The sequence below is a fragment of the Capricornis sumatraensis genome, chromosome X (assembly GCF_032405125.1).
Source record: "Capricornis sumatraensis isolate serow.1 chromosome X, serow.2, whole genome shotgun sequence".
NCBI lineage: Eukaryota > Metazoa > Chordata > Mammalia > Artiodactyla > Bovidae > Capricornis > Capricornis sumatraensis.
Genome location: NC_091092.1, coordinates 63,378,808 through 63,449,333, shown reverse-complemented (window position 1 = coordinate 63,449,333; position 70,526 = coordinate 63,378,808). Strand labels below are relative to the sequence as shown.

General features: G+C 50.3%; 2 protein-coding genes across 7 annotated transcripts; one reads left to right on the top strand and one right to left on the bottom strand.

Moving 5' to 3' along the window:
* Positions 1-37,000: 37,000 nt before the first annotated feature.
* Positions 37,001-61,357, bottom strand: IKBKG (inhibitor of nuclear factor kappa B kinase regulatory subunit gamma). 3 transcript variants are annotated; one of them, XM_068962941.1, is made up of 10 exons: positions 61,288-61,357; positions 52,708-52,909; positions 50,699-50,910; positions 45,821-45,939; positions 43,280-43,432; positions 42,430-42,526; positions 41,277-41,420; positions 40,874-41,016; positions 40,646-40,707; positions 37,001-40,402 (listed from the first exon to the last, which is right to left on the bottom strand). In XM_068962941.1, exons 2-10 carry the CDS (start codon positions 52,856-52,858, stop codon positions 40,260-40,262), a joined length of 1,224 nt encoding a protein of 407 aa, XP_068819042.1. In that variant the 5' UTR covers positions 52,859-52,909; positions 61,288-61,357; the 3' UTR covers positions 37,001-40,259. The 3 variants fall into 3 exon arrangements, with proteins under 3 accessions (XP_068819042.1, XP_068819041.1, XP_068819043.1); XM_068962940.1 differs by lacking the exon at positions 61,288-61,357 and adding an exon at positions 56,392-56,519; XM_068962942.1 differs by lacking the exon at positions 61,288-61,357 and adding an exon at positions 56,392-56,519 and having other exon boundaries at positions 42,451-42,526.
* Positions 56,883-69,854, top strand: G6PD (glucose-6-phosphate dehydrogenase). Of its 4 annotated transcripts, none has more exons than XM_068962936.1 (13): positions 56,883-57,068; positions 57,937-58,064; positions 65,081-65,118; positions 65,193-65,301; positions 65,736-65,953; positions 67,104-67,262; positions 67,348-67,473; positions 67,790-67,883; positions 68,241-68,427; positions 68,526-68,761; positions 68,852-68,928; positions 69,017-69,109; positions 69,241-69,854. In XM_068962936.1, exons 1-13 carry the CDS (start codon positions 56,957-56,959, stop codon positions 69,329-69,331), a joined length of 1,668 nt encoding a protein of 555 aa, XP_068819037.1. In that variant the 5' UTR covers positions 56,883-56,956; the 3' UTR covers positions 69,332-69,854. The 4 variants fall into 4 exon arrangements, with proteins under 4 accessions (XP_068819037.1, XP_068819036.1, XP_068819039.1 ...); XM_068962935.1 differs by having other exon boundaries at positions 67,074-67,262; XM_068962938.1 differs by lacking the exon at positions 56,883-57,068 and adding an exon at positions 57,238-57,349.
* Positions 69,855-70,526: the final 672 nt, after the last annotated feature.

Genomic DNA, 70,526 nt, shown 5'->3' with positions numbered 1-70,526 from the left:
CGCTGGTCAGAATGACTGCTATCAAAAAGTCTACAAACAGTAAATGCTGCAGAGAGTGTGGAGAAAAAGGAACCCTCTTTCACTGTTGGTGGGATGCAAACTAGTACAGCCACTATGGAGAAGAGTGTGGCAATTCCTTAAAAAGCTGGAAATAGAACTGCCATATGACCCAGCAATCCCAGTGTTGGGCATACACACCAAGGAAACCAGAATTGAAAGAGACATGTGTACTCCAGTGTTCATTGTAGCACTGTTTACAATAGCCAGGACATGGAAGCAACCTAGATGTCCATCAGCAGATGAATGGATAGAAAGCTATGGTATATATACACAATGGAATATTATTCAGCTATTAAAAAGAATGCATTTGAATCATTTCTAATGAGGTGGATGAAACTGGAGCCTATTATACAGTGTGAAGTAAGTCAGAAATAAAAACACCAATACAGTGTATTAACGCATATATATGGAATTTAGAAAGATGGTAACGATGACCCTATATGCATGACAGCAAGAGACACAGATGTAAAGAACAGACTGTTGGACTCTTTGGGAGAAGGCAAAGGTGGGATGATTTGAGAGAATAGCATTGAAGCATGTATATTAACATATGTGAAATGGATCACCAGTCCTGGTTCAATGCATGAGGCAGGGTGCACTGGGATGACCCTGAGAGATGGGATGGGGAGGGAGGTGGGAGGGAGTGTCCAGATGGGGAACACATGTACAGCCATGGCTGATTCATGTCAATGTATGGCAAACACCACTACAATACTTTAATTAGCCTCTAATTAAAATAGATAAATAAATTTTCAAAAAAGAAAAGCAAAAAAATTTTGCCAATTTAGATGAAATTAAGAAATTCCTTGAATGACACAAATTCCCAAAACTAACTCAAGAAGAAAGTAAAAACCATAAATATCCCTAAATCTTTCAAAGATACAGAACAGAAAACTCCAGGCCCATGTGACTTAACTAGTGAATGCTATGAAATACTTAAGGGAGAAATATCACCAATCCCATACAAATTCTTTCAGAAAGTAGAGGACAGAAAACACTTCTCAAATCATTTTATGAGGGCAGCCTTACAAAATACCAAAACCAGATGAAGACATTGCAAGAAAAGAAAATCATAGACCAATATTCTTCATTAAGTTAAGCACAAAAAATGAATTGTTAGCAAATTTAATCCAGCAATATATAAAGCATTATGACCAAATGAGATCTATGCCTAGAATGAAAGATTGGTTATGCATTAAAAGATCATCAACCAGTGTTATTCATCATATTAAGAAAACACAAGAGAAAAACCACATGATCATTTCGATAAATGCCATAAAAGCATTTGACAATATTCAACAACCACTATGACAAAAACTGTCAGAAAACTAGGACTACAAACAGACTTTCTTAATCTGATCAAGGTAAACTAAAAAACTCCTGCAGCTAACATGATAATGGAGGAAATCTAATCCCTCCACTGAGGGTGGGGAAGGCTGCTGGCCCCGGATTTGGAGGGCCATGGAGAGGCCTATCCAGCCAGAGAGTGGGAATCAAACAACCTAATTGAAGTACCTGCCCCTCCTCAGGCAGTGGCCCTGATCCAGTCACCTCCTGTAGCACCAGTGGTTCCACCTCCCAGGCAGTGGTGCCCCAGCCCTGTCATCAACCCTGGTTGTACTGTGTGGGACCCCCTTCCAGGCCAGAAGTAGACCAGCATCCAGCAGGCCAGCAAACACAGGGTCACCTCCCAGTTGAGGGCCCCCGGCACCTCCAGCCCTCTGGAGAGCCGCCAAGACTTTGTTCCTATAGAGGGAAAGCCCGTGCATTTTGTGCCAACAGAGGCCAAGAGACTGGGGGTGTCCTGGGGGGCATTGCCCTTCCGGCAGCCCTTGAGTGCAGCTGTTCTAACCGGTGTTTCTGGGGGGCCTGTTGTAAGTTCCCAGCCTGGAGTCCCTGCAGTCTATGTGCCTGGAGCCCCAGGTGGCCCTTCCCCATGCCATCCCCAGTTAATTCAACAGCAGTCCCCACTTCCATCCCCAGGTGGGCAAGCACAGCCTGCTCTGCATTCCTAGTCTTAGGACTCCAGGACCAGGTCCCCATGCACCGCCATGCGAAGGCACCGGCACATGAACACAAGCACACACAGATGCCAATGTGCATGCCTCTGACCTATGCTCTCTTTCCCACACACACACATGCCCATGTGCATGCACCTGACCACACGCTCTCTCTCACACACACACAGATGCACATGGGAACGCCCATTTGCAAGCACCTCCACAAACACACATGCACACGCCTATGTGCATGCAACCCTGCACACACACTCACGCACACATAAACGGACATGGGCTAGCACCTGTGCACAGGCACTCTCTCTCTCTCGGGCACACACACACACACACAGACATGCATGTCAGATGCCCATGTGCATGCACCTGCCCACACGCACATGTACACACATGCACACATGTGAGCTACGTGTGGGACACCAGAGGGACAGACCAGGCCTGACCCAGGGGTGCCCGACTCCCTTCTGGAAGTCGATGACAATGACCTGCGCTCAGCAGGATGCTCACCTGTGAGTGTGGCCAAGTTGGCAGCAGTGCAGTCTTAGCGGTGCACAGGGACCGGGGCTCACTAAGGGGTTGCAGGCTTGGACCGGAAACAGGCACGTGCCCCGATGAGTGGAGCAGGGTCTGTTTGAGCATGCGCACTGAGCAGCTGTCGCCATACTAAAGGATGGAGCGCCACCCAAAGGCCTTGCTAAGCCGTTTACCAGATTTCTGGGCCTGAGGCAGGGCTGTCTGAGAGGACACAGACCACCTGGATGTGTGTCTGTGCAGGCTCATTGGGGTGACACAGCACGCAAATGCGTGAAGCTTCAGCAGTGAACGCCCGTTGCCCGAGAGCCTGCAGCCACTGTGGGAGCCAATGGTCGGTGGGAACCAATCGTGAGGCAAGACCAGGGTGTGTGTGCGCAGGCGCTCTGCCTATGCTTGGTTGAAAGTGGCACTACAGGGCTGGGTTCTGGAGGGAGGGTTCAGTCTTTCCCAACGTGGAGGGAAGGGGAGAGGGGTTCAAGATGGAGTCCGAGGCACACGGTTGAGGAACCACAAGGACAGCAGATGAAGATGCAGGACCTGTGGCCTTTGTAGTGGCACAGCAGGAAGCAGCCAAGGTGTGCCAGGTAGTGCTGGTGGCCGCAATGGCCCTGGCGACCCAGCTGGCCCTGATGACGCCATCAGTCGTGGAGTTCCTGGCGGCCCCAGCAACTTGGCTGATCCCAGAGGCCCCAGCGCTGCAGGACAGTCAGGTGGCGCAGCCGGTGCCATTCCACAGATCCCGGGGGCACCCCAAGCACCCGGGCCTGGTGGAGATGATGCACCCGGAGCCAGAGTTCTGAGTAACCGAGCCTTCCAGTTGTATCCTATTCCAGGAGCCCTGGTGGGCTGGGCACCCGCGGGGGTCGGGGTGTGGGCTAGGGGTTGTTTGGAGGGTTGCAGGCAGAGGGGCCTAAAGTGTAGGAGGGGGGTACTCTGGGGGGGATGGAGGGTTTGGTTCGGGGTGGTCTGGCTGCCAGGAGAAGATAGTGAGGAAAAGCAACCTGAAGGGAACCAGAGGGTCCAGTGGTGATATCCAGGGTGTTCTTAGGTTATAGGCTGGGAGGTCCGGACAGCCTAGGTGGGGGCTTTGTGAAAGAAGGCAGGTCTCCATGAGCAGAGAGCCTGACGTACAGGCAAAATGAGTGTGGATGGTGCCTTAACCATATCTCCACCAGTAGCCTCACCATGCTTTTATCTTCCTGTCTCGATGTACTGCACTGCAATGGTCGATTCGGAAGATGCTCGATGTTGATGGCCACCTGTTGGTTCTGTCAGTTCTAAAGGGGGCTGGGGCAGGGGAGGAGTGGTGGGTGGTGACCAGTCTCGGCCCAGGAGGAGCCATAATGGAGGGTTAAGCCTAGAGGAGAAGTGTGGTGCTCTGGGCTTGTTAGTGTGCGGGGACAGAAGAAGGACATCCTCCTCTTCCTCCTCGTCAGGAGCCTGAATTTCATTTTCCCTCCCTTTTAGCCAGTTGAGTGCTAAAGACGATGCCATGCTCCAGACATCCAACACCCTCTGTCTGCAGGAGATTTCCCTGGTATTCGGACCTTGCAGCACAATGTGCCCAACCTTTTTACTAAGCCTCTGTGTGAAAGTCAGGGATAAATCTAGCCTATGTGCCCAGGCTCATGTGTCCTTCCCCAGGGCATTGCTTTCTGCAGTAGGTGGATTGGGGCTTCATCTTGTGCCTGTGCTTCTGCTTGGGGGCTCAGGGTCCACATAGTTTGTTTGGTGATTGTTAACTGCAGAAAATAAAACTGAGATACTGTGCTATCTCTGACTTTATTTTTAGCTTCTACACGTCTTAATACTGTATTTGTCTTCCGGTTGGAGGGGAGGTTCTGAGATCCAGATATTCAAGGAGTACAACATAATTGAAGACAATTTAAGAAGCGGGAGAATAAGATAGTAATGTACTGCCATTCAGTATTGATTTTGGAATATTTTCTCATTTTATGAAATGTAGTGAAGTGAAAGTCGCTCAGTCATGTCCAACTCTTTGCAACCCCATGGACTATACAGTCCTTGGAATTCTCTAGGCCAGAATACTGGAGTGGGTAGCCTTTCCCTTCTCCAGGGGATCTTCCCAACCCAGGAATCGAACCAGAGTCTCCTGCATTGCAGGCGAATTCTTTACCAACTGAGCTATCAGGAAAGCCCTAGTTACATTTATATATTAGGATATAATACCAGAATGTTGTTGTTCTTCAGTCTCTTAAGTTGTGTCTAGTCGTCTCTTTCGGACCCCATGAACTATAGCACATCAGGCTCTCTCTCCCCACTGTCTCCTGGAGTTTGCTCAAATTCATGTCTATTGAGTGAGTTATGCTATCAAACCATTTCAGCCTCCATTGTCCCCTTGTCCTTTTTACTTCAATCTTTCCCAACATCAGGGTCTTTTCCAGTGAGTCAGCTTTTCACATCTGCTGGCCAAAGTTTTGAAGCTTCAGCTACAGCATCAGTCCTTCCAATGAATATTCAGGAATGATTTCCTTTAGAATTGACTGGTTTGATCTCCTTGCAGTCCAAGGCACTCTCAAGAGTATCCTTGTGTCCTGAAACCTTGCTTAACTAATTAATTGTAATAGCTCTTTTGTAGATCCCATTAAACTTCCTACTTAGACAATCATTTTGACTGTAAATAAATACGCATTTATTTCTTCCTTTCCAATTGATGCATTTTAACTGAAATCTCCAACACTTTGGCCAGCTGGTACAAAGAGCCAACTCATTGGCAAAGACCCTGATGCTGGGAAAAATTGAAGGCAGGCGGAGAAGGGAACGATAGAGGATGAAATGGTAGGATGGCATCTCGACTCAATGGACATAAGTTTGAGCAAGTTATGGGAGATGGTGAAGGGCAGGGAAGCCTAGCATGCTGCAGTCCATGGGGTCAAAAAGAGTTAGACGCTACTGAACAACAACAACACACTGATTTCTGTCATAATGGGTTGGATTTTCCTGCTTTGCCTCCTGGTAATTTTAGATTGGATGCCAAGCATTATCAAATTTCCCTTGCATGCTTGACTTTTTTCTATTCCTAAACTTACTCTTGAGCTTTATTCTGGAATCCTTTTAAATTTCTTGGAAAAAAAACAGTTTGATCCTTTTGGGTCTTACTTTTTAAGATTGACTCTGTAGGACCAGAGCAGATCTTAGTGTAGGATGAACTTAATTAACTGAAATCTTCAATGTCTGAGAAGGTTATAGCTGGAAACAAGAACTCTTTTTAAAATTTTTATTTACCAAAATTATTTGTTAGTTTTCAGCTGTGCCAAATCTTGTTAACTGTGTGCAGGTTTTCTGTACTTGCAGCCAGCAGGGTCTACTCTAACTGCTGTGCTCAGGCTTCTCATTGTGGAGGCTTCCTTGTGGAGGAGCACAGACTCTGATTTTGGTGAGCTCAGTAGTGGTGGCACACGGGTTTAGTTGTCCTGGGCATGTGGGATCTTCCTGGCCCAGGGATTGAACCCATGTGCCCTGCATTGGCAGGCAGATTCTTAACCACTGGACCACCAGGGAAGCAAAAACAAGGACCCTTATACAGCTGGGCAGCTGTAGTTATTCAGTTTCCCATTTGTGTCCGAATTTCTGCAACCCCATGGACTGCAGCATACCAGGCCTCCCGGTCCCTCACCATCTCCTGGAGTTTCCTCAAGTTCATGTTCATTGCATCCATGATGCCGTCCAGCCATCTCATCCTCTGACACCCTCTTCTCCTTCTATCGTTGATCTTTCCCTGCATCAGGGACTTTGCCAATGAGTCATCTGTTCGAATCAGATGACCAAAATACTGGAGCTTCACTTTCAGCATCTGTCCTTCCAGTGAATATTCAGGGTTGATCTCCCTTAAGATTGAATGGTTTGATCTTCTTGCTGTCCAATGGACTTTCAGGAGTATTCTCCAGCACCACAGTTCAAAGGCATCAATTCTTTGGTGCTATGACTTCTTTACGGTCCAGCTCTCACAACCATATGTGATCCTGTGAAGACCACAGCCTTCACTATATGAACCTTTGTCGGCACAGTGATGTCTCTGCTTTTCAACACTCTGTTTAGGTTTGTCATCCCTTACCTGCCAAGAAGCAATTGTCTTCTGATTTCATGTCTGCAGTCACCATCTGCAGTGATTTTGGAGCCCAAGAACAGGAAATCTGTCACTACTTCCACCTTTTCCCTTTTTATTTGCCATGCAGTAATGGGGCCAGATGCCATGATCTTAGTTTTTTGAATGTTGAGTTTTAAGCCAGGTTTCTCATTCTCCTCCTTCACCCTCATCAAGAGGCTCTTTAGTTTCTTTTTGCTTTATGCCATTAGAGTGGTATCATCTGCTTATCTGAGGTAGTTGATGTTTCTCCTGCCTATCTTGATTCCAGCTTGTAAATCATCCAGCCTGGCATTTCTCTTGATGTGCTCAGCATATAGATTAAACAAACAGGGTGACAGCAGATAGCCCTGTCATACTCCTTTCTCGATCTTGACCAATCAGTTGTTCCATACTAGGTTCTAACTGTTGGTTATTGACCTGCATACACGATACTCAGGAGACAGGTACGATGGTCTGGTATTCCCATCTCTCTAAGGGCTTTCCACAGTTTGTCATGATCCACACAGTCAAAGGCTTTCTCCATAGTCCAGCAAATTTTGGCAATTTGATCTCTAGTTCCTCTTCCTTTTCTAAACTCAGCTTGGACATCTGGAAGCTCTTGGTTCGCATAATGCTGAAGCTTAGCATGCAAGATTTTAAGCATCACCTTACTAGCATGGGAGATGAGTGTGGTTGTCCGATGGTTAGCCTGTTTTTACTTCACTTCTTGGGAACTGGGATGAGGACTGATCTTTTCCAGTCCTGTGGTCTTCTAGACTTGCTGACATAATGAATGCAAAACCTTGGTGGCATCCTCCTTTAAGGATTTGAATATTTCTACTGGAATTACGTCTCATCCACTAGCTTTATTAACAGCAATGTTTCTTGGGCAACTGAACCAAGTCAATTTGCTGACTTCCTCCAGACCAGCAGAGACCTGGGGATGGCCACCCCACGGGGGAAACATGGGCTCTGAGGACTGACCCACTTGCCCAGGCTGCTGCCTCCCACTGTCAGGTTCATTCCCTGTCACATTCTGATATGTGTGACAGACCCATTGTCTTTCACATTTACTTTCTCATATTGATTCAGAGTACCATCACACACTTTTTCTTTAATATTCCTGTGTCACTCTATAATTCTTTTTCCGTCACCCTTATTCTCTCTCACATCCTATCTCTCTTAGAATGTCTCTCTGACACTTGGACACACACTCCCTCTGTCTTGGTTTCTGCATCTTAGTCTCTTCCCATGACATTCTGTCCCTTTAAATTCCTGTCCCAATCACACATTCGCTCTGTCTCACTCAAAAGCATTCACCTGTCAGAGTGGTAAACTCTCTGGAAACTCATTCTATCATACACTCCCTTTCCTTCATAGTTCTGTCACTGTCTGTGTCACACACATTATTTGACATTGTTATCACTATCCTTTGCAGATCTCACCATTCAGACCCAACTTAAGTCTGGTGCCTGATGGAGCACTGCAGTCATCATAGTTTTCAGAAAGGCAATAACCAAAATGCCCAAAACTTTGAGTCAGTGGTGTTGGGGAGAGAGTGGGTGTGTGTGATTAGTTTGCAGGAGAGCTGCATCATGGGAGACAGAAGACTAACATGGCAATGTGAAGTGAAGTAAAGTAGCTCAGCAGTGTCTGACTCTTTGCCACCCCGTGGACTAACCATGGAATTTTCCAGGCCAGAATACTGGAGTGGGTAGCCTTTCCCTTCTCCAAGGGATCTTCCCAATCGAGAGATCAAACCCAGGTATCCCGCACCAGCTGAGCCACAAAGGAAGCCTGTGCTACCGCAACTGTCTGAAAACTGACGTGATGGACGAACACATGAATGCACCTGAAATAACGCAAAGATCGTAGGAAGTGCTAGCTATCACTACAGTCAAAGAGCACAGGTATGATGTGGAGTGGGCAGAGACAGGATGCTGGTGGGTCGTGTGGCTTGGACCCTTGCCCTCGACTCCCGCCTTACTCCGGTGAGACCCTTCTGTGGCATACGTTGGAGAAATCAAAGTTGCATTGTGGAACTAGCTTTAGGCCTTGAGACTGGAAAGTCAGCATTTGTGTCTCAGTGGCGTCTCTTTGGACACTTGGCGGGGTCCATTCCACGCCATCTGAGCCAGCACGGACAGGCCCATGTGCGCAGGCGCATCAGGGGGCATCTGAAAGGAGCGTGGCATTGTGAGGGAGGTGAGTTCCGCCAGCCTCAAGGGGTCTCCATAGCAGCCCGTGGGTGGCTGGGGTGTATGCGCAGGCGCAATTTTCGCGTCCTTGCGCAGAAGGGGAGGGACTCTGTGAGGGGCCCAGTCTCTCCGCCCCTTATTTGCGGTCTGAGGGAGACGCGCGGCAGCCATGCAGGCGTCGGGTGGTGGCGCCGGTGGTGCAGAGGGCCGAGATGACCAGCAGAGCTCCAGAACACCCGCTTGCCAGAGTGGTTCAGGCAGCGCTGACGGTGAGGATGGTCACCGGGCCCCAGAAGGCCGGAGTGTGTCTGGCAGAAGAAGAGCGGTCATGGAAGCTGCTGTAGCTCGTCCCCGGGGTGAGCGGGCACCAGTTGGCCTAGGATCTGCTGGAGATGTAGCACCCTTGGCTGTAAGGCCTAGACGTGTAGAGGTGGTGCTGTATCCTTTTCATGGAGCCTCCCTGGGCACGGTCAGTGGTATGGTGGTGGGAAACAAGCCGGCAGCCTGAGGAAGGGATAGAAGGGAGCACGTGGGCAACCCGGGGCAGCAGGACTGCGCAGCCTGGCCGGAAAGGGGGTCGTCAAGGCCTGAGGAGCCTGGAGGGCGGGGAAGATGGACTGAAGGGTTACGGAGGCAGCTGAGGGTGGTCTCGGGTTGTGGTCGGGAGCATGGGCATCCTGGGGTAAAAACGGGCCTCTGAGGTGTGAGGAAGCCCGAGATACCAGCAAATTCTGTAATGGATGGTGCCTTAACCGTGTCTTTCCCAGCACACTCAGAGTGCCTTTCCAATCGCCCCTGGAGGCAGACATGGCTCGCAGATCTCTGCTCCCAGATGCCCAACGCCACCAAGGATTGATTCGGAAGGAATTTGCAGTGAATGGCAGTGACCTGCTTGTGTCAGTTCCAGATGAGCTTGCCTTGGGGAGTGGGGGGTGGCAGGTGCTGTGGTCTGAGCTCCCTCTTAAGCATGCTATGATGGAGACACTGAGGGGCTTGGTATAAGGAGGAGGGCTGGTACCCTGGACCTACAGGAGCAATCTTCCCTTTAACCTGATTTTTTTTTCCCCTGCTTTTAGTAGATGGACTGCTGAAGACCTTGCTTTCATCCGACTTTCCCTGAACCCATTCCTCGATCAGCTTTCCCTGGTGATTCGGAACATTCGGAGCCTTGGGATCCCACCTCGCCAAAGCCTAAGCTGAGGAAAGGGGCTGAGGCCTAACCTTGTGTCCCCTACTCGGCAGGGCATAGGGAATTCAGCCTAAGAGTCATTGCCACTTTGTTATTTGAGTCTAAGTTTTGGCCTGTACTGGCCTTTGGTCTCTCTTGGTTCACTTGCTTTGTCTCCCTGCTGCTTGAGGAGTGGGATGCTTCCGTGTTTATTACAGCAGAAAATAAAACTAAGTCACTTTTTGTGCCCCAGTTTCCTTTCAGCTAATGCACTTCTGGATTTTAAAAACACTTTTTATCTTTGTTCTCGTGTTAGAGGGAAGGTTCTAAAATTCAGATATTTGAATTCAGTTACAAGGGAATTGAAAACAATTTCAGACAATGAAAATCGAGCCCTATGTTCAGCACTAAATACTGTCAACATTTAAGAATATTTTCTGGTTGTACTTGCACATTAAATGTATAAGAGCATGTGATGTAGAACTTATCAAGTTTAAATTTTTTCCTGAATTTTTTTCATTTAATATACTAGCTTTTCCACTTTCTAAAATCTCTTAAGAAATGTGTTATTGAATAGATATAAGATGCATCATAATGTAATTATTGGGAATTCCCAGACGGTCCAGTGGATAAGACTCTGCACTTCCAGTGTAAGGGCTGCAGGTTCAATCCCTGGCAGCAGAACTAAGATCCCACATGTCATGTGGTGTGGCCAAAAAATTAAGATTGGGTCTTTAAATTAAAAAATAATAATAATGATGTAATTATGGAACATTTAAGCTGTTTCCACTTTTTTCATTACTATGGTTAATGATTTAGTGGAATGTATAAATCTTTCTATTAATAGTTATTTCCTTAAAGTATTAATATATTCCAAGAATTAGAAATACTGACCTAAATGTTTACTTCTTTCATTTAAATTATCTTTTTAATTAGAGGCTAATTACTCTACAATATCATAGTGGGTTTTGCCATACATTGACATGTCCAGACTCCCCACTGGGGTCCTCTTGGCCACAGAGCAGGGGACAGACACAGGCAGAAGACCAGGTCTTTGCACACCCTAAAACTGATAGGGAGCCAGAATCAACAGAAACTGGGAGGGTGGGAAGGTGCGACATGGATGCCCCACACTCAGGAAACAGCCACTGCTGGAGCCTCTCCCCCTCCAGTGGGGGTAGGGGTGGGGGAAGGCTGCTGGCCTTGGATTTGGAGGGCTGAGAGGACTCTCCAGCCAGGGGGTGGGGCTCAGGGGCCAGATTGAAGTACAACCCCTGATGCAGTCTCCTCCCATGGCACCAGTGATCCCTAGCAGATGAACCCCACGCCCAGGCAGTGCTCTCTCAGCCCCGTGGTCTCCCCCAGCTGTACCTTGCCTGTTAACTTGACCTCCCTTCCAGACAGAAGTAGACCAGCAGGCTATCAGATACAGGGTCACCTCCCAGTTGAGGTCCCCCAGTACCTCCACCCCTCCAGACAGCCTCAAGACACTGTTCCTGCGGAGGGAAAGGCCATGAGAGTTGTGCCAGCGGAGAGCAAGAGACTGTGGGGTGTCCAGGGCAACATGGCCCTTCCCTCTGCCCTTGAGTCTAGCTGGTTCATCCAGTGCTTCTGAGGGGTCCAGGGCACGCCCACAGCCTGGAGTCCCTGCAGTCTGTGCCTGGACCCCAGGCAGCTGTGCCCCATGCCTTCCGCAGTGGGCCCAACAGTAGTCCCTGCTTCCCTCCCCAGGTGGGCAGGAACAGCTCACTCCACATCCCTGGTCTCGCATCCCCATGTGCATGCACCTGCACAGACAAGGACACAGACTTGAGCTATGTGTGGAAGACGAATGGGACAGACCTGGCCTGGCCCTGGTGCTCGACTCCCTTCCAGAAGTTGAAGTCAGCAGGAGGGTCACATGTGAACGTAGCAGCAGAGGTGTAAGGGGAAGGGACTCATCTGATGTTTCCATGTTTTGCGGGAAACACTGACGTGCTCATAAACACCTAAGAGGGACATCTGGGGACCAGCGTCAGGGCCTGATTGTGCAGGTGTTCTCGGTGCCCTTAGTGACATCACCCGCACAGGGGCGTGGTTTCCTTTGGGTGCCTCAGATTCTCAGACGCTCCAGGTGGCCGTGGTGGGCTGACCTGCAGCCTGAGTAGTCATGGAGGCTGCAGACCCAGGTGCTGGCATAGGTGGTGTGGCGGGAGATGCTGAAGGCCAGGGAGGTCTGAATGGAGCTGGTGACCCAAATGGCCCTGAAGGGCACGAGGGCCTCGGAGGCGAGGGAGAGGCGGGTGCGGCCACGGCTGGAGCCCCAGAGCTGGTACAGGCACCTCACGCTCCGGGACCTGGCGGAGACACCATGCCAGGGCTGGGGGGCCACGCCTCTCCAGGACCAGGTGGACATGTGGCGCCAGGGCCTGGTGTCCACCGTGCCCTGGGGCCAGGAGGACATGTCAGGCCGTGGCCTCTTGGACATGCTGCATCAGGACTTGGTGGGTGTGTGCCGCCCGTGGCCAGAGGACCAAGAAGCCAACTTCTCAATTTGAAGAGAGGCCAGGGCGGGGGCTGGAGCAGGGAGGAACAGACCTCCTATAGACAGTGGAATGCAGAGAAGGCAGTCAACCTGGGGATAGGAAGGGCTGTGGGGAGGGAGACCAAGAAGATGGCTGGGGGGTCTGGCCTCAGGGGGATGGGTCAGGGGTGGCAGGGAGAGATGGAGTGGGGAGATGGCCTGAGGGACTGGAAGGGCGGAGAGCAGACTTGGGGTGGGGATGGAGACAAGTGAGAACGGCCAGAAGGAAACAGGCCTCCAAATGAAGAGTAGGCCTGAGGCACAGGCAAGGCTGGTGTGAGATGGTCCCTTAACCTCGCCACCACCAGCTCCAATGTAGTGCTCTTCCCGTCACCCATGGAGGCAGAGATGGCCCGCCAGTCCCTGAGCCCACACGTCCAGCCCTACCACAGGGCAGTAGGGAAGGAGCTCACAGCGAACGGCAGCCTCCTAGCAATGTTAGTTTGCAAAGGGGCCTGGGCGGGTGGCAGGTGTCTGGGGTCATTCTAATAGGGAATTGGAGACCACCAAAAGACGAAGTCTAAGGATGTAGACATGTGCAGTGAGCCTGACACCAGCTGAGGGGGCAGAATTAGGGGAACAGTTCCCACATTTAATTTTATTTTCTTTTTCCCTCCCTTTTAGCAGGCAGACTGCTGAAGATGGTGGCCAGCTCCGAATTTCCATCATGTTCTCTCTCAAGCAGCTTTTCCTGTTGGTTGGGATCAACCAACCAATTACAGGGTACTTTGTGCCCCCAGGGCTTCCCTGGTGGCTCAGAGGTTAAAGCGTCTGCCTGCAATGTGGGAGACCTGAATTCGATCCCTGGGTCGGGAAGATTCCCCTGGAGAAGGAAATGGCAACCCACTCCAGTACTCTTGCCTGGAAAATCCCATGGAGCGAGAAGCCTGGTAGGCTACAGTCCATGGGGTCGCAGAGTCGGACACGACTGAGCGACTTCACTTTCACTTTGACTTTGTGCCCCTAGTTTTCCCTAAGCCTAGGCCAAGAAAAAGTGCCTAATATTAACCTAGGCAGTGCATCCTTCCCCAGGGCATTGATTCCTACACTGGTTGCTGACTTATTATGAGGGCCTAATTGTTTGCTTATATTGGCCTTTGGGCACTCTTGGCCCTGTTGTTTTCCACTGGCTGGAGGAGGAGGGTGTTTCAATATTTCTTATCATTCTGTGTCTGAATATATTTTCAAATACTGGCCCTCCACAGTTTCTTGCCTTTGTCTTTGGTTTCAAGGGAAGGTTCTGGGCTTCAGATAGTCTAGTAGTACAGTGTAATTGAAGACAATTTAGGAAATGGAAAAAAATTAAAATATATTATGGCTTCTAATTCAGCATTAACTGTGGTCAGTACTTTGGAATGCTTTCTTAGTTTTATATTGGCATTTATATGGCTCAGCTGGTAAAGAATACGCCTGCAATGCGGGAGACCTGGGTTCAAGCCCTAGGTTGGGAAGATCTCCTGAAAAGGGAAAGACTGTGCATTCCGGCATTCTGACCTGGAGAATTCCATGGATTGTATAGTCCATGGGGTCACAGTGTTGGACACAACTGATTGTCATATCATCTATAACAATAATGTAATTTTTGCATACTCAGGGTAATTTTTTCCTGGAATTATTTTTATTTAACATATAAGCATTTTCTCTTTCAAAAATTTATTCAAAAACTTGTATGTGGATGCATATAAGAAGTAGCATAATGTAAGTGTTCAGTCAGTTCAGTTCAGGCTCTCAGTCATGTCCAATTCTTTGCAACCCCATGGACTGCAACACGCCAGGCATCCCTGTCCAACATTTACTCCCAGAGTTTAACTAAACATATGCATTGAGTCCGTGATGCCATCCAACCGTCTCATCTTCTGTCATCCTCTTCTCCTGCCGCCTTCAATCTTTCCCAGCATCAGGGTCTTTTCAAATGAGTCAGTTCTTTGCATCAGGTGGCCAAAGTACTGGAGTTTCAGCTTCAACATCAGTCCTTCCAATGAATATTCAGGACTGATCTCCTTACAGTCCAAGGGACTCTCAAGACTCTCCCCCAACACCACAGTTCAGAAGCATCAATTTTTTAGCACTCAGCTTTATTTTATATTCCAACTCTCACATCCATACAGGACTAGTGGAAAAACTATGGCCTTGACTAGATGGACCTTTGTTGGGAAAGCAATGTCTCTGCTTTTTAATGTGCTGTCTCAGTTCAGTTCAGTTCAGTCGCTCAGTCATGTCCCACTCTTTGTGACCCCATGAATTGCAGCATGCCAGGCCTCCCTGTCCATCACCAACTCTCGGAGTTCACTCACTCATGTCCATAGAGTCTGTGATGCCATCTAGCCATCTCATCCTCTGTCGTCCCCTTCTCCTCCTGCCCCCAATCCCTCCCAGAATCAGAGTCTTTTCCAATGAGTCAACTCTTCGCATGAGGTGGCCAAAGTACTGGAGTTTCAGCTTTAGCATCAGTCCTTCCAAAGAACACCCAGGACTGATCTCCTTGCAGTTCAAGGGACTCTCAAGAGTCTTCTCCAACAACACAGTTCAAAAGCATCAATTCTTCGGCACTCAGCCTTCTTCACAGTCCAACTCTCACATCCATACATGACCACTGGAAAAACCATAGCCTCGACTAGACGGACCTTTGTTGGCAAAGTAATGTCTCTGCTTTTCAATATGCTATCTAGGTTGGTCATAACTTTCCTTCCAAGGAGTAAGCATATTTTAATTTCATGACTGCAATCACCATCTGCAGTGATTTTGGAGCCCAAAAATATAAAGTCTGACACTGTTTCCCCATCTATTTCCCAGGAAGTGATGGGACCAGGTGCCATGATCTTCGTTTTCTGAATATTGAGCTTTAAGCCAACTTTTTCACTCTCCTCTTTCACTTTTATCAAGAGGCTTTTTAGTTCCTCTTCACTTTCTGCCATAAGGGTGGTGTCATCTGCATATCTGAAGTTATTGATATTTCTCCCAGCAATCTTGATTCCAGCTTGTACTTCTTCCAACTCAGCGTTTTTCATGATGTACTCTGCATATAAGTTAAATAAGCAGGGTGACAATATACAGCCTTGACGTACTCTTTTTCCTATTTTGAACCAGTCTGTTGTTCCATGCCCAGTTCTAACTGCTGCTTCTTGACATGCATACAAACTTCTCAAGAGGAAGTTCAGGTGGTCTAGTATTCCCATCTCTTGTTAAACATTTAATAGGTTTCCATTTGTCCCTAATAATGATTCAGTGGAATTCTTCTGTATAAGTCTTTGCCTGATTGATTATGTCCTGAAGATAGATTCCAAAGGGTAGAAGTACTGAGATAAAAATTTACTTTTCTATTGATTTTTTAATGCTATTGGCGTACAGTAGGTGGTTGCTACTCAAAAGTGTGCCTCCCCCCAGAATTCTAGTTTGATGACCACCTTTTATCAGTAGGTCTGATTCCTCCCAAAGTAAAAACCTTAGCTTGCAGATCAAACAACTCAGAAACTCTAGAACTGTAACTTTATGGCCTACTGACCTTGTTTCAGATCAATGTAGAAAAGTTTGGAGACAATTAGTTAAGTCTTTGGGGGAGGAGTTAGCTCCATCCAATGAATACCAGACCACCTACCTGCCTCTTGAGAAATCTGTATGCAGGTCAGGAAGCAACAGTTAGAACTGGACATGGAACAACAGACTGGTTCCAAATAGGAAAAGGAGTACCTCAAGGCTGTATATTGTCACCCTGCTTATTTAACTTATATGCAGAGTACATCATTAGAAACGCTGGACTGGAAGAAACACAAGCTGGAATCAAGATTGCCGGGAGAAATATCAGTCACCTCAGATATGCAGATGACACCACCCTTATGGCAGAAAGTGAAGAGGAACTAAAGAGCCTCTTGATGAAAGTGAGAGGAGAGCGAAAAAGTTGGCTTAAAACTCAACATTCAGAAAACGAAGATCATGGCATCTGGTCCCATCACTTCATGGGAAATAGATGGGGAAACAGTGGAAACAGTGTCAGACTTTATTTTTTTGGGCTCCAAAATCACTGCAGATGGAGAGTGCAGCCATGAAATTAAAAGACGCTTACTCCTTGGAAGGAAAGCTATGACCAACCTAGATAGCATATTCAAAAGCAGAGACATTACTTTGCCGACTAAGGTCCGTCTAGTCAGGGCTATGGTTTTTCCTGTGGTCATGTATGGATGTGAGAGTTGGACTGTGAAGAAGGCTGAGCACCGAAGAATTGATGCTTTTGAACTGTGGTGTTGGAGAAGACTCTTGAGAGTCCCTTGGACTGCAAGGAGATCCAACCAGTCCATTCTGAAGGAGATCAACCCTGGGTGTTCTTTGGAAGGAATGATGCTAAAGCTGAAATTCCAGTACTTCGGCCACCTCATGTGAAGAGTTGACTCATTGGAAAAGACTCTGATGCTGGGAGGGATTGGGGGCAGGAGGAGAAGGGGACGACAGAGGATGAGATGGCTGGATGGCATCACGGACTCGATGGACGTGAGTCTGAGTGAACTCCAGGAGATGGTGATGAACAGGGAGGCCTGGCGTGCTACGATTCATGGGGTCGCAAAGAGGCGGACACGACTGAGCGACTGAACTGAACTGAACTGAATGTCTAGTATTTCCTGCAACCTCACGAAATTTCCTGATAGTTTTAGTAGTTCACCATATTTTCTCCATGTGTGATCAGGTTATCTGCGGATAAGGTGTGCTCAGGCACTCAGTTGTGTTCGACTCTTCACAACCCCATGGATTATAGCCTGCCAGGTTCCTCTGCCCATGGAATTTTCCAGGTAAGAATATTCGAGTGGGTTGCCATTTCTTCCTCAGGGTATCTTTCTGACCTAGTGATCGAGCCTACATCCCCTGCATTGCCAGGCGGATTCTTTACCATTGTGCCTCCTAGGAAGTGGCACAGTGTTAAAATTGAAAGAAAGTAAATGTGCATCTTCACTGAATAAAGATTCAGTAAATCAGAATAAGCCCATCCCTTGGTGGCTCAGTGGTAAAGAACCCACCTGCCAATGCAAGAGACTCGGATTCCATCTGATTCAGGAAGATCCCCTGGAGTAAGAAAGGACAACCCGTCCGGTATTCTTGCCTGGGAAATCCCATGGACAGAGGATCCTGGTGGGCTGCAATCCGTAGGGTTGTGGAGTAGAATACAATTGAGCAACTAAACAATAAAACAATAAGAAAGAAATCAGAAGAAGTTGAGAATCTGTGTGAGGAGATGATGCATCCCTGTTTTAACAGTATGCTCCCACTATGTGACTTATTACTTTTGACCTTTTTTTAATTTGTGTGGGTCTCAGTTGCAGCATGCAGGATCTTCAACGCAGCATGAGGGCTCTTATTTAATAATTGCAGCAATGTGGGATCTAGTCAGCTCACAAGGAACTGAACCTGGGCAACCTGCATTGGAATTGTGGAGTCCTAGCCACTGGACCACCAGGGAAGTCCCTGACATAAGTATTTTCTTTATTTGGGAAAATAATTGTCTGCTATATTAGATTAATGGGCTTTCCAGGTGGCAGAGTGGTAAAGAATCCGCCTGCTAATGCAGGAGATGCAAGAGATGCAGTTTCAAACCCTTGGTTGAGAAGATCCCTTTAGAAGAAAATGGCAACCCACACCAGTATTCTTGCCTGGAAAATTCCAGGGACAGAGGAGACTGGCGGTCTACTGTCTATGGAGTTGCAAAGAGTTGAACGTGACTGAGTGACTGAGCATGCATGCTCTGTTAGATTAAGAAATAATCTTTCCCAGTCTTGTTCCATTAAAACATTGGAACTTGATTTTGAATTTGATGAAAAGTGTATACCACTGTTAAGGACATGTATGGATTTTGTAACCCAGCATCCATTTTCCTTCTTTTGGTACTGGTATGCTGTCACCTGGGAAAATTGCCCCTTTCCTTTTCTCTCAGCAATTGTGACTGTGATAGAGTTGACTTCACCTCTGATTCCAGGGGTGGGCATTTGGCCCAGGACTGCCAAACTGGAGCACTGCTTTCCTCCAGCTGTGGTGATATCATCCAACCAGTGACACTTTGGGTATCTAGGGGAGACAGGATGGCAAAGGACAGAGGGAGAGTTGGAGCAAGAAGGCAAATCTCAGGGAATAAAATGCTGGATCCAGCCATGCCTAAAGACAGAAACTACCTCTGTACCTTGTAGTTGCACAGACCTAGAAATTCTCCCTTTGGCTTAAAAACCACTGTAGATATTCTTGGTCGTTTTTGTTCCACTTGTTCTTCACTTGCAATAGCAAAGTGAATTGAAGAATCATAATTTTCTTTCTTACTTAACTAATGTGGTCTGAAGACTTGGTCCTTCTTTATTACTTCAAGGGAGAAATAGGCCTATTTTGTTACTAAGTGATTAGTTCCTTGCTAATCAACCCATATCATGGTAGAAAAGGAGACCAGTGAGTCAAAGGAGGGGAGGGACACTGCAAGGGGCAGCTGGAGGAAGGGAACAAGGAGAATGACCATCCCTTGCCAGACAGGGCACCCAGAATCGACCCAAAATTGGGCCATATAGTGGATACGGTGAAGCCTGTGCCATCCACAGTACTTTAAGAGCTGTATAATATTCCTCAGAATGTGTAATCCATAGTTATTTTAACCAATCTCTTGTATATAGGTCTTTAGACTGTTTTAAATTTGTCAGTATTATAAACAAACCTGATACATTTGGTATCCTGGTACATTTGTTTTTGTGTAATACATTATGTGGAGAAGGAAATGGCAACCCACTCCAGTATTCTTGCCTGGGAAATCCCATGGACAGAGGAGCCTGGTGGGCTATAGTCCATGGGTCATAAGACTCAGACATGCCTGAGTGACTAAACCACCACCAACACAGGATGTACAATAATTCTGATTTAAGAAGGAGCATTCTTGGGTCAAAAAGTAATCTCTTTTTTAAATGTTTTATACATGTTACCAAATTGCCCTCCAAAAACGTTGCATCAATTTGACTCCAACCAGTTGGGTATGAAAGTGTCCAGTTTCTGACTTTCTACCCTGATGTTGTCATCTTGTTGTTTAGTCACTAAGTTGTGCCCAACTCTTTTGCACCCCCATGAACTGCAGCACAGCAGGCTCCTCTGTCTATGGCCATGGGGTTTTCCTGGCAAGGATAATGGAGTGGGTTGCCATTTCTTTCCTCAGGGGATATTCCTGAACCAAGGATCGAACTCACTTGGCAGGTGAAAGTGAAAGTGAACTCGCTCAGTCGTGTCCGACTCTTTGCGACCCCATGGACTATAGCTTACCAGGCTCCTCCCTCCATGGGATTCTCCAGGCAAGAGTACTGGAGTGGGTTGCCATTTCCTTCTCCAGGGGATCTTCCCGACCCAGGGACTGAACCCGGGTCTCCCGCATTCCAGGCAGATGCTTTAACCTCTGAGTAGATTCTTTATTTTACCACTAAGCCACCTGGGAAGCCCATTTGTCAGATTAGCCTGGCATAATAAAATAATAATAAAATACCACAGACAAAGTGGTTTAAGGGCTTCCCTGGTAGCTCAGCAAGTAAAGAATCCTCCTGCAATGCAGGAAACCCTGGTTCGATTCCTGGGTTGGGAAGATACCCTGGAGAAGGCATAGGCTACCCACTCCAGTGTTCTTGGGCTTCCCTGGTGGCTCAGACGATAAAGAATCTTCCTGCAATGTGGGAGACCTGGGTTCAATCCCTGGGTTGGGAAGATCCCCTGGAGGAGGGCAAGGCAACCCACTCCAGTATTCCTGCCTGGAGAATCCCTGTGGACAAAGGAGCCTGGCAGGCTACAGACCATGGGGTTGTAAAGAATCGGACATGAATGAGCGACTAATCACAGTACATTAGGAACAGTGTTTGTGAATAAATCTGCCAATATAGGGGCGGTCCTAAGATGGCAGAGGAATAGGACGGGTAGACCACTTTCTCCCCCCACAAATTCATCAAAAGATAATTTGAATGCTGAGCAACTTACACAAAACAACTTCTTAACACTGGCAGAGGACACCAGGCACCCAGAAAGGCAATCCATTCTCTTCAAAAGGAAGTAGGACAAAATATAAAAGACAAAAAGACAAAAGAGTTAGGGATGGAGACCCGTCCTGGGGAGGGAGTGGTGAAGGAAGAGACATTTCCAAATAGCAGGAAGCCCTCTCACCAGCATGTCTGTGGGGAGTTTTGGATCTCAGAGGGCAATATAACCAAGAAAAAGAAAACCCACAGAATACACACCTAACCACAGGGAGGCGCAGGTTGCATGCTTAGGGTAAGGACCAGGCCTGAATGCCCTAAGGACAATCTGAGGGAGCTAACATGACATAGCAACCCAAACTATGGGATAGCCAGAGAAAGAGGGGAAAAAAAAAAGAGAGAGAGAGAGAGAGAACTTTCCAGGGAAAAGCTCTGAGCTAACTAGCAGCTTGGCCCACTCACAGAACAAAGGACTGAGTGAACACCAAAGGAGAGCTGGCTGGCTTAAAACCAACCAGTCCCCAGATGGAGGCAAAGAGGCAGACGGTCGACAGCCAGAGCCAGAAGGTGAGGGGCCATCTCGGCCCCAGAGATGGCATCCTCCACCAAACTGTGAGCAGGCCTCCAGTTGCTAATCACATCTTCCTGGGATCCTGGACAGTTGACATCCACCAGGAGTGTCGCAGCCTGATATCAGCTCGCCAAAGGAGACACACGGCACACCTGAGACAGTGCACTCACCAAGCACCTGGTCACGTAAGGTGCTTGGACCTGGGAAGGGGAAAAACCGCATGCCCAACCAAGTCTGTGCCCTTGCAGAGTGCCTGAGAACCTGAACCTGAGCAGCTCAGACCTGGGGAGTGAACAAAACACAGGTCCCGCTTTGGACAGTTCCCATGCAGAGCAACCTGGACCCTGAGCAGTGTAGACCGGGAAACACATGCCACCATGAGCTGGGGCAAACCCCATGTGGTCCATACACTGCAAACACTCCACACACATGCCAGTGGTATTTGTTTGCAGTGTTCTTAAGGAGATGGGAATACCAGACCACCTCACTAGCCTCTTGAGAAATCTCCATGCAGGTCGGGAAGCAACAGTTAGAACTGGACATGGAACAACAGACTAGTTCCAACTAGAAAAGGAGTATTTCAAGGCTGTATATTGTCACCCTGCTTATTTAACTTATATGCAGAGTATATAAGGAAATTCCTGGAAAATCTCATGGAAGGAGGAGCCTGGTGGGCTGCCGTCTATGGGGTCACACAGAGTCGGACACAACTGAGCGACTTCACTTTCACTTTTCACTTTCATGCATTGGGGAAGGAAATGGTAACCAACTCCAGTGTTCTTGCCTGGAGAATCCCAGAGACAGGGGAGCCTGGTGGGCTGCCATCTATGGGGTCGCACAGAGTCGGACACGACTGAAGTGATGCAGCAGCAGCAGCAGAGTACACCCTGTGAAATGCTGAGCTGGATGAAGTACAAGCTGGAATCAAAACTTCTGGGGAAAATATCAATAATCTCAGATATGCGAATGACACCATACTTGTGGCAGAAAGCAAAGAAGAACTAAAGGACAAAAGTGAAAGAGGAGAGTGAAAACGTTGGCTTGAAGCTCAACATTCAGAAAACAAAGATCATGGCATCTGGTCCCTTCAATTCATGGCCAATAGATGGGGAAACAGTGCAGTGACAGGCTTTATTTTGGGGGGCTCCAAAATCAGTGCAGATAGTGACTTCAGCCATGAAATTAAAAGATGCTTACTCCTTGGAAGAAAAGTTATGACCAACCAAGACAGCATATTAAAAAGCAGGGACATTACCTTGTCAACAAAGGTCCGTCTAGTCAAGGCTATGGTTTTTCCACTAGTCATGTATGGACGTGAGAGTTGGACTATACAGAAAGCTGAGTGCCAAAGAATTGATGCTTTTGAATTGTGGTGTTGGAGAAGACTCTTGAGAGTCCCTTGGACTGCAAAGAGATCCAACCAGTTCATCCTAAAGGAGATCAATCCTGAATATTCATTGGAAGGATTGATGTTGAAGCTGAAACTCCAATACTTTGGCCACCTGATGCGAAGAGCTGACTCATTTGAAAAGACCCTGATGCTGGGAAAGATTGAAGGCGGGAGGAGAAGGGGATGACAGAGGATGAGATGGTTGGAGGGCATCACCGACTCAATGGACGTGAGTTTGAGTAAACTCTGGAAGTTGGTGATAGACAGGGAGGACTGCATGCTACATTCCATGGGGTCACAAAGAGTCGGACATGACTGAGCGACTGAAGTGAACTGAACTCCCTCCTCACAACACAACTGAACAAGTGAGCCTAAATAAGTGACCACCTTCACCCCCTTTGTCTTGGTGAAAATTTGACACTGAAGAGACTTGCAAACAGAGAAAGCCAAAACAAAGAAGAGGGAACTTCTCTGGAAGTGACAGGTGCAACAGATTAAAACCCTGTAGTTAGCACTAAGCATTGGAGAGGCCTACAGACCTTGAGAAGAAATATAAGCTGGAACAAGGAACTATCTGAAACTGAACCAACCCCACACTGCCCTCAACATCTCCAGAGAAATACCTAGATACATTTTTACTATTATCATTTTTTAATTTTTTAAAGTTCTTTATTACTCCTTTTTCATTTTTATAACCTACTATTACCTTGCAAAAAAGACCCTACTATTAAAGCAAATTTCATATATAGATATAAATAAATAGATTTTGTTTTGTATTTTTAATATTGTATTTTTGAGAATCTAACCTGAAAATCTACACTAGATTTTCAATCTTTGCTTTTTGGTATTGTTATTCATTTTGTACCTTTTAGAATATAAGTGCCCATTTTTACTTAGGGGTATAATTAATGGCTAGATTACTCTCTCCCCTTTTGACTCTCCCTTTTCTCTTCCTGGTCACCTCTATCTCCTTCCTCCCTCTTCTTTTCTCCATGTAACTCTGTGAACTTCTTTGGGTGTCACTCACTATGGAGAACCTTTTCACCATTAACCTAGATGTTTTATCATCTGTGCTATATGGATGGAGAATTCTTGAGCTACTGTAAGAATAAGACTGAAAGTCAGAGGCAGGAGGCTTAAATCCAAAACTTGAGAACACCAGAAAACTCCTGACTCCAGGGAACAGGAATTGACAAGAACTCATCCAAAAGCCTCCATACCAAAAAAAAAAAAAAAAAAGCCTCCATACCTACACTGAAAGGACCTACACTTGACAAGCTCCACCCAAGGGCCAGCAAATTCCAGAGCAAGACATACCATGCTGATTCTCCAGCAACGCAGGAACACAGCCCTGAGCATTAAAATACAGGCTGCCCAATGTCACGCCAAACCCATAGACACCCCAAAAATCACACTGGACACTTCACTGCACTCCAGAGAGAAGAGATCCAGCTCCACACACCAGAACACAGATGCAAGTTTCCCTAATCAGGAAATCTTGACAAGCAACTCGTCCAACCCCACCCACACGGAGCAACCTCCAAAATAAAGAGGAACCACATATTTCCAGCCTACAGAAAGGCCACCCCAAACACAGCAATCTAAACAAATGACACTGGGAAGACCCAGAGGGAGTGGATGGGGAGGGAAGTGGGAGGGGGGGTTCAGGATGGGGAACACGTGTACACCCGTGGCATATTCATGTCAATGTATGGCAAAACCAATACAATATTGTAAAGTAATTAGCCTCCAATTAAAATAAATAAATTTATATTTAAAAAGAAATAAACAAATGAAAAGGCAGAGAAATAGTCAGCAGGTAAAGGAACATGATAAATGCCCACCAAACCACACCAAAGACGAAGAGAAAGGGAGTCTACCTGAAAAAGAATTCAGAATAATGATAGTAAAGATGATCCAAAATCTTGGGAAAAAAATGGAGTTGTAAATAAATAGACTAAAGACAAGGATTGAGAAGATTCAAGAAATGTTTAACAAGGACCTGGCAGAAATAAAAAAAGACTCAATCAATAATGAATAATGCAATAACTGAGATCAAAACCACTCTGGAGGGAACCAACAGTAGAATAACTGAGGCAAAGGATAGGATAAGTGAGGTGGAAGATAGAATGGTGGAAATAAATGAAGCAGAGAGGAAAAAAGAATTAAAAGAAATGAGGACAGCCTCAGAGACCTCTGGGGCAATGTTAAATGCCCCAACATTCGAATCATAGGAGTCCCAGAAGAAGAAGACAAAAAGAAAGGGCATGAGAAAATACTTGAGGAGATAATAGTGGAAAACTTCCCTAAAATGGGGAAAGAAATAGCCACCCAAGTCCAAGAAACCCAGCAAGGATCGCATTCAAATATGAAGGAGAAATCAAAAGCTTTACAGACTAGCAAAAGCTGAGAATTCAGCACCACCAAACCAGTTCTTCAACAAATGCTAAAGCATTTATTTCATTTACTTCATTTATTTCTCAGGAAACAGAGAAAAGGTTTATAAACTTGAACTCAAAACAACAAAGTAATGGCAATGGGATCATACTTATCAATAATAACCTTAAAGGTAAATGGGTTGAATGCCCCAACCAAAAGACAAAGACTGGATGAATGCATACAAAAACAAGACCCCTATATATGCTGTCTACAAGAGACCCACCTCAAAACAAGGGGCACATACAGACTGAAAGTGAAGGGCTGGAAAAAGATATTCCATACAAATGGAGACCAAAAAAAAGCAGGAGTAGCAATACTCATATCAGATAAAATAGACTTTGAAATAAAGGCTGTGAAAAGAGACAAAGAAGGACACTACATAATAATCAAAGGATCAGTCCAAGAAGAAGATATAACTATTATATATATATATATAAAACAATTATTTTCTATATATATGTGTGTGTGTATATATATATATATATATATATATATATATGCACCCAACATAGGAGCAGCACAATATGTAAAGGAAATGCTAACAAGTATGAAAGGGGAAATTAACAGTAACAAAATAATAGTGGGAGACTTTAATACCCCACTCACACCTATGGATAGATCAACCAACCAGAAAATTACAAAGGAAACACAAACTTTAAATGGACTAGTTAGACCTAATTGATATCTGTGGGACATTTCACCCCAAAACAACGAATTTCACCTTTTTCTCAAGTGCACATGGAACATTCTCCAGGATAGATCACATCCTGGGCAATAAATCTAGCCTTGGTAAATTCAAAAAAAAATGTGTAATCATTTCAAGCATCTTTTCTGATCACAATGCAGTAAGATTAGATGTCATCTACAGGAAAAAAAAACTATTAAAAATACAAACATATGGAAGCTAAAGAACATGCTTCAGAATAACCAACAAATCAGAAGAAATCAAAAAAGAAATCAAAATATGCATAGAAACAAATGAAAATGAAAACACAACAACCTAAAACCTATGGGATTCAGTAAAATAGTGCTAAGGGGAAGTTTCATAGCAATACAAGCTTACCTCAAGAAACAAGAAAAAAGTCAAATACATAACCTAACCTTACACCTAAAGCAATGAGAAAAAGAAGAAATGAAAAACTCAAGGATTAGTAGAAGGAAAGAAATCATAAACATTAGGGCAGAAATAAGTGAAAAAGAAACAAAGGAGACTACAGCAAAACTCAACAAAACTAAAAGCTGGTTCTTTGAGAAGATAAATAAAATAAACAAACCAGCAGCCAGACTCATCAAGAAGAAAAGGAAGAAGAATCAATTCAACAAAATTAGAAATAAAAATGAAGAAATCACAACAGACAACACAGAAATACAAAGGATCATAAGAGACTACTATCAGCAACTATAGGCCAATAAAATGGACAACTTGGAAGAAATTGATGAATTCTTAGAAAAGTATGACCTTCCAAAACTGAACCAGGAAGAAATAGAAAATCTTAACAGACCCACCACAAGCACAGAAATTGAAACAGGAATCAAAAATCTTCCAACAAACAAAAGCCCAGGACCAGATGGCTTCGCAGGTGAATTCTACCAAAAATTTAGAGAAGAGCTAACACCTATCCTAACTCTTCCAGAAAATTGCAGAGGAAGGAAAGCTGCCAAACTCATTCTATGAGGCCTCCAACACCCTAATACCAAAACCAGACAAAGATGCCACAAAAAAAGAGAACAACAGGCCAATATCTCTGATGAACATAGATGCAAAAATCCTCAACAAAATTCTAGCAAACAGAATCCAACAACATATTAAAATGATCATACATCGTGACCAAGTGGGCTTTATCCCAGGGATGTAAGGATTTTTCAATATCCACAAATCAATCAGTGTAATACACCACATTAACAAATTGAAAGATAAAAACCATATGATTATCTCAATAGATGCAGAGAAAGCTCTTGACAAAATTCAACATCCATTTATGATAAAAAAAAAAAACCTCCAGAAAGCAGGCATGGAAGGAACATACCTCAACATAATAAAAGCCATACATGATAAACCCACAGCAAACATTATCCTCAATGGTGAAAAACTGAGAGTATTTCCCCTAAAGTCAGGAACAAGACAAGGGTTCCCACTCTCAGCACTACTATTTAACATAGTTTTGGAAGTTTTACTCACAGCAATCAGATAAGAAAAAGAAATAAAAGGAATCCAGATTGGAAAAGAAGTAAAACTCTCACTGTTTGCAAATGAGATGATCCTCTACATAGAAAACCCCAAAGACACCACCAGAAAATTACTAGAGGTAATCAATGAATATAGTAAAGTTGCAGGATATAAAATTAACACAGAAATCCCCTGTATTCCTATACACTAACAATGAGAAAACAGAAAGAGAAATTAAGGAAACAATTCCATTCACAATTGCAATGAAAAGAATAAAATACTTAGGAATAAATCTACCTAAAGAAACAAAAGACCTATAAATAGAAAACTATAAAACACTGATGAAAGAACTCAGAGATGACACAAATAGATGGGGAAATATACCATCTTCATGGATGGGAAGAATCAATATAGTGAAAATGAGTATACTACCCAAAGCAATCTATAGATTCAATGCAATCCCTATCAAGCTACCAATGGTATTTTTCAGAGAACTAGAACAACTAACTTCACAATTTGTATGGAAATTAAAAAAAAACCTCGAGTAGCCAAAGCAATCTTGAGAAAGAAGAATGGAACTGGGGGAATCAACCTGCCTGACTTCAGACTATACTACAAAGCTACAGTCATCGAGACAATATGGTACTGGCACAAAGACAGAAATATAGATCAATGGAACAAAATAGAAAGCCCAGAGATAAGACACCTTATCTTTGACAAAGGTGGGAAGAATATAAAATGGAGAAAAGACAATCTCTTTAACAAGTGGTGCTGGGAAAACTGGGAAAAGAATGAAACTAGAACACTTTCTAACACCATACACAAAATTAAACTCAAAATGGATTAAAGATCTAAATTTAAGACCAAAAACTATAAAAGTCCTAGAGGAAAACATAGGCAAAACACTCTCCTATAAATCACAGCAGGATGCTCTATGACCCACCTCCCAGAGTAACGGAAATAAAAGGAAAAATTAACAAATGGCATCTAATTAAACTGAAAAGCATTTGCACAAAGAAGGAAACTATAAGTAAGATGAAAAGGCAGCCTTCAGAATGGGAGAAAATAATAGCAAATGAAGCAACTGACAAAGAGTTAATCTCAAAAATATACAAGCAGGTCATGCAGCTAAATTCCAGAAAAATAAATGACCCAATCAAAAAATGGGCCAAAGAACTAAACAGACATTTCTCCAAAGAAGACATACAGATGGCTAACAAAAACCTGAAAAGATGCTCAACATCACTCATTATCAGAGAAATGCAAATCAAAACCACAATGAGATACCATCTCACGGCAGTCAGAATGGCTGCTATCAAAAAGTCTACAAACAATAAATGCTGGAGAGAGTGCAGAGAAAAGGGAACGCTCTTACACTGTTGGTGGGAATGCAAACTAGTACAGCCACTATGGAGAACAGTGTGGAGATTCCTTAAAAAACTGAGAACAGAACTCCCATACAACCCAGCAATCCCACTGCTGGGCATACACACCAGGAAACCAGAATTGAAAGAGACACATGTACCACAATGTTTACTGCAGCACTGTTTACAATAGCTAGGACATGTAAGCAACCTAGATGTCCATCGGCAGATGAATGGATAAGAAAGCTGTGGTACATATACACAATGGAATATGACTCAGCTATTAACAAGAATGCATTTGAATCAGTTCTAATGAGGTGGATGAAACTGGAGCCTATTATACAGAGTGAAGTAAGTCAGAAAGAAAAACACCAATACAGTATATTAAGGCATATATATGAAATTTAGAAAGATGGTAACCATGACCCTATGTGCAAGACAGCAAAAGAGACAGAGATATAAAGAACAGACTTTTGGACTCTGTGGGAGAAGGCAAGGGTGGGATGCTTTGAGAGAATATCCTTGAAACATGTATATTACCATATGTGAAATAGATTGCCAGTCCAGGTTCAGTGCATGATACAGGGTGCTCAAGGCTGGCAAACTGGGATGACCCTGAGGGATGGGATTGGGAGCGAGGTAGGAGGGGGGTTCAGAATAGGGGATACATGTACACCCATTGCTGATTCTTGTCAATGTATGGCAAAAACCACTACAATATTGCAAAGTAATTAGCCTCCAATTAAAACAAATAAATTAAAAAAAATAAAAACAGAACTACCACATGACACAGCAATCCCACTACCGAGCATATACCCAGAAAAAAACATAATTCAAAAATATATATGCACTCCAGTGTTCACAGCAGCACTTTTTATATCTAAGACAGGGAAGCAATGTAAATGTCCATCAATAGATAAATGGATTTTAAAAGATGTGGTACATATATACAATGAAATATCAGCCATAAAAGAGAACAAAATCATGCCATTTGCAGCCATATGGATGGACATAAAGATTGTGATACTGAGTGAAGTCAGTCAGACAGGGAAAGACAAATACATGATATCACTTATATGTGAAATCTAAAAAATGGTAGAAATGAACTTATTTACAAAACAGAAATAGAGTCACAGATGTAGAAAACAAATTTATGGTAACCAGGGGGAAAGCAGGGGGTGGGTGGGGACAAATTGGGAGATTGGGATTGACATATACACTCTACTATACATAAAATAGATAATAAGCACCTACTATATAGCACAGGGAACACTATTCAGTACTCTGCAATGGCCTATATGGAAAAGAATCTAAAAGAGTGGATATATGTATATGTATAATTGAACCATTTTGTTGTACACCTGAAAGTAACACAGAATTGTAAATCAACTATTGTTCAGTTGCCCAGTTGTGTTCGACACTTTGTGACCCCATAGACTTCAGCATGCCAGGTCTCTCTATCCCTCACCATCTCCTGGAGTTTGCCCAAGTTCATGTCCATCTCTGATGCTGTTGAGCCATCTCAACCTCTGACACCCTCTTCTCCTTCTACCCTCAATCTTTCCCAGCATCAGGGACTTTTCCAATTAGTTGTCTGTTCACATCAGATGACCAAAATACTGGAGCTTCGGCTTCAACATCCGTCCTTCCAGTGAATATTCAGGGTTTTCCTTTAGGATTGACTGGTTTCATCTCCTTTCTGTCCAAGGCATTTTCAGAAGTCTTCTATAGTACCACTGCTCGAAGGCCATCAATTTTTTGGCACTCAGCTTTCTTAACTGTCTAGCTCTCACAACCAAATGTGACCACTAGGAAGACTTTAGCCTTGATTATAGGTACCTTTGTCGGCAGAGTAATGTCTCTGATTTTAACAGCCTGTCTAGGTTTGTCATCCTTTTCTTGCCAAGAAGCAATCATCTTCTGATTTCAAGCCCAAGAAGAGGAAATCTGTAACTACTTCCACCTTTTCCCCTTCTATTTGCCATGCAGTAACAGGGCTGGAGTGCCATGATCTTAGTTTTTTAAATATTTAGTCTTACTTAAGCCAGCTTTTTCATTATCCTCCTTCACCCTCATCAAGAGGCTCTTTAGTTCCTCTTTGCTTTCTGCCGTTAGAATGGTATCATCCACATATCTGAGGTTGTTGATGTTTCTCCTGCTTATCTTGATTTCGGCTTGTAACTCATCCAGCTTGGCATTTCATGATGTGCTCACCATATAGATCAAACAGACAGCATTTAGATTAAGCAGACAGCCCTGTAGTTTTCCTTTCTCAATCTTGAACCAATCAGTTGTTCCATACAAGGTTCTAACTGTTGCTTTTTGACTCACATACAGGTTTCTCAAGAGACAGGTATGATGGTCTGGTATTCCCACCTCTCTAAGAGCTTTCCACAGTTTGTCATGATCCACATAGTCAAAGGCTTTAGCACAGTCGAAGAAAGAGAGGTAGATGTTTTTCTGAAACTACCTTGCTTTCTCTAGAATCCAACGAATGTTGACAATTTGACCTCTAGTTCCTCTTCCTTTTCTAATATGGACTTTGCTGGTGGCTCAGACAGTAAAGCATCTGCCTACAATGCAGGAGATCTGGGTTTGATCCCTGGGTCAGGAAGATCCTCTGGAGAAGGAAATGGAAACCTACTCCAGTACTCTTGCCTGGAAAATCCCATGGATGGAGGAGTGTGATAGGCTACAGTCCATGGAGTCGCAAAGAGTTGGACATGACTGAGAGACTTCACTTTCACTTTCTTTCTTGTGGACATCTGGAAGCTCTTGGTTCACATAATGCTGAAGCCTAGCATGCAAGATTTTAAGCATGACCTTACTAGCATGGGAGATGATTTGGCCCCTTTCACGCATCATAGCCTTGTTGTGGTGAAGGGGCTTCCATAACTCAATGAAGCTATGAGCCATGATGTGCAGAGCCACCCAAGACAGATGGTTCGTAGCAGAAGAGTTCTGACAAAACATGATCCACTGGAGAAGGGAACAGCAAACCACCCCAGTATACTTGCTGTGAGAACCTCATGAACTGTAAAAAAAAGGCCAAATCAATGATACTCCAATATAAATTTTAAAAAACATGTCATTTGCAAATATTTTCTCCCATTCAGTAGGTGGCCTTTTTGTTTTTATCAATAGTTTCATTCACTGTGGAAAATTTCCTGTTTGAATAGGTCCCATTTGTGTATTTCTGCTTGTATTTCTGTTCCCTGGGATGTCTCATGCAACCTGTCCTGTTCAGGGTGCCATGTGGCATTGAGTGCTTGGTGGTTTAACTGTATCCTGTTCATTGTCCTTAAGAAGTTTTTTTGTGGGGATTCTTTGGTGCCTCCTTTTGCTAGGCATTTAATGGTACTATTATGGGATGGATTGTGCCACAGACTGAATGTTTGTGTCCCCTCAAAATTCATGTGTTGAAATCCTGACCTGAAAAATGACGGACTTTGGAGGTGGGGCCTTTGGGAGATGATCTGGGTCATGAGAGTAGAGCCCTCATGAATGGGATTAGTGCCCTGATAAAAGAGACCACAAAGAGCTCGCTCACCTGTTCTGCCATGTGAGGACACAAGAAGGTGGCTGTTTATGAAGCACAAGTAGGCCATCTCCAGACACGAGATCCACTGATACCACGACCTTGGACTTCCAGCCTGTCTATAGTAGAGTGTGCTAGTCTATGATAGCAGCCCAACCTGACAAGCCATAGTGTCCCCCAAAAGATGTTTAAGACCTAAGCTCCACTGCCTGTAAATGTGACCATATTTGGAAATGGGTCTCTTTAGATGTAATCAAGTTAAGATGCAGTCATACAGGCTTGGGGTGGCCATAATCCAATGACTGGTGCCCTTATAAGAAAAGAAAATGAGACATAGAGACACACAGGGAGAAGGCCATATAAAAACAGGGCAGAGACTGAAGTGACACGTCTAAGAGTCAAAGAACACTAAGGACCACAGGCCACCAATGTAAGGCTGGGCAAGGTGTGGAACAGGATCGCCCTCAGAGTCTGAAGCACGAGGTGCCCCTGCTCCCAACTGGATTTCAGAAAGAGAATAAATTTTTGTCAAGCCGTCCAGTTTGTGGTCATGTGTTACAGCAGCCCTGAGAAGGTCACATGGGTGCTATCAGCCCAGGAACACTTGGAACCAAATTTAGGCCTTGAAGTCCCTAAAGCACCCCAGCTACTCAAACCTAAACAGCACAGAGCCAGACCCACAGCCCCAAATTCACGCTTTGGTATCCTGTGTCTATGAACACTCCCTGCAGCCCCAGCGCTGGGGTGAGCTGGGTTGACTTTCGGCCTCCCTTGGGTTCAGTTCCAGAACCAACATCCTTGGGGCACAGTAGCCTCAGTGGCCTCCTTCTCAGACTCCCATTTCCTCTCAGCTTTCACTCTCTTGTTGGTTCTCAACTGCTTTAACAGATTTGAAGAATATTTCATCTGTCATTTGTAGTTATTTTCAACAGAAAAATTTTACTACTACTGCCCATGGTTATAGAAGCCCAGGCTTGTTCTGTCACACTCCTGGATGCTGACAGAATCCTCATTCTGGTACCACAGACATCTACGTGATTCTGAGAGATCAATCCCCACCTCGCCCCAGACCCACAACACTCAGATGCAATGGAACCCAGAGAATTCACAGAACAGCCCCATCCCTGGGTCTCCCCACTTCCAGACGCACCAGACCTACCACACGCCCTGTGCTCTGTTCCACCCAGGATGCGGTAGTATCAGCTGTGCCTGCACCCCGCCCCTGACACGCACACCCCTCTCTGTGGGGGGTTCTCCTCTAAGGAAAGGACAGAGCGGGGGCACCTGCATCAAGAGACCAAGGCAGACAGTCCCCTGTTCTCTTCTGACCTGTGGTGAGTGCACACAGGGATTCTCAGCAAACTCATTGCCTATCCTCACGCTGGTCCAGGGGTTCCACCCTATAGTGGAGAGAGATGGAAAACAAACCAGAAAAGATTGGAGACTCCAACAGGGCAATGGATTTAGGATGGAGACTTTAGATGAAAGTAATGTTTCAGCTCCAAGCTGAACAACAAAAAGAAACCAGCCATGCAAAGATTTGGGAAAGAGCATTCCCTGCCATGCAGAGGGCTGGGGGGAAGGAGGGCAACAGGGGCAAAAGCCTAAAGATACAGTCAAGGAAGGGGAAGAGGGTGACATTGACTCTTGGTAAGAATATGTCATTCAACCTCTGGCACTCAGGGATGGCCAATCGTGGCTGACTTCTTACAGCCTAAGGTCAGGACCCTGGGCCGACCCAGCTCCCTTTTGAGTCCCCATCTGAGAAAACAGGGCTAGCAAGAGAATGTAGTTTGTTCCAGCCAACATTTGACTGAGCACCCCCCCCCCTTTCTCCAAGTCTTTCCTAAGAAGGCTCCCCACATGTGAACCCCTGCTCTGGCCCTTTGAGATGTTTGTGTACCTCCAACAACCCAGGAGAGGCTTTCTCGGGGACCTGAGAGTCATTCCTTTGAAATGGGATCCTCAGGAAGGACAGGGCCTGAGTCTACCCATCTCTGAGTAGGATGGAATCGTAACATCCAAGAACTGATCCCAGGGACAGACGCTGCTGACCTCACCACATTGACCCTGACCAACCCACCGTGGGTTTTCACTGGAGACCCTGCTTGCTGACCCCACCTCACTCTCCCTTCAAATCACCAGCACCCTGTGCCAATCAGAAGGGTGCCTGGCACCCTCGCCTGCTGACAGTGGTTACCAAACAAAACCAGTTCCTACCCCTTTACCTAAAGGCCAGCTGAGCTGCTCCTCGACTGCATATCCTAATGCTGCTGACATGAAACAGACGAGGACTGGGCAGGTAGAGATATGGAGTTAGTATCTAATGGGGACAAGGTTTCCATTAGGGAAGACGAAAAGGTTCTGGCAATGGATGGTGGGGTGGTTGCCCAACCATGTGAATATGCTTCTTGCCACTGAACTATGCACTTAAAATGGTTAAAATGGTAAATCTTATGTGTATTTTACTACAAAAAAAAAAAAAAAACACCTGCATCATTAAGTGTTTGGAGAACACCTTTGAAAATAAACTGTTAACAATCAGCTTTTAAAAACATAATTTGCAGCTTGGAATTATGTGCTCTTAGGTTTTCTTTGAAGTTGGAGGGATTAACAAGCAGTTAGCAGTCTGTGTGTGTGTGTGTGTGTGTTTTGAGTGTGTGTTCTGAGTGTGTGTTTTGTGTTTTGAGTGTTTTCAGTGTTTTGTGTTTTGAGTGTGTTTTGTGTGTGTGTGTGTGTGTGTGTGTGTGTGTGTTGTTTTGAGCCCCCAATGCAGTCCCTGAATGCCAGAGGTTGAATGGCATGTTCTTACCAAGAGTCAATATCACCCTCTTCCCCTTCCTTGACTCTGTATTTAGGCTTTTGCCCCTGTTGCCCCCCTTCCCCCCAGCCCTCCGTATGTTCAGTTGGTTGCACTTAACTGCTCTCAGAGTCAGCAGGGAAGGTCCCAGCACAGGTCAGTGTGTGGTCAGCACATTTTCTCATGCCATTTCTGAATGTACACACAATGGTAACCTCGATGGGGCTAAAGAAGTCTTTGCAAAGAAATGAAGAAATGCAACGAAGGCTCGTGATGGTTCGCCAAAAGCAAAACAAATGCAGATGGACTGCAACTGAGTCCCATCAGCTACAGCAGGGCCACCTGGCCCACCTCATGGATGCAGTGGCAATGTGCTCCAAATTGTACCCACCTGGATTTGGGGGACCGCCACCCCCACACACACAGTGTAGTGTGCAGTTTGACCCTGAGTTGAGATGTCTGTTTTGCAGTCTTGTGGTTTCTATCTTGACTCCAGTTCCAGCCCTGCCCTGGCCAAGGCTGTTCAAGCACCCCCTTGCCACAGCTTTGCCACCACAAAGGAAGGAGACACTCGGCTACGTCAGGGTGGAGGTTGCAGAAACCATGAAGCAGCCACACTGCGCACCATCTGCCTGCAAAATGCGGCTGCTACAGTCCTATTTCCCTTCCTCTGATTCTCCATCCACCCCCGTGGAACAGCATGCAAACAACAGCCTGCTCTCAGCAGCGACTGAAATGAAAGTCAAACCTTGGATGGTCCCATTTTATGGATGAGGAGCCTGAGACTCAGAAAGGTAAAGTCACCAATGCAAGCCTCACACCACAGATGGGCCTAGGGAACACACTGCCGGGCTCCAGCTCCTCTCCAAGGAGCCACTGCTGCCCTCTGCACCTCGGCAAAGCCCACCGAGGGATGTGTCAGGCCTGGCCCTTCCAATGATGTCCTTCTGTGGCCAAGGAAGACACTCAGCCCTGCCCCCTTTCTGACCCATCAGCAGGCAGCGGACCACAGAAGGCCTCCAATTCACCACGGAGGTGGAGCAGCAGCTGTTTTCTAACACCAGACTCCTATATGCTGTCACCTAATTGGAGAAGGAAATGGCAACCCACTGCAGTGTTCTTGCCTGGAGAATCCCAGGGACAGGGGAGCCTGGTGGCCTGCCGTCTATGGGGTCACACAGAGTCGGACACAACTGAAGCGACTTAACAGCAGCAGCAGCAAATGCTCTCTTCAGCCTCCTACCAAACAGAGCTGGGGACTTCTCTGGTGGTCCAGTGGGTAAGAATCCGCCTGCCAGTGCGGGAAACGTGGGTTCAAGCCCTGGGCCGGGAAGACCCCACATGCCAAGGAGCAACTACTGAGCCTGCACACCTAGAGCCCAGGCTCTGCAACAAGAGAAGACACTGCAGGGAGAAGCTGGCGCACCGCAACTAGAGAAAGCCGTCGGAACAACAAAGACCCAGCAGAGCCAAAAAGAAATAAGACGTTTTTGAAAAAAAAAGAAAACAAAAAACAGCTAGGCATCCCACATTATGGGTGGAAATGTGTCCCCTCCAAGAAAACACCAGGCAGCCCTTACCCACAGGCCCTGAGGATGCCACTGTATGTGGACACTGGGTCTTCTCAGGGGTGATCGAGTTAAAGGGAGGTCATGAGGGTGGCCCTAATCCAATGGGACTGTGTCCTTATAAAAGGGGACACTTGGAGATGCAGACACACACGGAGGAAAGATGACATGAAGACACAGGGCGCAGACGGCCTCTCCCATCCCAGGAGAGAAGCCTGGAACACACACTCTCTCACGACCATCAGGAGAAACTGACATCCAGCCTCCACGACTGGGAAACAATACGTTTCTGTTGTCTGCAGCACCGCCCCCACTCCCACAAGTGTGCACACACAGCTCAGAAACAAGGAGTCTGCCCTCGTACCACCTGCCGCCAGCCACTCGCAGGCAAATCCCTTGGCTGCACCCACCCCGGACCAAGTTCACAGTAACATACATTCTCTACCAAAGTAATACATGCAAATGATACGCATCCGGAAAATACATAAACACATAAGGCAAACTTAATCACTGGTAATCCTACCACCACAGCCATCCAAATGGTAGCAGGGCACGCACAACAGCTCTCCATCTTTTATTGGGGTCACACTTCATATATCACTGTGTCCGTTGGCTTTTTCACACCCACATGCTCCAGAGTGGGTTCCAGGTGACGAGGTATCCACGGCTCCAGAAGCGCTGCCTCCTACTCCATGGCCTTTGGTGGCTACAGATGCTGCTGCAGCCGGCAGCCTGACAGTGTTGAAGTCGCGGGATTGAGGAGGCTAGGACACTCCCTATGGGCTTGTCCATCCCACCCAACCAGCCCCATGGCAGTGGGTCCCCGTGCCTTGTCAACAGGGCACTGGAAGTCGGCGTTAGTTGCCATTTTGACATCACTTTTTGTCTAGTTTGAGTCTATGTCATTCTAGTCATTCATGAGAAAGAAATGCTTTTGTATTGTGCTTATTTGATTGCTCTTAACGTGCATTCTCGTAACCAGGTAATGGAGCAGGGTGTGTGGAAGCAATGGACAATGCCAACGTGGAGGTCCTATCTGTCCATCTCCACCACCCAAACCCACGGTCATGAGGGTCCAGGGGCCACAGCTGACCCCGCAGTCAGGCTGCTTCCCTCACGGGAGGAATCCAGCCCTTTGTTTCAGAAGCCTGGTTGAAAACCTTCAGTCTTTCACATCCTGTCAACCCCATGGGAGGCAGGAGGCCGGGTGTGAGGGGTGCCCAGTCTGCAGGAAGAGAAGGTTCCAGACAGCAGTGGGTCCCGGCTGGCGACCGGTCCCCAGTCAGCCCCAAAGCAGCTGCTCTAGGGCAGAGGTGGAACGTGTGTGAAGCTCCCACTACAGCCACTGTGCTGCCTAGGTGGGGGCCTCTGCCTGAGCTGCAGAAATACTCCTGGGTTGTGGGGGTGCAGAGAATGTCCACCTTGCACCACTCTGGGATCTCCCCTTCTTTCAGCCCCCTTTCAGAGGAGGGAGCTGGTCAGAGAAGCACTCTGGTGTATACGTGTCATCTTAGAAGCACGAAACCAATCCCTACCCAGCCAGGAGCCACCACCCAGGATGCAAGTGGTCCAACAGAGTCATCCTCTTTCTCCTAGCCACGTGCATCAGCCTCAGCAGCGCTGTCCAGCTGGAGATGAAGGGTCTGAGGCTCGACAGTCCCCGAGCCTGCAAGCACCTACCCCACTCCCAACTCCATTTTTCCTCACCACAGTGTTACCTCTGCAGAGCGCAGTGGTCACCATCACCCCAGGGAACAAGCCCTCCGACAGAGCTGCCAATCCCAGAGATGCCTGCCTTCAAACACATCTGTCCTCATCTGTGGACACCAGAAGATGACCCTGTGCTGGGCTGTACAGTGGCCAACACAGATGCACATGTCCTGACCCCCAGAACGTGTGACTGTGATCTTACTTGGAAAAAGGGTCTTTGTAGATGCAATGAAAGCAAGCATCTGGAGACGAGGTCATCCTGAATGACTCAGGGCGGGGGGCGGGGGGGGGCTCCAAATCCAATAAGTGTCCTTGAAAGAGAAGAAAAAGTGGAGAAGACTATGTAGAGACAGAGGCAGACGCTGGAGAGACACGTCCACCTGCCAAGGAATTCTAAGGAAGACCACTGGGAGCTGGGAGAGAGGCCTCTAGAAGGAACAAAGCCTGCCCACACCTGGATTTCAGACTTAGGCCTCCAGAAGTGGGAGGCCTAAGTCACCTGCTCCAGCAACAACAGGAAACTAATACATTCCCCCAAAATGGCAAGTGCTCTTGTAGAAAAATTGCAGGATACAGTTTGAAAGAGCATCCATGAGCAGAGAACCTATCTGTGCCTTTAACATGTTCCTGAAGGACCATTTGCAACTGAACACTGGGCTTCAGGAAGTAGATCAGTCTCCCCCTGCAGATGACAAGAAAGCTCCCAGCCCAGGCTTGTTTTCAAAACAGGATGCTGGCTGGGCCTTCATCTAGCCAGACTGATATCCCGATCCTAGTCCGCCCTGGCACTGCCAGATAGCAGGTGTCCCACACAAAACCCAGGGACAGGGGTCTGTGTCGTCCCGTTTCCAACCAGGCAGCCCCCGGGGCACAGAGGGATGCTGGGCGCTGAGAAGGAAACCACAATTACAGGGTTGATGCCCAGAGCGTTGACATCCTTGGAAATATCCAGATTATTGCAAAACTATAAAATAGAGTTCTCTGATGTTGGTACTCTGCCAGAGATGGTGAAGTGGCTTCTGTTGGCCAGGCTGGGGTATCTGGGGCTGGCACAGGGAACAGCATCACAGACTTTGGTGGCAGCGCTCCTGGGGAGGACCAGGGTGCATTGCAGCATCAGGCAGCACGGGGCAAGTGTACCTGTGGCATGCACACCTCCTCAGACCAAGAGGTGGTGACAACGCTAAACCCGAAGTTGTGCAGGATAAACGAAACGACAAAGAACAGGCTCCAGTGCAAACACACCGGTACCAAGTCAGGAAGAAGAGATAACCGCAGGTTACATCACACACGAAAAGAGTCGATCCCCCTAATGACCAAAGAGCTCTTGTTAAGTCAAGGAATAAAAGACTAACTGCTCAACAGAAAAATACGTTAAAAAATCCAAGCAGGCCATTTATACCAGAACTGAAAAGGACCCTTCAAGCTCTGAAAAGATAAGTCAAGCTTACTCTTAACAGAGAGGAGCTCACTTTGTGGGATGGGCACAAGCCCCCCCCACTCTTGGACACCATCACCCGTGGCAGAGCTGTGGGGAGAGCAGGAAGGCACACTAGGGTAGGGGCCTCAGTGCTGTCTAGCCCTGGTGGATACTCAATGGTGCCGCTTTGAAGGATCCAACCCAAGGTACGTATGAGAGATGCACAAGGATTTTGTACCACAGCGACAACCCCAATGTCCAGTAGTAACAGACAGCATCAGTCCAATGTGCTGCAGCCGCCAAGGGAACAGCACCCAGCTTACAAGACTTGCACCCTAGGTGCTGTGCCAGGTGGCTGGGAGGAAGGCTCTGCCCACCTCAGCCTGGGAAGCCAGTGTCCAGGAGCCCCGGCTGTGGCTCGTGACCTTCCTAGCACAGGTGGGAAAAGTGTGAACCCCAGAGCCAAGCAACTCAGGCAGACAGAACGAAACAAAAGGGCACAGTGGTGGGCTTCGCTGGGGCTCTGTGTTGCCCTAAGAGAGGCGAACCCGTAAACGAGGGTGTGGAAGCATGGGGGCCTGTGGCTAGGTCTCGGGGTTCAGAGAGGGTGCCCACTCTGTGTCAGCTGCCCCTAGTTCAGGCCCAGGCAGACAGGAGAGGAAAGCAGCAGAGAGCACGGTCCTGGGCTGCCTGGCGGCCTGCAGCCCTACTCGATGCACTCCATGACGTGTATCTGCAGGGTGTCCATGTCAGGAGCCTGATACTGACACTTGGGGCAGCAGAAGTTGGGCGGCTCGTCAGGGGGGCTTCTCCTCTGGCTGGGCAGGGCCAGGTTAAAGGAGTGATGAGCTGGGGAAAGAGATCAGGCACCAGTCGGGGTGGGCTTCATGTGTGTGTCCCTCTGCACCAACTGTGGGGCAAGGCGAGGACAGACACCTGGGCTATGACTACCTGAGTCACCAAGGCTAGCATCTCCCTTTTCGGCCCACCCCTGGGGTGGGGGTGTACTGAGGGGGAGGAGGGGGCCACGTCCAGTTCCCTCTTCCCCTGTAATATTGGGATCCATCATGCCTCCTCCCGCTGCTCGCTCACCTGGGGCAGGGGTTAAGGGGGGCTGGGAGACCTCAACGTGCCGCTTCCTCATGTCTTCAATCCTTTGAGAAAAGAAAAGTGTCCAATCAACACATCTGAGTCACGTCTCCAGAATGCACGAGGCTACGGAAAGGATGGGGTGCAAGGTGGGGAGGGCCAGCCCCACCTTGACCTGACAGGCCCAGGACCCAGCACCACTGCCCGTGGGGCCTGTGCTCCGACACTCACCTGGCTGACTCCTGACAGCTGGTCTTCAACCTGCTATATTCCCTCTGCAGCTGCTCCAGCTGTTCTTGCAGGAATTCCTTCTTCTCAGCCAGCTTCTCCCGGGCCTGCCTCTCGGCCTGGAAGTCTGCCTTGTAGATATCCGCCTGGCAAAACCAAGAGAGGGGCAGCGCGTGCTGTCCATCAGCCACTCCATACCAGGCCCGGGGAACGCTGGGAGGGGGACGGCAGAGCCCCTCAGCATGAAGACGGTCCCCACCAGGGCATTGCAAGTTCGAGGAACATCTCGAGGGGCTCAGAGCCTTTCTGAGAGGCCACTACCAAATGACACCCAACACATGGCAGGTCCCAGCCCTCGCGTCCCAGCCTACACCCCCACAGGCCGGCCACAGGGATGAGCTCTCACCTGGGCTTTTAGCACTGGAACAGTCTCCATCACGATCTTGTGCTGTTCCGCCTCCTCCTTCAGCTTGTCGATCACTTCCTGTTTGGCCACCAGGGCCTCCTCAGCCTGCTGGAGCTGCTGCTTGAGATCCTCCAGCTGCAGTCCCTAGATGTGGGGGACAGGGAGCTGACGGAGCCCCATCCGGCCCAGCCACAGAGGCCGGGCCGTCCCCGGGCCAGCCACTGCTCCTGGGGAGGAGGACCAAAAGGAACCAAAGACGGGGCATTGTGCAAGGCACGGGAAAGGCAGAGGAGGCCAGCGAGGACCACTGGGGTCACCTGGCACAACCTCCCCCAGGCTGACATTCCATCCTGAACTGTACAGTCCTCGTCCAACCCTCCAAAGGACAGGGGCCACCCACTCCACGCAGGCCAGTCTCATGCCCTAGTGCTCCACTATGTGCCCACTAAGCCAAGTCTCACAGGTTCCCCCGTGATGCCACCTCACAGACGCCCCACAACCCCCTTTCCTGCCCTCACCCCCACCACACCCACAGAGACACACTCACACAAACAGATGCACACACATACACACACACACAACACCCAGCCTTCCCTCTTGAGGTCAAAGGGCCACGTTTTTGTAACTAGCTCTTCATCATGTGACCCAGTTTCAGGCTTTACCCTTATAAGTCTCTTCCAAGTATGTTTCTGTTTAACTCTATCCTTGAAATGTGATCACTAGAAACTACACTCAGGATAGGTCTGATGACGACCAACGACCACAGGGCCCCCAGTCACCTTCAAGACTGATACGGAAACATTCCCAGGGGACACCTGGCAGGTGGGAGCAGCCATGGAGACAAGCGTGGTCCTGCTCAGGGCAGAGCATCTGGAGGCACCCTCCCCTCTGTCCACCATGGGCAGCAAACAACACAGCCCAAGTGTCTCCATCTCCCCTCACTGTCTGGCCTGACCCATCACTCCAGGGCCCTGACCAAGCTCTAGGGTGAATCGAGTATCCCTCTCCAAAGCCAGCTCTGTGAGTCTGTTAAGGTAGGCCTTGACTTCCAATATCCCGGATCTAGGGGAGGGGATCAGCTCCCGGACTGCAGGGACAGGAGCCAGGGGCAGGTCAGTCCCCAACACCCGGAAGACACCTCTCCAATACTCACTCGGTTCCGCTCACTGCTCACCATGCTACTCTTGATGTGGCTATCATACTCTTGGAAGAGCTGGTGATAAGCCACCTGCAGCTGGGCCAGCTTCCGCCTGAGGAAAAGAAACCACCTTGTCCTGATCCAGCCACAGCGTCCAACTCCACCCCCTTCCTTCCCCTCAAGGTTGAAGGCCAGAATGTGGCTTCCGGGGTGCCTCTGGGCCTTGCAGGCCATCAGCTCCGAAGCAAGCTTTGCTACCTAGTTCATATCCTTTTCCTTAAATCACAGATTTTCAAAACAGTATAGAAAGCAATGTGTATCACAAAGCAGAGCTTTGGTCCAACTACACATTTCTGTGGGGTTGGCTTTTCTTCACATACTTCAATCAAAACATATCACAACAAAAAAGAAAGAAAAACAATAAAAAACCTGTCACAACAGACTGACCACAGCAGCAGCAGACAGGAGAGTCCAGCAATTTTTAGTGAACCAGAGACAATAATGAATGAGATTTATAAAAATGTAATACGTCAGTCTCTAAGTATTTTCTGGAAGACATAGTTCTTTTTCATAAGAATATGTATTTTTATGTGCAAAAAATAAAACTAAAGTCCCCTTCAAAAAAGTCAACTTCATGAAGAATCCAGAAAAGCAGGAGGATGGTTTGAGATGAAAGAAGACTCAAAAGACACCCCATCAAAGACAAAGCAGGATCCTCGATAGGATGCTGTGAACATGTGGGCCAGAGGGTGGAACTGGAATGTGGATAGGACAGTGAAGGATGTCACCCTCTCCAGGACGCCTCGCTGGGGTGTGACGACAGTCAGGGACAGCGTTGGGCATCCCCCCACCACATCCCACTCACTTCTCCTCCGACGCGGCCTGGCGTTCCATGCGCAGGGCAGCCTCCATGTTCTGGTTCTGCAGACGCAGCTGGTCCACCTGCACGCTGTGCCGCTGTTGCAGCGCCTCCCGCTCGCTCTCCAGCTGCCGGGCCTGTTCGCTGGCCACCCGGGCCCTGCGAGGAAGTGGAGGTCACACACAGGTCCAGCGGAGAGGGGCACCAGCCAGCCCAGCACCCCTGCCACATGGTGCAAGACGGACACCAGGGCAGGGGACCAGTCCTGGCACAGGGCAACGAAGGGGGAGGCCTCCAGGTGACCCCAGGGTGGGTACTGGCTGGGGAGACAGGGACGACTGCAGGGCGCCTGTCTCGGGATGGGTTTGGGCTGGGGACAGCCATCCAGGAAGGCTGTTCTGGGGGTAAAGGAGATGGTCCCAGGGGAGAGGAGCCCCAGGAACTGCCCATGAGGTTACCACAGACGGCTGCTGGGTGCGCTGGCCAGGGCCATCTAGTGGATGGGTTGGGAGGGACTGGAAGGAAGGAAGTAGAGACAGCCAGCCTTGATAGAATTTCTAGAAGGTGGGGAGGGAGAAGTGAGAAATGGGGGGGAGCCAGAAAGGCTCCAGAGGCCACGCGGGCTCCACACCTGTCCAAAGAGCCTCCTACTTGCCTGCCTGTGGGTACACAGCACTGATGGCCCAGCACCCCCCACCACCCCGGGTCTCCTACATCCAAACAGCACCTTGCACTCTGGGTCCAGGCTTCGGCCAGGCCAACCGCTGGACCGAGGCTGCCTCAGCCCCACTGCAGGGTGATGGCGGGAGGCTGCTGGAGATTGACTCTGGTCCCAGCATCTCTCCACACCTGGGCCAGTCTATCAGACGCAGATCCTGTCTGTGAGCTGACAAAACCCAGCCCTGTCACTGCCATCATCAGATGGGACTGCCACCTGCCAGGGGCCTGATGAGAGACGCCTCCTGCCCTGAGCTGTGTAGTTCAGCATGTACGTGCTCAGCCAAGGGGGTAGAAGTGGAGGTGGGGTGATAGGAAAGCAGGGTGCCCAAGAGCCTGTAACTGCTGGAATAACGGCCCTCCAGGGTCGTTAGAGGACCAACCGCTACTGCTACTGCTAAGTCGCTTCAGTCGTGTCCGACTCTGTGCGACCCCATAGACGGCAGCCCACCAGGCACCCCCATCTCTGGGATTCTCCAGGCAAGAACACTGGAGTGGGTTGCCATTTCCTTCTCCAATGCAGGAAAGTGAAAAGTGAAAGTGAAGTCGCTTAGTCGTGTCCAACCCTCAGCGACCCCACGGACTGCAGCCTTCCAGGCTCCGCCGTCCATGGGATTTTCCAGGCAAGAGTACTGGAGTGGGGTGCCATTGCCTTCTCCACAGAGGACCAAAGGCAGTTACAAAACTGCATTGACAGTGTCCCAACTCCAGCAGCTTCTTTTAAGTGCACAGAAAAAAAGATAGGCAGAGAAGATACCAGAGTATCCTAAAAATTACATGCGCCTTTTCCCAACACTGAATGATTGAGGCATGTCTGGGGAGACAGCAGGATGCAACAATCCCAGAGCCAGTAGGCTCATCCTTGAGTGGCCTCCCCACTCACCATCCATTTCCTAGAGGGCGGCATGCTCACACACGCTTACCTCCTGCCTGTTCTCCCAGCCTCCTTCAGGAAGGCATCCCGGACACCGCCCGGGGCACCCTGACCACCTCCAGTGCTGCGAGGGCTGGGGCCACCCTGTAGCCCAAACCCATCAGTCTGGGGCATCTGCAGTGGAGCGGCGTGAGATCCACAGAAACATCCGTGCCCTTTGACCCAATACCCTCGCTTGCAGAAACCTCCCACTGCAGAAGAGAGCAACCAGAGGACCTAAGGATGCTGACTTCAGAAGGGCCGGTGTGCAAGGATGGCCTGGGGATGGTGCCTGGGCAGTAGGCTGGTGCGAGTCCTTGACATTGATGAGACACTTTCTCTACTGGTAAGGGTGGTCTCTGTGCCTCAGCTGTTGGCACCACAGGGTGGTTTACAGGGCGCACCGGCTTTCCTCTGGGAGTCAGGAAGTTTGGCACGTGCCTGGCAGCCATCAGCCCTCAATAATACTCATGGTGCTGAGTCTCGAGTGGGCTCCCTAGGTCTCCAGGGGGGGCCTCTGTTGCTGCCTGTGAAGGAAGCGTGCTGGGGGCCCCTCGAGGGAGGGAGAGGGAACCAAAGGCATGGGGGTCTTCACCCCTGACCCATGTCTTCTGTCCTTGGGGGTCCTGGTGTGTGCCCATTCCTTGTCATCATTCTCAGCTGGGAGGGCTTCCCTGCAGCCCACGGGCGTGCCCTTCCACACCACCCCAGAAACACCCACTCAGTAAAGAAGACAAACTCCAGCAGAAGGTCGGAGAGCCCACAGGTGCACTGAGACCCAGGTCCTGGACGCCCAGTACCCCCAGTCCTGTGTGTCCTGTCACAGAGGACATTTCTGGAGGCTCCCGAAGGGTCCTGTTCTCCTTGGGAGCCCTGGCAGTGGCCTCGGGCTGGGCTCGCCCTCCCTGTCACTTCACCTGCTCTCCAAAGCCTGGCGCTCCTTAGTGGCAGCCTCCAAGCGACTCTGGCTCTCCTGCAGCTCCCCCAGCAAGGATGTTACCTGGGCTTTCACTGAGGCCTTGTCCTCAGCCATCTGCTGCATGAAAAAAAAAGAGCCACTTTCTGTCAGCAGTGGTTTTTTGCCAGCTGCCTGCCCCTTGCACACTCAAGTCCCCAGGGAAGCCTGGAAACACGGTGACAGGCCTCCTGAGGGCTGCCCTCAGCGGTCCCCCTCACCTAACCTCCACCTCTGGAAGCATCTCCCCCTCATCCAGGCAACTGAAGCAGTGGAAAGAGATCCCATCCCATGAGCACCCCCTCCCAGGCCTTCCTCATCCCTGCAGATGGGGCAAAAGGAGAGGCAGGGACATGGGAGCCTCTCCACCTCTGAGACTCAGTGCCGAGGAAGGCAAGATTCAAACAGAGTGACAAAGATACACACTCTGCTCCACAGGCCCCAGGCCACTGGAAGGTGATGTGGACTGATACCGTTTCCAGAAGATTTGCACAAGCAACAAGATGCAAGAGTTGGCCCAACTCCCCTTTGCCCAACTCCCTTCAAGCTGTCCAGACTCCAGTCCCGAGACCGAGGCCTGCTCAAGCCCAGGGTCAAGCCCCAGTCCTCAGCTTTCCCCGCCCCTCGGTACCAACCACCACGCAGACCTCCCAACCAGGCCTGGGGGCCTGCACACACACACTCGTGCACTCACACATGTGCACACAGCCCCGCCCACCATTCCTTCTCAAAGGCAGTCTCAGGCCTGTGACCCTCTCCATGTATACGTATGTGAGGATGACCTGCTCTGTCTCAAGGCCTTCTGTACCCTCCACAGGCTGAGACTTTACTGAGTCCTACCTCCAGGACAGACTTGTCTCTTACAACCCAACTTAGCTATCTGACTGCCTGTCTAACTTCTCTACCTTGAACCCCATGGGCACACCCTATGGATTAATGCCCACACTCCAGCCCACCACTGGGCCCAGCCCGCTGAGAGTCCCTTGCTGAGCAGCTACAATAAGCTTGCCCAGGCTCCCAGTTCCACCCCTGTGGCTGTAGGAGTTCCCCAGGGCTGCCCAAAAGGACCACAAATTTGGCAGGTGGTTAAGATAACAGAAACAGATTTTCTAGAGGCCAGGAGTCCAAGAGCAAGGTGTCAGCGGCGCTGGATAGTTCTGAGGGCTTTGGGGGAGGATCAGCTCCAGCCCACTGCCTTGGCTTCTGGGGGTGGCCAGCGGTCCTTGGTATTCATCAGCTGTAGCAGCATCACTCCATCTCTGCCTCCATCATCACGTGACCATCTTCCCTGTATGTCTGCTTCTCTTCTAAGGACACCAGTCATTGGATTTAAACCCATCCTCGGCTACTGTGACCTCACCTTAACTTGGTTATATCTGCAAAGACCTCATGTTTAACTAAGGTCACATTCTGAGGTACTAGGGGTTAGGATATGGACATTTCTTTGGGGGAAACATAACAATCCATAATATCCTCCACACTCCAGAGGAATCCACATAGCACAGCCCCCTCCCCCGGTTCCTGTCACACTCAGGATCAAAGCCTGAATCCTTCCACTGGCTTACTAATCCCACATGACTAGTCTCCACCATGACTACCTCCTCAGCCCCTCTCCATTCTGCCCCAGCTATGCTTGCCTCTTTAGTCTTCCCTGAACATTACAGGTAAGCTTCTGCCTCAGGACCTTTGCACATACTTTCCTCTCCTCTAAAACACTCTTTCCCCAGATATCCATATGGCTCATGTCCTGTCTTCCAGGCTTACTCGATGGCAACTTAGTGAGACCTTCCCATCTAAGAGTGCGAATAGCCCACACCACCTGTTCTATTAGATGAATATCTCCACTTGGATATCTAGTCATCCTCTCAAAACTAACCTCAGTAAAACTATACACCTGATCATCCCCAGAAGCCAGTTCCACTCATGGCCTTCCTTGTTACCAGTAGATGACTAACCCATGCTGTAGTTGGCAGGACAAAACCTTCAAGTCCTTCTTGATTCCCATCTGCCTCTCACAGCTCACGTGAGATCCATCAGGAAATCCTGTCAGGATGTATCTTAGAATCTATTTGATGACACTTAGCAGGTAATAGTACTATTTTACATGTGACAGTGCTGTTGTGGTTATGTTTCTTTCAAAGTCATTTCTTAGAGATCCACATGGAATTTTTTCTGGAAAAAAATCACACGGTGTCTGGAATTTGGTTCTAAAAAATGGGTGAACTCCTAGATATCTACCTGAAAGAAATGAAAACTCATGTCGGCACAGAAATGTTCATAGCAGCATTACTCCTAACAGCCAGAGTAGAAATAACCCAGATGTCCATCAAATGAAGACTGGATAAAAAAAAATGTAGTCTCTCTCTATATTGGAATATCATCCAGCCATAAAGTGAAATGAGGTACTTGGACAAACTACAGCATGGATGAACCTTAAAAACATGATGCTGAGAGAAAGTAGCCAGACACAAGAGCCACACATTGCAGGATTCCACTCACAGGAGATGTGCAGGTACCTGGGGCTTGGGGGGATGGGACTGCGGAGTGACAGCTCATGGGGACACGGTTTCTTCCTGGGGTTTCTTCTTGCGGTTTTGGAACTACATAAAGGAAAGAGATGGTTGGCCAACTCTAAGACTATACTAAAAACAATTGAATTCTATACTTTCAAGGGGCGAATTTTATGGTATATGAGTTTTATTCTGGTTTCTCCAGGGTTAACATCTTACCCCTATCACCTGCTGTCCATGTGCAAGAGTTTCTTTTATGTATACACCTGGGGTACAACTGACAAGGTGAGGGTGACCTGAACTTTCAACTTGAAGAAAAAATGCCAGATGGTTTTTCAAAGCAGTGTCACCAATTGATGCTTCCAGCAGCAACATGAAGCCATAGCCTCTCCAATACCCACTACTGTCAGACTTGTCAGCTAGCAATAGGGCTTTGGCAGTGGCTCTGATCACTACTGTGAAGCCAGCATCCCATCCCGTAAGTACAGGGCAGGTGGATGCTCTGCAGGGATTCTGAGAAGAGCAGCCTTCTCCTTCTCCCTTCTGCACAGGTTCAGGGTGGTAGTGGCTTTACTGGTGGCCCCAAAGTGGTATGGCCAAGGCCTAACCCACAGTTAGGCCTAACCTGAGCACCGAAGAATTGATGCTTTTCAACTATGATGTTGGAGAAGACTCTTGAGAGTCCCTTGGACTTGAAGGAGATCCAATGAGTCCAGCTTAAAGGAAATCAGTCCTGAATGTTCATTGCAAGGACTGATGCTGAAGCTGAAACTCCAATCCTTTGGCCACCTGATACGAAGAGCTGACTCACTGGAAAAGATCCTGATGCTGGGAAAGATTGAAGACGGAAGGAGAAGGGGATGACAGAGGAAGAGATGGTTGGATGGCATCACTAACTCAATGGACGTGAGTTTTGAGTAAACTCTGGGAGTTGGTAATGGACAGGGAGGCCTGGCATGCTGCAGTCAATGCGGTTGCATAGAGTCAGAAACAACTGAGTGACTGAACTAAACTGAACTAACCTGCAGTACATGTCAATGGCGTCTGACCTACAGACACGGTCACTGCAGATGTAATGGTGTGAAGATGAGGTCACACTGGAGGAGAGCGGGCCTCTGATCCAGTGACTCCTGAAAACTACAAAAGACTTGGACAATTGAGCAAGCTCTACTGTGACTTCTTGCAGCCTAAGGTCAGGACCCTGGGCCGACCCAGCTCCCTTTGGAGTCCCCATCTGAGAAAACAGGGCTAGCAAGAGAATGTAGTTTGTTCCAGCCAACATTTGACTGAGCACCCCCCCTTTCTCCAAGTCTTTCCTAAGAAGGCTCCCCACATGTGAACCCCTGCTCTGGCCCTTTGAGATGTCCGTGTACCTCCAACAACCCAGGAGAGGCTTTCTCGGGGACCTGAGAGTCATTCCTTTGAAATGGGATCCTCAGGAAGGACAGGGCCTTGAAATTGTAACATCCAAGAACTGACCCCGGGGACGGACGCTGCTGACCTCACCACATTGACCCTGACCAACCCGCCATGGGTTTTCACTCGAGACCCTGTCGCTGACCCCACCTCACTCTCCCTTCAAATCACCGGCACCCCTGTGCCAATCAGAAGGTTGCCCGGTGCTTTCGTCTGCTGACAGTGGTTACCAAACAAAACCGGTTCCTACCCCTTTACCTAAAGGCCGGTTGAACTGCTCTTTGACACTTGTGTCTTCATAAGATGAGGAAAGATGCCCAGACACCCAGGGAGAAGGCCACGTGACAGTGTGTTTGCAAACCACGGAACAGAGTCCTCCCAGCAGGTACCTGAGGCTAGGAGACAGGCTTGGACCAGATCCTGCCCTCAGAAGGAACCAACCCTGTCCACGCCTGGATCATGGACTTCCGGCCTCCATGACTGGCAGACCACACATTTTTGTGGCTTCCAACTACCCTGTTTGTGGTACTCTGTTACAGCAGCCCCGGAAACCTGAGACACTCCCCAAGGGCCCCCACCAGGCTGTCTACACTGCCAGCAGCGTGATTTCTGGCCAGGCCCTGGGCTACATGTACCAGCTTGATCTCTGGGACCCAGAAATCAAGTACCTAAGGGGAGCCATACAGGCGCCCCAGGCCTCCGGGAATGACCACCCCTACAAGTCCCCAGAGGGCACACTGTCATGCATGGCTCCGTCTCTCCTGGACTTGCCCTCCGTTCCTTTATCTTTACTGATTTCAACCCGTATCCCAGCCAGCGGTTCACCCTAATGCCGTAACTGGGAGGACAACAGCTTTCCCCAACTCCGGGAGTCCCCCACCCCGGTGCCCCCAAGCAGGCGGCCAGGTCCTTACCTGCTGGCATGTCTTCAGGCGTTCCACCTCCTGTAGGGCCTGCTCCCTCTGCTGGCGCAGTTCGCGCTTCTCTAGGCTCAGCCTCGCCACCAAGTCCCGGGCCTCCTGGAACTTCTGCATGAGGAAGGCCTTCTCCTCCCTCTGGTTGCCCTGGAAACGCTGCAGCTCCTCACAGCGCTCGCGCAGCATCTGGTTGCTCTGGCGGATGGCGTCTGCAGAGATGGCTGGGGCCAAATGAGCCCAGGGCCTGCGGCCCCCCACCGCCCCGAGGACTCCCCCACTGGGACGTCTTCCCAACACTCCCTTGTTTCACCGATCACTTTCAAGGTCAGCTACGCAAATGACATGCCCCCAGTGTCCACAAAAGCTTCACTTAAAAACACATGTCAGGGAGTCCCTAGTGGCCTCGTGGTTGGGACCCAGTGCTCTCACTGCCCTGGCCCAGGTTCAATTCCTGGTCAGGGAACTGAGGTCCCACAAGCCGCACAGTGTGGCAAAAAAAAAAAAGAAAGAAAGGAAAAAACATGTCAAATGTCAGTTTATTTGTTCTTTGTAAGTGACTCTGGAACTCATCTGCCTTCTGCATGGGTCAGAGCAGGCCCCTGGGTCACTGCCTTCAGGATCAGACTGGGGGCAAACTTCCCCGAGCTCTGCTGGCCCCAGACTGAGAGGGGTCTGGGGGGCAGGGCCAGAAGTCTCGGAGCAGGTGAGTTCTCTGAGCCTCACCATCCTCTTGTACACGTTCAATGCGGACAAGCATCCCCATCTCAGAGACAGGACAGGTAACATGGAAAAGCAGCCAAAGTGCCTGGTACACAAGACAGCTTCAAGAACCACTTTGTCCTCCTCTTCCCAGGCAGTCAGCAAGGGCTGAGGAAAGGAGAGCCACCCACCCAGGGACACCCCCAAGCAGCAGCTCACCACTGGTACTGACAAAACGGATCCATGGCCTGTGAAGGTGCTAGCCACCACAGAACTAGATTAGAGGGGGCCCCCCTCTCTGTTCAGAACCCCCAACAAGCTAAATAGGCCTTCTGATGGAACATTCTTTCGCTAGAACCACAATGGCTCCTGAGCCTGGCTCCAGAGCCTCCTCTTACGTACCACAGTCCCCATAAGACTCCAGCCCTGCAAGGGAGCAACTGATCTGAGACAGGGCTTTCTGCCTCAGGCCCACGGTGCCCCCACCAGCCCCCACTGTCCTGGGGATGAACTCAGACCACATATGTAGCTGTGGAGAGCGAACTGTCTCCCTGCCCCAAACTTGGCTGCCAGCTGAATGTGGCCCCAACACAGAAACATATTTAACGACACCTGGGGGATATTCTTGGTTGTCTTACCTGGAGGGGGGACAATTGACAGTCCAACCACAGTGGCCCAGATGTCCCTTCCCCAAAGCCACCCACGGGCCCTTCCTAGGAAGCCCCAGCCTAGCCCAGAGCAGACTACACCCCTTTCTGGAGCAGGCCACGCCCCTTAAAATAGCCACGCCCTTCCTCAGGTAGCCACGCCCCTTTCCAGTATATTGTTTGATGCTTCTGTCCATGGGGTCCCAGAGAGTCAGACACACGACTGAGTGACTGAATGACAACAATGGCTGATCAGTACGGAGACACAGGAGCCTGGCGGCCTTGGCCCGACAGGGACAACCCAAAAAGGTCACCTCAGCTCCAGAGCTCCTTGGAGGGAGGGCAGCCCAGCTTCTCCCTCTGCCTGCCCCTTCTTCTTCACTGCCCTGCCCTTCCCTTCCCATCCCCTCCCCTCCCCTCCCCAGTGTTGGTCCTGACTCTAAACATTCTGGATGGCACTCTGTAGCTGTGAGTCACTTCCAGAGAACCCCACAGGAAACGAAGGAAGGAGGCTAGCTGAGCCAGAGTCACAAACTGGCTCTCGAGTGCCTGCCCACCTCAGTCCCAGAAAACGCAGAGGCACTGGGTGAGTGGGGTCAATTCCCCCAGCAGGGCCTGCTCCCCAGACATTTGACTCTGCCCGCCCACTGTCGCCCTCACCTCGGAGCTCTTGATTCTCCTCCAGACAGCGCTGGAAGGTCTCAGGGGTGCCCTGCTCTGAAGGCACGTGGAGCATGGCTGGCTTCCCCAGAGAAGACTCTTCACCTAGCATGTCCTGGTCCCCTGCCGGGCTGCCACTCGGCTGCACCATCTCACACAGTGGACTCTTTCAGGGGGGCCTGCTCATCCAACACGTCAGGGCCTGAAAGAGAGTGAGCAGGGGTAGGATATGAAGAGACCTATACAGAATTCTCCTACCCTGCAGGACGAGGAGTCCTGGCATCACACTTCAAGCAAAATGATGAGCATGCTTCCAAGTGGAAAGAGATGCTAACATGGGCTTTCTGGTCTAAGAGGTAGCACATAGTCCCATTCCTAAGGGAGGTGCAGGCACTTCTGTGGGGCTTGGAAAGGTCATGAAAAGCACTGCTTGTAAACTGTAAGCTGAAGTTAAGAAAGTCACCAGAGAGGAGAAATCACATAGAAAATTAGTTTTGGAGGGATGTGTCGGTATGCTGGGAATCCTACCCCACACACACACACTTCCAAGCATGAGTGGAGGTGAGTGGCCCCTCACCTAGTATAGTGAGTTGAATGATAACCCCCAATAAGGTATGTCCATGTGACATACCTTATTACATACCTTATGACACCCAGAACCTGTGACTGTGAACTGCGGAAAAGGGTCTTTGCAGATGCGATAAAATTAAGGATCTGGAGATAAGATAATCCTGGATGAGAAAGGCCCTAAATCCAACAAGTGTCCTTATGAGACACAGAAGAGGAGAGACACAGAGGAGACGCCACGTGAAAACAGACGCAGAGACAGGAGGGATGTGGTCACAAGCCCAGGGACACCTGAAGCCCCCACAGGCTAGACAAAGCCCAAAGGACCCTGCCCTGGAGCCTCCGAAGGAAGCACAGCCTTACCAACACCTTGACCTCAGGCTGTTGGTCTCCAGAGCCAGGAAAGGATAAACTTCCGTTGTTTTAAACCCCCGCCCCCACTTGTGGCTATCTTTTACAGCAGCCCTAGGAAATCCATACACCAAGTAAGAGGGTCTTCACAGAGATCACTCAGAGCCTGGTGAGTGTTCTTTGGAACAGAAGGGCTGAAGTGGATCATCCCGTGTTTGACGTGTACTGAGACATCTGAAAGCAGGGCCTGGGCTCACAGATGAAGGCAGGGAGGCAGAGAAAGGCTGAGCCATTTGTGTTCTCTTGTGACCTGGAGTACAGAGAGGGAGTCTACGCCAGACAGCATCAACCTGGAGCCCTTTTAAGGCCTGCCCAAGACTGGCTACATGAAGAGGAAGCTAATCCCAAAAGAAGTTTCCAGTAGGGCCTGAGCTGCAGCCAGAGACTTGAACACCAGACGAGCTTGGACATTTCACTATTACACTGATGCTTCACTGAACACCCTACTAACCCATTAGCAGTATCTGATGGATCACTGATCCCTGATTCCAGAACAGCCCACTCTACTGGTTTCCCGCCTACCTCACTGGCTGCTCTCTCTCAGGCTTTCATTGGTCCATCCTCATTAACCCAGCCCTTCATGTGGTCGTGCCCTAGGGCTCTGTCCTGGGACTTTTTCTCTAATTTCAGTCACTCCAGTACTAATTCCATCCAGACTCAAAACCGTAGCCCTCATCTTAATGCTAATGATGCCCCAAATCAGAACTCTTTCCTGAACGTCCAACTCACACATCAAATGCCAGATCTCCACTTGGATATCCAGTCATCCTTTCAAAACTAACCTCGGTAAACTACACTCCTGATCATCCCCAGAGGCCAGTTCCATTCATGGCCTTTCTTGTTACCAACAGATGGCTAACCCATGCTCTAGTTGGCAAGACAAAACCTTCAAGTCCTTCTTGATTCCCATCTGTCTCACAGCTCACATCGGATTCATCAGGAAATCCTGTCAAGATGTATCTTAGAATCTATTTGATGACACTTAGCAGGTAATGGTACTATTTTACATGTGATAGTGCTGGTGTGGTTATGTTTCTTTCAAAGTCATTTCTTAGAGATGCACACAGAAATTTTTATTGAAAGAAATCACATGGCGTCTGGGACTTGGTTCTAAATAATGGGTGAACTGCTAGGTATCTACCTGAAAGAAATGAAAACTCATGTCTGCACAGGAATGTTGGTAGCAGCATTACTCCAAACAGCCACAGTGAAAATGACCCAGATGTTTATCAACTGATGAATAGACAAAATCTAGTACATTCCCATGCTGCAACATTATGTTAATAAAAAGAAACAACTCACAAAAGACCACATATTATGACTCCATTTACATGAAATGTCCAGAATAGGTAAATACATAGACAGAAAGACTAGTGGATGCTTAGAGCAGGGGTAGATGGGGTGGTGAGAGTGATGGCTGAAGTTCATGGGGTTTCTTTTTGGAGTGATGAAAATGTTCTGGAATTAATGGTGATAGTTGTACAAGTCTGTGAATGCACTGAAAAACCAGTGACCTGTATACTTTAAATGAGTGATTTGCGAGGTATGTGAATTATATGTCAACAAAGCTGTTTTTGAGGAGTATGAATTAAAAATATCCACGAGTTGATAACTGTTAAAGCTGGGAAGTGAATACATTGAATTTACTAGACTATTATACTTTTCTATGCCTTTGAAATTTTACACAATAAAATGATAAGAGCAACATCACTAATTCAGGTAATTATTGTAATAACCTCCTAAAAGTCACCCGGCTCCTACACGTGCCGCCCCCATAGTCAGTTCTCCCCACCGCGCCAGACCAGTCAGCCTGAAAGGTGATTCTGATCACATCCCTCCTCTGCTGGGATCCCTACCATGGTTCCTCATTGCCGATAGCTTAAAACCTAAAGTCCCTACCACCACCTACAAGGCCGTGCGCTATCTGTTCTCCCATTAAAGTGAAACTCGTTCAGCTGTGTCCAAATCTTTGCGACCCCATGGACTGTACAGTCCATGGAATTCTCCAGGCCAGAATACTGGAGTGGGTAGCCTTTCCCTTCTCCAGGGCATCTTCCCAACCCAGGGATCGAACCCAGGTCTCCCACATTGCAAGGGGATTCTTTACCAGCTGAGCCACCAGGGAAGCCCAAAAATACTGGAGTGGGTAGCCTATCCCTTCTCCAGCGGATCTTCCCGACCCAGGAATCAAACCGGCTCCCACTCTAAGCATTCCCTCGCTCACTCTACTCCAGGTATAGCGGCCTCGTTACTGAGTTCCTCTAACATGTCAGGATGGCCCATTCATCCTCAAGTCACAGAAATGATACGAGGTCCGGGAGACATTCATCGTTTTGCAAAGGAGCAAAATGATGCACACGAGGTGAGATACTTAGCTGGCAAGTCATATTTAACGCCTTTTTGAAGAACTTTAACCTGAAATGCACAGATGATGAACAGAAAATGTCTCCGACCTAGAAGAATCATTCACAAACTAGGGGTGTGGTCAGACTCGGCGCTGGCGGAGGAAAGAGAGGCGGAAACAAACCCGCTCGCCGCCAAAGTAACCTGAGTCCTCAATCGGCCTGCCTCCACCGGTGCTCTGGAAGTGCGCAGCAAAACCCGGCTGGACCGAACAGGAGGGGGAAGCCTGGTCATCTGGGGAGGGGATGTCGGAGGCGGCAGAACGCCCACCGATGGTACCCTGTCTTCGGAAAAGGGCCACACCTGTCAGCTGAGTCGGTCCGACGTGAGAAGGGCGGGAACGGCGGGCCCCGAGCGTTCCTCGGACCCCCGGCGCTCCGAGAAAGTCCGAGTTCCGCTGTAGCCCTTCCCTTCTCCCTCTGCCAACTTCTCACTTCCGGCTTCCGGTGTCTAAGCTGTCGGATCCGGAAGTAAAACGCTCAGGTCCCGCCCCTGCCTGGCCGGCCGGCGGAAAGTGAGAGAGAGGCTGCCCAAAGCGGAAACCTGAACCCACCAAGCCTTGGTTGGCCCGCGGGGCATTCCCCAGTAATTAGCGTCGCGACCTGCATTCCCCCTTGTCTCTCCGGCAGGGCCGTCCCCCTTCCCGCTAGGGTTGGAACCACAACGAGGCTGTTATCTAATAGGGCTGATTTGACCTGCTCCGGCGACCGGTCTGGCGAGGGGACGGAGCTGCAGAAGACCCCACCCACCAACAGGGTCGAAGAGCAGGGTCAAGCAGCTGGCGGAAGTGGAGGCCCGCGCGAGCACGCAGAACCTCCCCGGGGCCCTGCGCCGACAGCCAGACTCTAGGGGCGGGGTCGGGCCAGGGATGGGGACACGGGCGAGCTGCGGGGAGCTGCAGGCGGACTCGCGAGGTAGCGGGGACACGGCACAGCCGCAGCCGAGACAGCAGGCGGCCCGCGGCTCAGCGGCCGGCGCAGGTGCTCGAAGGGCAGGGCGGGCCAGGGCTGGGGCCTCCACGGGGGGGTGGGGGGGCCCCCGGCCTGGCCGGGATGCGCACGCACCTGCCCGCGCCCTCGACCTTCCCCGCCCCACGAGGGAGGGGCCCGCGGAGGCCACACCCCCGTATCTCGCCTGAGGCCGGTCAGCTCAGCCCAGGCTCCCGCCCCCGCCGGTTAAATGGGCCGGCGGGGCTCAGCCCGGGGAAACGGCCGGGGACTCGGGGTCTGCGAGTGTGACGGGCGAGAGCAACGAAGCACAGGTAACCGAGTGGGCGGTCGCGGCGCTACGAGGCACTTTGATTGCCCAAACTTAAGAACGGGGCAAAATCCAGAGGGCCTAACCAATCTGGTACCCTGCGTTGCCCTCATGGGACCACCCGAGGAGACGGAGACCCCGAGAGGGCCAGGGACTTGCCGGGGGTCTGCCCAGCGTGGCAGGAGGAGGGCTGGAGCGACACTCCCATCGGCTGCACTACCTCGCACGCTCCAGCTCATTGTGGAGTTTCTGCCTGCATCCTGGGTGACATGGTCTTAGGCAGATCGTACGCTGCGCCAGCGGCGTTTTACTCAGTCGCCCCAGAGCTGAGGCCCTAGTAAGAATCCAGTAATGTTTTGGGTCATTTTGTAATATACACCACAGAAGAAGGTTGCCCAGAGAGGATGGCCGGAGCCCAGGGCCAGCAGTTTCTAATTTCCCGAACATCCTGCTCCCCAGGTATTCACAGTCAGTGGTTTCAGTAATGAAACATCTGCTGGAGGAGAGCCCAAAGGACTCCTCCAGAAAGGGGCTAGCTTCTCAGTGCTCCTCTCAGCTCCTGCCTTGTCAACTGAGTTTTTCTTTCACTAGAGAGCGCCATGGCAGAGCAGGTGGCTCTGAGCCGGACCCAGGTGTGCGGGATCCTGCGAGAAGAGCTGTACCAGGGTGATGACTTCCATCAGGCCGATACGCACATCTTTATCATCATGGGTGCATCGGTGAGTCTCCCCTACCAAGCCCCACAGCTTAAACGCAGCAGAAGGGACCTCACGGTGCCTGTGCTTTCCCAACTGCTTGCAGTTGGGCCCCTCGGGCTCTTGCCCCTGCTCAGGAGCCGCTGTCAACCTGTTACCACCCAGTATACACACACCATGAGGCATTTCTGAAGTCCGTGTGTAGCCATTGAGTGTAGACCTCTGTCTGGAGCTGGGAGGCCCTTCGGAACTGTCTGGTTGGACTTCCTCCTCCACAGGGGAGACAGAGAGATAAACAGGGGAAGCAGTCCATTCCAGAAGGGTGTTTTCCAAACATGTTTCTGACTTGACAGATGTCACACAGTCAGTGCCAGAGGTAGGATCCAGGGCCCGATCTCTACCTTGTCTGTCTACCCTCACGGTCCCCAAAGACACACACTTGACCCTTCTTGAAACCCCATCTCTTTGCCCCGACTTCCAAGGCCTCCCAAGGAGCTGAGACCAGCCCCATTGTCCAGCCAGTGGAACTGCCACTTTGCTGTGATGAGAAAGGCCAGAGACTAGAAGCAAAGGCAGAAACAGAGCGTGCTGACCATACATGTTGGGAGGGGGTGGAACATGAGAGGGTGGGTGGGTCCTGGGAGAGCCATGACCGGCCCCCCTAACTAACAGCACTTTCTCCATGTGCCACGTGGAAATAAGATCAACCCAGTGGCAAGACATGAGAAACGGCTGGAACGCTGTCTACGTTTCATCTCAAAGGGAAACTCTACATCCTGGACTGGACCAAGAATCCGCTCCCCAGGATTACGAGCATCTCTGGTGGTGACTTACTGTATAAACCTGAAGCAAGAGTTCTACCAAGCGAGTGAGCTCTTGACAGGGCAGGCATGGTCTCTCTGTCCCTTCCACACCCCTCTCCCCTCAGCTCTGGAGGAATTCAGCTCTTCATTCATGTATCATAACAGGCTACCGCCCTTTGCAGAACGTGTTTCCTGCCAGTTGTGTGATTCTGGTCAAAACTTGGAAAAAGAGCCAGAATGCAGGGCAGGGGGCTTTGCGCGTGAGGAGGGCTGTGCTGCTGGGAGGGAAGGGAAGGCTGCCCGAAACTCTCCCCTGACCGTCTTATCACCCCAAGACTGTAGGATGCCCAGGAGGGGCACACAGGGGGCAGCTTAGCCCCCACCCTGGCCCCAGCCTCGTCCCTCGAGGCACCAGAAAGCTTAACACCTCGGAGTTGGTCCAAGAAATAGGTTGACAAAGAAAGTTACTCAGGATTATTTTTCCTCCTTCCCCCATCCCCATCCCAGCCTGTCCCAAGACATTCCAGCAGAGGGTCCCCAGCCTCAGTAAATTGCCTATGACCCTAGACCCTCAACTCCGAGTAAACACCTCAGTGAGAGCATCCAAGTGTGTTCTGTGGCCTGGGCCAAGTGTCTCCTCCTCTCTCAACCCCACAGTCTCCACTTGGCAATGGAAGTCTTTGGAGCACCAAGGGGCCCCAGGGTTCTGCTGAGCTGATTTGGTGACTCCTCCCTGCCTTCACCTGTGGCGGCCTTGGCATTGGGCAACACTGTTTCTTTGCAACCGGAGTAGTTCCCCTTTGCTCTCCTCTGTTCCAAGAGCAATCAGCAGAGGCTTCTAGGGCAGAAAGGGGAAGTGCTGGCTGCAGCCAGCAGGGTGGGGGGTGGGGGAGTACCAGGGCCTCCGAAGTAGAGCCTGTTTTTTCTGTTTTGTTTCTCCCCTTCCTGCTGAGATATGTGGGAGGCAGGCAGGCGGCACAAACCTGTTACTCTGGGAGACCAAGGAGTTCACAGCACAGCAGGCACCTGCCCTGAGGCCCCCCCACCCCCCACTGTGGGAGCCGTGCCTGGGGGCTGGGCCTGAAGGTGAGTGCATGTGACAGCAAACACTGCCAGGCCTTCACACCCCAGGCCTTGGGAGGCGCCAAGGTCCGCAGAGCCAGGGCCTCAGAGCGGAGCCTGCGACTCCAAAAAGGATGAGCTGTCCTCCGCCCCTCTTCTCCCTGCACCCACTCACCCAGGTTCCGCCCCGTCCAAAGGCCAGCCTGAGGAGTTACCTGATGGCCTTGTAGCTGCAGCCGCTCCCTACTCCCTCCTCCAGACTCCCACCCTCAGTAGGAGGGCAGTGGACGTACTTACAGGACCTGGTCCGGAGGCCTCTGGAACCCAGGAACCCCGTTTCTCCTTCCAGACCAGTGTTGAGAGAGGAACCCTGGGCCTGCCAGGCTGGAGCCACTCTAACCCCCAGTGGAAACAGAGCGATTGAGATGAGAGAAAGAACAGGCCGAGGAGCCCCCTCGGGCAGAAGTGGCTCAGTGCAGGTTCTGCAGGGCGGTCTTTGCCTCTGGGCCTCAGTTTCCCCATCTGGGGAGACGGGGTCCTGCCAGGGCTGAGCTGGAGGACCCGGGCCCTCTCTCCTCAGGGGGTGCTTCTGGGCCACCTCCCCTCCTGGGGCGATAAGATTCCTGCTGTGTCACAGTGACTCTGGCGCTCCCCCAAAGGGCTGATGAGTCATGAGCCCCGCGGCCCAGGAGGGAGACCAGGCAGATCTTGCCTCGAGGGGGATAGAGCCCACCCCTGCCCGGCCTCCCAACTTCTACTGTCACGTGCTCCACCCTAACACCCTGCGAGACCAAGGGCTCATCAAACTGGAGACTTGAGATAAGATCAGGGTGCTGGCAGGCCAGATGCAGGTGGCTGGAAATCTGCAGCAGGCCCTGCTCCTGCTGCTAAGTCACCACGTGGCCCCAGACTCCTCCAGACCCCACGAGCACTGTGCTCTCAGCCCACGTTACCTCCAGCAGTGCAACCAGGCCCAGGCTGCTGGGTAGGGGGCCTCCTAGGCCTCTGTGCCCCCACCGCCGTCTGGGTCCTACCTCACTCCTCCCTTGGGTGAGTGACTCAGGCCGCTAGTGGCAGGGCTGAGCTGAACAAGGCGAGCAGGTTTCACCCCTTGCTAATCCCAAAGGGACCGGTGAGGGCAGTCGGGTGTAGGGCACCGTGACTCAGCAGACAGGACACTAACCCACTGGAATTTGACCGGAAGCAAACATTCCTCTGGGCCAGGAGGTGCCCACCGACAGGGGACTGATGGCTTCTCCTGCTGGAGCCCCACAACAGGAGGGGTCAGCGGAAAGCGGGCACTGCTGGGCACTGGGAGGAGAGGGGCCACAGGGGTTGCAGCTGGGCTCCAGGGAGACCCCAGCCGGGGATCAGTGACTGACCTTGAGGCGCTGTTATCTCCAGGCTTCCCAGGGAAGGTGGCCGGCAGGAGGGGGCCCTGCTCCAGAGCCTTCAGCAATCAGTTCTAAGTGGCTGGCAGACAGGGGGCAGGGGCTGCAACACAGGGCACCCTGGTTTGGGAACCACCCACTGGAGCAGTCCAGGTTCCGCTAGAGCCCGGAGGTGGCGGAGAGACACTGGCCCGTGTGGGCTGGGCACTAGCCAAGACCTGGGCTGGAGCAGACTTGTCCACGTGCAGATGTTGGCTCAGCCCAGGAGACAGAGGGTGAAGCCACAAATGGGGATTGAGCGTGCTAGCCTCAAGAGTGGCCCCCCTCGCCCCCAGCCAGGGGAGGACTTGCCCACCTGGTAGCTCCCCAACTACCATCCTCATGGCCCGTCTAGGGGTGCGGATTGCAATCGGTTCTGGTCCTGCAGCTCCTCTCTGCAACAGTCCACAGATGTGACTGCATCCAGTGCTGACATGACTCTTAAAGGGTCATTTTGCCCTGAAGACTCAGGTCCTCACCCCTGGAGGTGGTTTTCCTGCCCGGGGCGAGTCTAGCAGCTCTGCCCAGCAGCCCTCACTGATGACAGGGCAGGGGGCATAAAAGGGCACCTGCTCTTCACCCAGGCCATGCCCAGGCTCACCACCTCTTCCACCCAGAGTGTAGAATTCCTTTGTCAGGTCACCAAAAGCAAGCAGGTAGCCGTGGCTATGGCAGCTAAACCGGCCTGGAGAGAAGGGACTGGGTGACTTCGTGGGATGACAATGTTGTTGCTCACAGTTGCTGTGTCTTCACACACTTGCCATTATCTTGGAAAGTTTCACATGGTCAACAGCAAGTGCCGCCCGCCATCTGCTCAGTTGTTCTTTTCAGTCTTTTTATTTGTAGGCAACATTCGCACACATCAAAAGACATCTTCTCTGTCCAATCGGTTCTGATCTTTATAACCAGAGACAACGTTTCCATCTCCCCAGCCAGTCCACCTCCTGCTGTGGACTCTCACTTCTGTCACTGTGGCTGCTTTGCCTTTTCTAAAGCGTCCCTTAAATGAACTCAGGGTGTTGAGTCTTGTGTGTCCAGCATTCTGGTTCTGAGAATTGCTTGTGTTGAGTAGGCCACTGGCTCATCCCTTTTTCCTTGGTTTGTAATCTTTGTTCTTGCCTCCTGCGTGGCTTGCAGGATCTTAGTTCCCCTACCAGGGATCAAAACCGCAAACCCCTGTGGTGGAGTCCTAACCACTGGACCACCAGGGAATCCCCCTGGCTCATCCCTTGGTGTTGCTGAGTAGGTGTCCCACTGTGTAGATATCCAGCTTGTCCATCCCCTGTTGATGGCCTTTCACTGTGTCCCAGCTCAGGGCTGTTGGGAATTATGGCTGCTGTGAACCCTGGTGCAAGTGTTTCCTCCACACCACCTCCAACACCAGGTGGGGTTAGTTTTTTCAGATTACAACCTACTGGTGAAGGTCAAGCTGGATCTCATTGTGGTTTAATTTGTATTTTTGTGACAACTGGTCATCTTGACCACTTTCTTGTGTGTTAAGTAATCATTGATTTTTCTTGTTGTGAAGTATGTGGTCAAGCCTTTACCAATCTTGAATTCTTTTCTTGTTTTGTTGTAGAATAGGTTTTTTTTCTTTTTGATTGACCTTTTTAACCACGTTCAAGTGTACTAACCAGTGGCATTTAACACATTTCACAATATCGAGGGGAGTGGGCTGTATACTCCAGATACTACATCTGGTGAATGTTTTCTCCCAGTCTGTGGCTTATCTATTCATCTTGTTTTTTTTCCTCAATTCATCTTCTTAATAGTGTCTTATGATGACCAGGAGTTTCTAATTTTGCTCAAGCCTTCATTCATCCATTTTTCTAGTTACTGCGCTCTGTGTCCGAGCTAAGAAATCTGTTTCTACTCCCATCTATTAACTTTTTCAAACCTAAAATCTTATTAATTGTAATAATTTGCATAAAGCTTGGTTTCAAGTGGTTTTCCTTTTTTAAATGGACAGGTGGTCAGCTAGAGACCAGGCCTGCATGACACTTCCTTCCCCACCTTGTCGTGTGTCTTGTTCTCTGCCTGCTGCTGGCGGGGCTTCTGTTGGGGTGTTGAGTAAAGAGCTGAAGACAGGCCCTCTTTTCTTGCTCCTGGTTGTTGAAAGAGGACTATTTCAACCTTTCCCTACAGTATATGATGTTTGTGGAGTTTTTAACAGGGTCTGCTTAGCAAGGTGAGCAAGTTCCGTTTTATGGCTAGTCTGGGAAGAGGTCCTATCATGCTAGGTGTTGAAATTTTCTGGAACATTTAATCTCCATCTGGTGAGTTTTAACAAGGTACCTAGATTAAAAACTCTAAAGGAGTAGACATATGGCTTAGAGCTTTTTTCCTCTAATCTGTTCATGTAGTGAATATTAATGATTTTTTTCTTTTCAATATCAAACCAAGCTTTCACTTGCAGGATGATCCCAACTTAGTTTGGACATACTCCATGTTTGATGTTGCAGGGTTGGGTTTGCTGGTATCTGCTGCAGAATTGTTTGCACTTGTATCTGTATTCATGGATGAGACAGGCTTGGGACCACCTGTGCGCATTTCTCAGACTCTGGCTGCAGGGTCCTGGGGCCACCACGTGGCTTGGCAAACACTCCCCGAATGGCAGTCTCCGTGGCATTTTGTGAGACCTGTTGGCAGAGCTGTCTCTGTCAGGGACGATTGTCAGGGGCCAGACTGGGCTTGCTGGGAAGGGTGTGAATGCCATCCTGCCTCCTTAATGACCATTGCCTCCTCAGGTCACTCACTCCATTGTGGTATGTTGGAATTTTCCAGAAAAGTGTCCATTTCATGTAACTTATCAGATGTGGCATAAGGTTATTCACAAAACCCTCTGTGGTCTTTCCTGTCAGTAGTTTTGTCCCACTGCCCCCGTGATTCTTGGTGCCTTTTTAAAAAGCAGTCTTTCCCAGGGGACTGTTTGAATTAATTAGTCTTTTTCGAATACCAAGATGGGGCTTTGTTGAGCTGTTCTTTTGGCTTGTTTTCCATTTTATTCATTTTTACTTTGCAGTGTTTCCTGCCTTGTGATTTGTTTGGCTTTTAAATTCTGCTGTCCTTTTTCTAGGGCTTCCCTGGTGGCTCAGTAGTAAAGAATCTGCCTGCAATGCAGGAGACTCGGGTTCAATCCCTGAGCCAGGAAGATCTCCTGGAGGAGGTAACGGCTACCCACTCCAGTATTCTTGCCTGGAGCATTCCATGGACAGTAGAGCCTGACAGGCTGCAGTCCGTGGGGTCACAAAGAGTCGGACACAACCGAGCAACGATGGATGGTCCTTTTTTGAACTTTTTCAGCTGAATGCTGAGTTCATCAGCTTCGAGCCATTCTTTTTTTTGCTAACATAAGCATTTAAAGTCATGCCTCAGTTTTGTCGCGTGCTACTTCCAATGCCATTCAGTTCCAGTGAGTCTAGGGTTTTCTTTAGCCCATGAGCTCTTTAGAAGCGGGCTTCTTGTGTTGGCTTTGGTTTTGCCCATTCAACCACAAGACGAGTCTGTGGCTTGTGGGACCAGCGGGTTAATGGAGTACATCCTGGCCAGCGTGAGGTCTCTTTCCCTTAAGGTGCCCCCCAGCAATGTGCGGGCACTCCAGGCCAGGGTCAAGGGCTAGACTGGGCCCCAGTTCAAGCAGCTCAGTCTATACACAGGGGGTAGGACAAACGTGCACAGGTCTCCCCCGTGGGGGTGATCTGGGCCGTGTCCTCAGCTCCTAACCACGCCTGTTTCTCTGTCGCAGGGGGACCTGGCCAAGAAGAAGATCTACCCCACCATCTGGTAAGCCTGTGTCCCCACCGCCCCCTGTGGCCCCGTGCCCCCTCGCCCTTGCCACAGCCATAATCTGCCCTCAGGTGGCTGTTCCGGGATGGCCTTTTGCCCGAAGACACCTACATCGTGGGCTATGCCCGCTCCCGCCTCACAGTGGCTGACATCCGCAAGCAGAGCGAGCCCTTCTTCAAAGTGAGTGGTTTCTGGGGTCTCGGCAGGTGGCACACACCACCACCACCCCATCCCATCACAGAGGCCCTTCGTCCCGCCCCTCCTATGCCAGGCCACCCCCTCCCTGGCACCTCCCAGCCCCCTTGTGACTTGGGCTTACCACTTCCTTCCCACTGTACCCTGTGACCTCTCAAAAATGGAGATGCCTGCCTTCTCTCAACACATGGTACATAGGTGGCATGGCTTTGGAGAGAGAGCTTTCTCCCAGATCCCAGTTTGCTGGACTCCGGCTTCTGTCTTACAGCATTGAGGCCCCCACCCCGTGGGCGTGCTAGAGCTGTGAGTGACCCCAGTGCGAGGCTAGGATGGCTGACCCCTCAGGAAGCCTGCTCTGCCTATGGGCTCATAGGAGAACAAGGGCAGGGGGCCAAGATGTTTGTGTCCATGTTGCCCAGGCTACCCCGGAGGAGAAGTCCAAGCTGGAGGAGTTCTTTGCCCGCAACTCCTACGTGGCTGGCCAGTACGATGACACTGCCTCCTACGAGCGCCTCAACAGCCACATAAATGCCCTTCACCAGGGCACACAGACCAACCGCCTCTTCTACCTGGCCTTGCCCCCGACTGTCTATGAGGCTGTCACCAAAAACATCCACGAGACCTGCATGAGCCAGACGTAAGGCTGGTCTTTCTCCCTCCCTTCCTGCCTTCAGGGTGTGCCCTACCCTGGTGTGACCTGCCCCAGCAAGCTGAGCAGAGCCCCCAGGGCCAACCGGTCTAGGGAGTCTGAAAAAGATAGATGCCCCTGGTTTGTTACTTCCATGAATTCAGTCTGCAGAGAATGGGCATTTTCCGTTTTCTGGAAGTTTCCCCAAAGTGCTCGCACCCGTATTTACCATCCAGGTCCCTATATAGACTCGCAGGGTCAGCTTCGCAGAAATCCCACTGTCCCTGGCAGCAGTCCCGACTAACACCACAAGGTGGCAGTATTGCTCCACGAAACTTTTTCACTGCTGCCGACTTAGGCTCTCGGCACTTCCCACGGTCCCCTCGACCACCACCAGGGGGCGGTGTTGCTCCACAGGAACCCTGCTTCCTGTGACGCAGTAGCTCCTGCGTGCTTGCTTATGTCCCCCAACCCAGGGCCATATCTGTTTCACTTTGTCCCAGGTTTGGATGTGGAATGGCCACATTAACTCTCCGTTAGGATAAAGGGGGCTTCCCTTGTAGCTAAGTCAGTAAAGCATCTGCCTGCAATTCAGGAGACCCAGGTATGATCCCTGCGTGAAGAAGACCCGTTGGAGAAGGACATGGCAACCCACTCCAGTATCCTTGCCTGGAAAATCTCATGGACAGAGGAGCCTGGTGGGCTGCAGTCCATGGGGTCGTAGAGAGTCAGGCACAACTGAGCGACTAACACTTACTTACTTCCCCACGTTTAAACCCCTGGGGGGAGCTATGCCTTTGGCATCCCCTCCCCCTATTTCCCCACTAGCTCAGGGCACCCCCAGACCCCGCAGGACCCCTGCGTTGCCAGGAGGGAGCAGAGAGGGCAGGAGTCGCTCCTCCCACTCGCCAGCCAGTCAGGCTAGAAGGCTTCCGAGGAAGCTTTGAGCCGAGCCCCAAGGGCTGGGAATTAGAAGGGGTGTCCTCTGGGCAGAGGCCAAAGGAGACCCAGCCCTGCAGAACTTGGCTGGCCCAGCTGACTGCCGAGAGGAGGCGGGGAGTCTCTGCCTTCACTCCCTAGGGAAGGGAGGGAGGATGGGGATGGGATGCTGAGCCCTGCCCCCCCCCAGGGAGGGTGATGTGGTTCTGGGCTCTCACAGAGGCTGGAACCGCATCATCGTGGAGAAGCCCTTCGGGAAGGATCTGCAGAGCTCCAACCAGCTGTCCAACCACATCGCCTCCCTGTTCCACGAGGACCAGATCTACCGCATCGACCACTACCTGGGCAAAGAGATGGTCCAGAACCTCATGGTGCTGAGGTGCGCCGGGGAAGGGGCTGGGGACTAGGGGTCCCGGGCTGCCCCACTCCAATGCACAGTCAGCCTCCTTGTGCCCCTCCCCTAGGTTTGCCAACAGGATCTTCGGACCCATTTGGAACCGGGACAACATTGCCTGCGTCATCCTCACCTTCAAAGAGCCCTTTGGCACTGAGGGTCGTGGGGGCTACTTTGATGAATTTGGGATCATCCGGTGAGAGCCCGGCTCCCTTATCCAGGGAGGTGGGCACAGGCACCATCCCAGTCCCCTGCAGGTCCCCCCACCCCGCTCTGGGCTCCTGGACCCAGAGGTTCAAGTTGGGTGGCATGATTGTCTGAGCAGTCAGTGAGGACTGTAAAGGGTGGGGTCACTGTCTTCTGCCTTTCCTTAAGGGGACCTGGCAGACATTGGGGATCAGGAAGGAAGCTCACTGCTTGTTTCTAGAAGGCTGAGTTTGAGGCCCTGAGTGCTGGAAAGGTGGCAGATGAGGGGCTAAGGGAGCTCACGCCTCACTCCTTCCTGCCGACAGGGACGTGATGCAGAACCATCTCCTGCAGATGCTGTGTCTGGTGGCCATGGAGAAGCCCGCCTCCACTGACTCAGACGACGTGCGTGATGAGAAGGTGGGTGGGGCCGCCCCCTCCCTGCCCAGCCCCCTTTCCCTAGCCACCCATCCTGAGCACCAGGTGCCCTGGGCCTGGAGGCAGGCAGCCTGTCAGAGAACTGGCAGGGCCATGCGACCAAGCTTCTCCTGGAGAAGAAGCAAGGGTGGGGTGAGGTGGTCCTGAAGGGCCCTCGCGGGATGGAGCCTGAAGCCCGGCTTTGGCAGCAGGAGCAAAGCTGTACGTGGGACATCTCCTGACTGTCGGGGCCACTAGCCACTAGCCCATCTAGGAAGGCCACCCCTGGGCGTTAACATGGCTCCCTGGTGCCCGGTGTCCTCTTTACCCAAGGGGCCTGTCTTCCCGGCTTTCCTGCAGGTCAAGGTGTTGAAATGTATCTCAGAGGTGCAGGCAAGCAACGTGGTCCTGGGCCAGTATGTGGGGAACCCCAACGGAGAGGGGGAGGCCACCAAAGGGTACCTGGATGACCCCACGGTGCCCCGCGGGTCCACCACGGCCACCTTTGCGGCTGCCGTCCTCTACGTGGAGAACGAGCGCTGGGACGGTAGGTGGCGCCGCCAGCCCACGGGGATGGGAGCCGGCCCCTGCGGCTGGCCAAGCGCTCCCCAAAGCCAGCTCTGTCCATCCCCCATTTCCTCTCAGGGGTGCCCTTCATCCTGCGCTGCGGCAAAGCCCTGAATGAGCGCAAGGCCGAGGTGCGTCTGCAGTTCCGTGACGTGGCCGGGGACATCTTCCGGCAGCAGTGCAAGCGCAACGAGCTGGTAATCCGCGTGCAGCCCAACGAGGCCGTGTACACCAAGATGATGACCAAGAAGCCTGGCATGTTCTTCAACCCCGAGGAGTCGGAGCTTGACCTGACCTATGGCAACCGATACAAGGTGGGCAACCGCCCGGCCCCTGGGCAGGGGCAGCAGCCCAGGGCTCCGCAGGGCTCAGCACCTTGGTGACACCCTGTGGCCTGCCCGCAGAATGTGAAGCTCCCTGATGCGTACGAGCGCCTCATCCTGGATGTCTTTTGTGGGAGCCAGATGCACTTCGTGCGCAGGTGAGGAGAGGCCCCCCTCCATCCCCCTCTTCATCCCCCCTCCCTCTGTGGTCCCACTGGCCTCCCATCCCCACCCCTGTCCCCTCAGTGATGAACTGCGGGAGGCCTGGCGGATCTTCACTCCACTGCTCCACCACATCGAACGCGAGAAGGCCCGGCCCATCCCCTACGTGTACGGCAGGTACATCTATGCGGGAGGTGTGGGGGACAAGACGGGGTGTGTATGCGGGGTGACGGGGGTGGGGCGGGTGAGGGGGGGATCCTGGGGCTCAGGGCTCCCTCACCGCTCCCCACCGCTTGTCCCCCTACCAGCCGGGGCCCTGTGGAGGCAGACGAGCTAATGAAGCGTGTGGGCTTCCAGTACGAGGGCACCTACAAGTGGGTGAACCCCCATAAGCTCTGAGCCGGTCCCCCTCCTGTGCGCCCTGGCCCCGCCCACCTCTCTCGCTCCGCACCCCCCCCACCCGGCCCAGCTCCAGAGGACTCGGGACCACTGCCCCCAGCCCCACATTCCTGCCCCGGGCTGGGGCCACCCCCCCACCTGTCCACCCGCCCCTCCACCCCTCAGCCCAGTCACATTCCTCGGCCAGCCAGCACTGTGACCCCACCCGCACCCCACCCCAGCCAGCCTGTGTCCCCGGGACTGAGCCCCCCTGCCGCCCGGAACAATCAAGAGGAGGGCTATAGTTGGGGAAGACGGGGGCAAGGTCCTCAGAAGGCCGGGGATGGGGCCCTCGCACCCCCAGTCTCAGCGCCATTCCACATTCCTGGTCCCCCCGCAGAAGGGATGTCCATGTCGCCCAGTGCCCTCCCTGCGCTGGGCCCTCCAAATGTCCGTGTGCCCCCCCAGACCCCTCCACCATAACTCAGCACTCCACAGCCACCCCATCTCACCCCCACACACCCCCACCCCCAGCCCAAGGTGGCACCCTCACCGCCGGAAAAGCAAAAGCAGCAAAGTGCCATTAAATCAGCAAACTAAGCCACTCGGCTCTGGGTCCTTTCTTGTCTCCTGTGACCATGGAAGGGCGGCCCTGCGGCTGCCTGCCCACCTGCCCTGTCCCCAGCATCGACTTGCCCCAACACCCACTTCCCTTGACCACCAGATTGGGTGGGCACGTGGATTACCTCCACCCCTGACCGCACATCCTGCCCCGACCGAGCCGTAGGATCTTGTCAGAAGACCACTTGTGGCACGAGAACAGGTCATGTTTCTTTCATTCATTTCCCCCCCACCCCAGCCATGACAAAGTATTTAGGAAGGAGTGGCTAAGGGACTTGGGGACATAAACCAAGGGGAACAGGCAAGTCCAGGGCATACGACAGTCTGGCACCACGGAGAGGCACACAGCTGGCCTTCGCGCCTGAGACCAAGAGCAGGCGCCCTCCAGGGGATGTGCTGGCTTCCTTGAGCCTGGCTGCCTCTGGCTCCATCTTCACATAAGCTTCTCCCTTGACAAGGACACCAGTCATCCTGGACTGGAGGCCCGATCTCCTCAAGGATGACCTTAATCTCAACTAGCTGGATTATCTCTGCACACGCCTCATTGCTGAACGAGGGCACATCACAAGGGGCCAGGTGAGCCTGCCCCCCAAAG

Excerpts from the sequence above, each read along its gene's own strand:
- G6PD (XM_068962935.1), top strand. The coding sequence starts at position 56,957 with ATGGGGACACGGGCGAGCTGCGGGGAGCTGCAGGCGGACTCGCGAGGT. Across the intron at positions 58,065-65,080 it reads TTATCATCATGGGTGCATCG|GGGGACCTGGCCAAGAAGAA; the intron begins GTGAGTCTCCCC and ends TCTCTGTCGCAG. Across the intron at positions 67,263-67,347 it reads CAGAACCTCATGGTGCTGAG|GTTTGCCAACAGGATCTTCG; the intron begins GTGCGCCGGGGA and ends CCCCTCCCCTAG.
- IKBKG (XM_068962941.1), bottom strand. The coding sequence starts at position 52,858 with ATGGTGCAGCCGAGTGGCAGCCCGGCAGGGGACCAGGACATGCTAGGT. Across the intron at positions 41,421-42,429 it reads TGAGCAGTGAGCGGAACCGA|GGACTGCAGCTGGAGGATCT; the intron begins GTGAGTATTGGA and ends CCCCACATCTAG. Across the intron at positions 40,708-40,873 it reads AGCTGTCAGGAGTCAGCCAG|GATTGAAGACATGAGGAAGC; the intron begins GTGAGTGTCGGA and ends CTTTTCTCAAAG.